The following is a 72089-nucleotide window of genomic DNA, read 5'->3' as shown; positions in this document are numbered from 1 at the left end:
ATATACCCTGATATTAAGTTCTCCCTCAACACCATTTTTTTGTGCTCCACCCAATATAAAATCCATAATGTATTTTCTTGATTCTACATTTTGCCAGTTTTTTACCCCATTCTTTCTGGTCCCCAGAAAATTGTAAAATGGGGGTTCAACTGTAGATTCTGAATAATAGTAGCTGAGATGTCATGAGAAGGGATTTTATTCACATATTACCTGAATCTAACTTTACACTGCATGCCAGGATCTCTTAGCAACTCTGCTTCCAAGGGACTGATTTTCCTCAAAATACTGTAAGATGCACTTGTTTCCTTCAGAAAGAAATACATATTTATCATATTAATTGCAAAATGAACAGCACAGAATATTGTTAACAATCACAGAATACCACCAGGTATTCTGTGATTGTAGATAGTAGGAGTGGGATAATAGTCTCTGGGAAGGGAGTGTGACTCTGGGATAGCAGGTATAGTAGGGAGAGATGGTGTCTATAGTAACAGTGGGATAATAGTCTCTGGGAAGGGACTGTAAGCTGTGGGATAGCGGGTATAGTAGGGAGAGATGGGTGCCCTATAGTAACAGTGGGATAATAGTCTCTGGGAAGGGACTGTAGCTGTGGGATAGCGGGTATAGTAGGGAGAGATGGTGCCTATAGTAACAGTGGGGATAATAGTCTCTGGGAAGGGACTGTAGCTGTGGGATAGTGGGTATAGTAGGGAGAGATGGTGCCTATAGTAACAGTGGGATAATAGTCTCTGGGAAGGGAGTGTGGCTGTGGGATAGCAGGTATAGTAGGGAGAGATGGTGCTTATAGTAACAGTGGGATAATAGTCTCTGGGAAGGGAATGTGGCTGTGGGATAGCAGGTATAGTAGGGAGAAATGGTGCCCAGGCCCGGACAGGCAATCTGTGAGTTCTGGAAAATGCAGAGGGGCTGCTTTAAGGTGCCATAGAAAGATAATATTTAGTGGGCTGGTAGGAGCTGTTTGGGCCTCTGTGTGTGCTGATTGGGCCTCTATGTACATGAAATGCCAGGGCCTATTTTAATTCTCAGTCCAGACCTGATGGTGCCTATAGTAACAGTGGGGATAATAGTCCTATGGGAAGGGACTGTGGTTGTGGGATAGCAGGTATAGTAGGGAGAGATGGTGCCTATAGTAGCAATGGGATAATAGTCTCTAGGAAGGGACTGAGGATAGCAAGTATAGTAGGGAGAGATGGTGCCTATAGTAGCAGTGGGATAATAGTCTCTAGGAGGAGTGGTGACTGCGGGATAGCAGGTATAGTAGGGAGAGATGGTGCCTATAGTAGCAGTGGGGATAATAGTCTCTAGGAAGGATTGACGCTGTGGATAGCAGGTATAGTAGGGAGAGATGGTGCCTATTAGTAGCAGTGGGGATAATAGTCTCTAGGAAGGGATTGACGCTGTGGGATAGCAGGTATATAGAGTAGGTATGATTCAGTCTCCAATTTCTTCGCTTTATTGCTGTAAGATTCAGTAGGTGTCTGTGTTTACACCCCATGTGCATAATTCAAGGAAAAATATTGAATCAATACAGCTCCAGACAGTAATTTTCAACTGCAATGTGTTTTATTCAGCAGTTTAGGCACACTACATGTTCGGGCAGAGCCCTTTATACTTATATATGTTTACACTTGATAAAGGGCTCTGCCCGAAACATGTAGTGTGCCTACACTGCTGATAAAACACATTGCAGTTGAAAATTACTGTCTGGAGCTGTATTGATTCAATATTTTCCTTGAAGGATAGCATGTATAGTAGGCGGAGGATGGTGCCTATAGTAAAAGTGGGATAATAGTCTCTGGGAAGGGACTGTGGGATAGCTGGTATAGTAGTGAGAGATTGTTGCCTATAGTAGCAGTGGATAATAGTCTCTAGGAAGGGATTGAGCCTGTGAGATAGCAGGTATAGTAGGGGAGGATGGTGCCCTATAGTAGCAGTGGGGATAATAGTCTCTAGGAAGGGATTGAGGCTGTGGGATAGCAGGTATAGTAGGGGAGGATGGTGCCAATAGTAGCAGTGGGATAATAGTCTCTGGGAAGGGACTGTGGGATAGCAGGTATAGTAGGGAGAGATGGTGCCTATAGTAGCAGTGGGATAATAGTCTCTGGGAAGGGACTGTGACTGTGGGATAGCAGGTATAGTAGGAGAGATGGTGCCCTATAGTAACAGTGGGATAATAGTCTCTGGAAAGGACTGTGAGATAGCAGGTTATAGTAGGGAGGATAGTGCCTATAGCAGCAGTGGGGATATAGTCTCTAGGAAGGGATTGAGGCTGTAGGATAGCAGGTATAGTAGGGGAGGATGGTGCCTATAGTAACAGTGGGATAATAGTCTCTGGGAAGGGAGTGTGACTGTGGGATAGCAGGTATAGTAGGGGAGGGATGGTGCCTATAGTAACAGTGGGATAATAGTCTCTGGGAAGGGAGTGGTGGCTGTGGGATAGCAAGGTATAGTAGGGGAGGATGGTGCCTATAGTAACAGTAGGGATAATAGTCTCTGGGAAGGGACTGTGGGATAGCAGGTATAGTAGGGAGAGGAATATTAGGTAAGATGTTGGATAATGCTTATTTGCGCTCTTTGTGGTCCATGTTTACAAACCAAACAAATAGCAGTACAAACTTTATGTTTAATGCCCTAAGAATAAATAGATGTATAAATGTGTTTCCAACATCATATTTAATGCTTACCAATAATAGCAATACAAATACATTCTTTATAATGTCCCAAGAGCACAGAATGGTATAAATGCAGTGCCAATTTCACTTTTAGGGCAAATTTAATCAAAATGTGAGTTTAGAGCTTAATAATAAAAAACTCACCCATGTTCTATGTATTCCTATAGGATTTGTAGAATTGTATTGATCAATGGGTGGAAAGTTAGAATTCACCATTTAATAAATATGGTTCTAAAAATCCCATAGGAATAAATAGAACATGGGTGAGGTTTTTATTTATTAAGCTCTAAACTCACAATTAGATAAATATCCAGTAATAAAGCAGTGTGAGGGTAGTGTCAGCTTCATGCTTCATTCCAGCAGAACACTTGTGGCACACCTTTGTGCAATTGTGGAAAAGTAATCCCAAATGGAGATAAAAAACCCAAAATTCACTTGTGTTTCCTGATATTGTTTTACACGGACCTGAGAACACAAAAATGCCAAAAACCACCTGTGGAACCAACTTCCTATAATTATATATGTGGGTTGCACTCTAATATAAATGGCAACATACAAGTATGGGATCAATTTTTTAGAAACCCAATATCCAAAAAGCTCCAAAATATAAGAAAGCCATGTGCATTTTAATTCTTTTTTTTTATTATGATTTCCTTTTTCTCTGTTTATAATTGAATCACCTTGTTTTTGGAAGTAAATCAGCTGCATAAATCCATAATCATTCCCAAAGAATGAGAAAGATCATAGGGCAATTGCATTTCCTTTAATAGTAGGAAATATACTCACTGCAGCACGGACTGTGTGTTTCAGAAGTTTAAAAAGCTTTCTGTTATTGTAGCACCTCCATGCTCGTTGGATACGAATTGCCACAACTCCTTCTCAATCCCACTGAAAAATATGAGAAACACGCAGATTATTTTGAGCCAAACATGGGAGGGCAGTATCCCTGCAGCACAGCACCATCAATATATATTACAATTATACAATAATATAAATATATAGAAATAAATATATTTATAACGGTGGGTTCACCGTTGAGTTAACTTTTAGTATATTATAGAATGGCTAATTCTTAGCAACTTTTCAATTGGGTTATTTTTTTTATAGTTTTCTAATTATTTGCATTTTTCTTTTGACCCATTCCAGCTTTAAAAAGGGAGTCACTGACCCCATATAAATACAAACTTGCTACTTTTTATTACTCAGCTTTCTATTCAGGCCTCTCCTATTCATATTCCAGTCTAAGTGCTCACACTCATAACAACCTATCTACAGATTTTAGTATCACCATAACCTTTGATATTATGCTATGAAATCATCCAAGCCCCTCTTAAAGGCATTAACAGAATCAGCCATCACAACATTAACCGGCAGTGCATTCCACAACCTCACTGTCCTCACTATGAAGACACCACCTACGTTGCTTCAAATGAAAGTTCTATGCTCTAAAGGAGTGGCCACTACAGAAAAAGGGACTCTTTGTATGTGCAATTTTAAATATTATCCTTTTAATAAAGTGGTAATAAAGCAGAACCCCCATTTTACATTTTTCAGGAGACCAAGAAAAATGATTTAAAATCTGGGAAAGTTTAAAATTAGGAAATTGTGTTAAAGTAACTTTTTCTTCAAGTACTGAAAGGATATAAGCACAGGAGTCTGTTTTGTAGATACAAATATTTAACACCGCAGCATTAATGTGTACACTATGGGGGCATGTTGCAAGGCCACTCTGTCAGTCACATACACAACTAAAGCAATAAGTGATTGGTGCAGGACTGTATAAGGCAGACTCATTGGAATTGACCATTTACCAGGCAGAACCATGGGCAAATATACATTCTGCTTAGTATTTTAAAACCGCTTTTCCACAAATAAAAACATTGGACAGAGGTAAAAAAAAAAGCAGTTTTTGGGTACATTGGGACAAAATTTGTATGTTAAATTCGGGAAAACATTACTTAAAATCAGGGAAATGCAGCCATTGAAAATGCATTGTAAATTGGTGTGATCACAAATAAAAAATGTAAAATGCGGGAAAACTTAAAATCAAGGGTTCACTGTATTTCTCGGAGAGTGTGCTTTTTTTGGGGGTTTTACAATCTATAGATCAATTGTTCCCCAAATATGGAAGAATATCAGCACCTAGCCCCTTCCTGCACAAAGATGAATTGATGTTTCTGCGAGATACACTGACGTTTCTCAATGAGCACAAATTATAGTTATGTTTTAATACATATTAAACTCAATGCATATCAAGTTCAAAACCATGAACATTTTATCTATAACAAGACCAAAGTAAACATTTCTATAACTGCCAATAACAGCCTTCAAGCAGCTATGCATGTCCCTTTGTGACATAACATGATGACATCACAATGAGTGTAATATTGTGTATGAAACCTGTTGCAGCCAACTGCTCTTCATTCTTAGACCGACTGAAGGTGAGTACAGACGCTTCACATTTATGCATTTAAATGCGTTATAAAATGGCATTTTTTTCTGTAAACTGTTATAAGTAGCGCAGTCTCTTCAGACCAGTTATCTTGTTATGTGTTCAATTGGTTTAATTCTCTCCGACGTACTTTTACAATTATTTTTACAACAGAAATAATATAGTATTTTAACTTATGGTTTATAGTTTTCACTTTTGATATTTTAACTTATGGATTATATTTTTCGCTTCTTTCCATCTAGTCCTGAGTGATTCAGAGTCTACAGAATTTTTTGATCTATTGACTATTTTGGAAGTTTTATATCAATCTATATAGAAGAAACATGGACTTTATCACTGTTAATAATATTGTTAAATTGTCCAACAACCAACAATCCCCCAAGAGGAAGAGGAAAATCTCATTTGAAAGTGAAATTGCTAACAAAACCCGAAAACTTGTCCCTGATGAAGTGAAGCAAAATACAGAAAGCAGTCGACAAGAAAATAACCCAGGTGCTCCTTTGAAGTCCCATGCAGAGGACAAAAACAAGGAGAAAGAGTTTTGGATCCCTGAAATGGGTCTTTCATTAAGGCAGAGAGAAAAGTTGCTAAACGGAAGAGGGATGGCCAGAGTATTTGTTGATGCTGTACAAAAACTTCTAAAAAAGCAGTTTAATGCTGAAGGCTTGCAGCCCCTACTGAAGAAACCTTTCATTCCTGTGTCTGGACCATCAGTACAATTTCATGTGGATCTAAAGAAAAGTCACTGCTTTCTAACCTGTTACAGAAAAGATCACGTAGAGATTGTAAACAGCTGTTCGGGGATCCCTTCAGAACGAACCCGGAAGGAGATAAGGAGACTCTACAGAAAAGTGGTTCCTGACCCTTTTAAAACAATCAAATTTGCTCATGCCGATAGACAAGTTGCCGGTTCTAAGAGCTGTGTGATATATTCAACTGCAAATGCTTATGAGATACTGAGCAATGGCAATGTCTGCTGTAAATATGATCATGGAAAAATGAGGGAACATCTCTTCAAGTGTTTAGAAAAAGGAGAAATTACAGAGTTCCCCAAAATACTAAAATGAAAGTAAGACAACAGCGGAGGAATGGTACGGCATACACACATGTACAAGCCCTGCATGTTGTGTCAGATTAAAGCACTTAAGGAGAAAATCACTGACAAGCTTTGGAAATCACTGTCCAAATCACTGGACATCACTTTTGGAAATCGCTGTGCAAAGCTTGTGATTGAAATACTGGGAACACAATAAAAAAACCCAGAAAAGACTAGAAAGGAGAAACTTTCCCTTTAACCAGTCTGGCAGCAGCGAGTGAGCTGACAATTCTGTCAATATGACACTTATGAACTGAACTTATGAACTGTGCTGTTGCTTTTTGCTCCTTGCCTGCCTCCGTACCCATCTACATCGAAGAAATGGCGTGACTATTTTCTTACAAGATTTACTCATTGTTTACTGTTTGTTTGTTTTTTTATAAACCATTTATGTAAATAAACAATGTATACCAATAAAAACCAGAGTTTCTTGTGATTATCTACATGTTAGCAATATTATTGTTCTGTGAATTGTGCAAAATGTAGAACATAGGGGGTTCTTTATAAAAGTCAGATTTTTTTTTGGTAGGAGTTTTTGGAGAGAAGACCCTCAAATGTTTGGTGATTTATTAAACCCAGATGCTGCTAAAAGTCAGAATAAAAAAGTACTCCATCTCAAACCTGCCGAGGTCATGTAGAATTCAATGGCAGGTGGCTCATTTACAATTGGAAGATATCAGGATCTGCGCTGGGTTTCGTTCAAAAGTCTGAATAATTTGTGGTTTTTGAGCGGCGTTTACAGGCGTCAAATGTATATTAAAAAAAATTATATCCGAGATTTTTTTCTCGACTTTATTGAGTCTTTGCATGCACCAGATTTTTTGAGTTAACTTATTGATAAATATGATAAAAATGTGGATGGGAGTCTTTGGTCAAAGTTGTTTTAAGAAAATAGTGAGAAATTTTAGTAAATAGCCCCCAAGTGTTGATAAGAATTCTTAAGCTATATCAGATTCAACAGATTTGTTATAGGGACATATAAGGGCTCATTTACAACTACTAATTCAGGAACAAAGTGCAATTCTGAATGCAATCGCCAGATTTCCAGGGCCATTGTGGGCAGGAACAGTTCCTTAGCACAAATGCTCTACGCCTACCATAATTGTGGGTCATAACTCAAAATGTACCCAAAAATACATGTGATCCATCAGAAACTGAATTAAAGTGCTCCAAATATTTTCTGTCAAGTGGATGTCTGATTTATGATATGCCAATGTAAACTTCATGGCAAGAAATTAAATAGCATAAAAATTGTCCAGCTAACAGTTGTTAGCAGAACATCCCTTTTATACTGTTTTGCATGATAAAAAGAAAGATATAACAAATAAAAAAACGAAATAACTTACAATGGATATAGGTTTTAGATAGCCTTTAATATCTCAGTTAATTTAATAACTAAGCAGCTTTAATGCATTAGCATGGTTTTGGCCCTGCTATATAGAGTGAAAGAATAATTATTTGATCAAGTAACCCAGGGATATGGTTCATTAAAAAAAAAATTAAGGAAGGAACCCTGCAGTATGGATTGATGTAACTATGCAGGTATAATAGGGATGTAACCCAATACAGATACAATGGCTCGAAATATGTATGGAGTGAGTGGGTGGCATGTATAATATAAATATATGTATAATATCATTTTTTTTTGGTGTTGTTTGCTGTGATTATTTGCTATAATTAACGCTTGAAGTAGGGTGTCGTGCAATCTATTTATTTTTTAAATACAGTTGTTCAAATTAACGTTCAAAAGAGCAACCAAAGAACATTGCACTGCTTTACAGTAGAATAGTTTCTGACCCTCTGAAAGCCCTCTTATTTCTTGATGCATATAAACAATAGCAACCACTAACATGTTTGGCATACTGAGACATGTCAGCTGTAAAGTATGATAATGGAAAAATATAGGAACACTTGTTTATGGGGGTTATTTATCAAAGTTCGATTTTATCTCAACATTTTCTGCTACAAACTCCAAACAAATGTGCTCGGGTTTTTTTACGCTTATTTATTATTAAACTTTCCCGATAATTTGCTTTGCAGGGAAAATTCTTTCACAATTCTTTCAGATTTTTCACCCGAAAACTCAGATTTCTTATCCTTTGTTGCCCCCGAAAACTCCCACGAAACCCAGCGCACATGAAAAAATCATTGCGACTTTTCCCACTGACTTATGTGCAACCTCGACAAGTCTAAGATGCTGGACTTTCTGATTCAGACTTTTCCATCCTCTGGGTTTAATAAATTCCAAAAAATTGGTGATTTTTTTAAAAGTCTGATTTTATATATAACCTGAGTATTGTAAATAACCCCCTAAGTGTTTAAAAGAAAACAGAATTACAGGGAATTACAGAGATCCCCAAACATAACAAACACAAGACAAGGGATATAGAAAAAGCGTTCCACTGTGCTAAACATGGGAATAAGTGGAAATGCTTGCAAGTCGGGATGTCTTCAGAGATGAGCAAAGAAAATTCATGCAAAATAATGAAAAGCTAATGAATTTCTGAAAAGCCTAAAAAAATCTCTAATTTTCTGTACATTATTAAACTGAAATTACAAAAATCTAGAACACAGCACAAGCCAACGGAGAAGCAACATATTGGGCACTGTGCCTTTATAAAAGGTAAAACTGATTTAAAACTGATTAACAGCAAGCCCCACCTTTTTTTTTTAAAGGGACAGTAAAAAAAATTCTAAACCATTTTTGTAAATCGTTTATATCAGTAACAATACAGAGTAGGTTTTCTTGACATTATTCCCTCAGTCTTACATATATGGGAAGCCTAGAATCTATGTATAAAACATAAAACAGTGTCCATCCCACAATTTAGGGATTTCATTGATGTATTATGGAAGTGGGTAGAACAGAGTTCAAACTGGCAGTAAATTGTTAAACATTGCACTGACTAATGTTCTCTTTGCCAGCCCCTTTATAAAATACCTAGTAAGTTGCAAAACCACGTTTAAACTAAGTGAATGCAGACAAAACATTTATGAACTCTATTTCTATTGATTCCTATAGGATTTTTAGAATTGCATTTATCAATGGGTGAAAGTTAGAACTCACCATTTAATAAATATGGTTCTAAAAATCCCATAGGAATAAATATGGGTGAGTTTTTATTTATTGAGCTCTAAACTCACATTTAGGTAAATCTGCCTCTTAATGTATCCAGTACATAAAGCAGTGTGAGGGTAGTGTCAGCTTCATGCTTCATTCCAGCAGAACACTTGTGGCACACCTTTGTGTAATTGTGGAAAAGTAATCCCAAATGGAGATAAAAAACCCAATAAAACGATTGATTCCAGAAAACTCACTTGTGTTTCCGGATATTGTTGATTCTAGGGAACAGATCAAATTTGATTTGAATTTGAAAAAAATTAGACTATCGAAAATGACCATGTACTTTCTCTTTCAAAATTCGACCAGCCATTCACCATCTAAAACCTGCCGATTCAGTGCCGAATAGTTTTTTCAGCCTATGGGGGGACTCCTAGAACCTATTTGGAGCTAATTGGTGGACTTTGAAGCAGATTTGACTGAATATGATTCATACGATGCGAATTCTAACGAAAACGGACTATTCATCTGAAAAAAAAAACCTTTGATTTTCTTAATAAGTTTTGGTTGGTCTTTTTTTATTTGAATTTCGAAGTATGGGAGTTCAACAAAAACTCCCATTACTTCGAAATTCCACCCTTGATAAATCTACCCCAAATTAAACCCGATGGGATTAAATAAAACCAACATGGCTTTGTGTTGCTTGGTTACCATCAAGTCATTTAGACATGATTAATTGTTTAAGATTCATAATTCCGAGATTTCTAGTTAGTTAATGGGAACTCTCTGGATAAGAAAACTCATATCTATACGATATAAAAAATATAGGCTTCTAAGTGTCTAATAAAATGAAAAAAATCATGTTTCACAAAAAACAATCACATATATCAGAAACATCATTTATTTTATGTACAAGAACACAACCGATTTAGAATGGTCTATGTCTCCTGAACGCGGCAATACCAAATATATATAGTTTTATGGAGATTTCTCACTTGTACAGCTCAAAATCTACAAGAAGTACACTACCAAATTTCCAAAGCACCGCTCCCCAAACGGCATACTTTTGATTTCAAGGCCAAACATTCCGCTAACAGTAGGTTTACCCTAGCAAACTACCCATTATTAGAAAGGAACGGTCCCTTTAATATAGTCTATTAGTAGAAAAACAGAGTGTATATATTGGTTTTCTCTGAGCCATGATTTTGCATTTTTAGACATCAACCTTCCACAGCAAGATCCTCAAACAGGAATCCTTCTTTAGTTTTGACATAATCTTGGGCAGCAAACAGGTATTGAACTCAAGTCTAATCCCAACTGGACTTGGAATAATCTATTTTACCAAAAGCAAACACATGCAAACTGCATTTTAACCTGGCCATCGCATTTACTGCTGTGAGCCCTCTTCACTGGGGGGAGCCCCAGCAGAATATTTAGGGCAGCACTAGCCCATAATCTTACTTTTCTACAGTACAGGTATTGGATCCATTATCCAGAAACCCATTATCCAGAAAGCTCCGAATTACGGAAAGGTTGGCTCTCATAGACTCCATTATAATTAAATAATCCACATTTTTTTAAAAAAATTCCTTTTTCTCTGTAATAATAAAACAGTAGCTTTTACTTACTTGAAATCATAAGGTGTTAATTCTGTTTTTCTCCTCGGAACTTGGGTGTCTTGTGCTTATTGAACAGGGCTTTAGCCAGTATGTCAAAGTAATAAGTATTTCCTAGCCCAAAAAAAAGATGGTTGTAGAAAATGGGCAATGTAGAGATGAGAGACAGCAAGATATGATGTTGATGAAACTCCAAGGAAGACGCAGCATCAGAGAGAGACGAGAGAGACTGTCTTGAGGGCAGTGAGCAAGATGAAGAACAGGACATTACTTTGTGCTTATTTATTAGAGAAAAGCTTAATGAGGTTACACAGTGCAGCCCCACAGAATGGCAAAAGGCTTGCGGTTAGACCCGGGTGCATACTTTATAACGGGAAGTGATCTGTGACTATTTGTAAAGTTAAGCAGGTCACTATCATTGTTGCAGCAATGTAGCAGTGTACAATGCAATTTTCAGGATTGTCTGAATATCATTGCACTCTTCATTGCAACTTAATTTTTCAGTTGCACAATGTATGAAGGAAAACTAAAACCACATCTAAAAGCCAGAATGGGTGGAATTGTATGTGAGTTTGCATGGGGCACCCCGTATCCTTGCTTGCCTTCTGGGTTCTTCTATTGCAAATTACTGAATTTTCCTAACATATGTGCTTGTAATATAGAATTGTATACTTTGTGTGCATTTTGTATATTCTTATGATCTCTTTCTGTTTTTATTGTCCTGGCTATGCGATGGCTTTAGGGGGCTGCTAATGAGGTAAGGAAAGACCTGTGTTGTTATGAAATCTATTGCACACTGTTTTCAGGAAATCCAAGCTGCCCTCGGTAATTAGGCCAATGCCCAACATGGTGTGTCCTGTGCAAGCAGAGACCATGCCAAATCAGGTTGCTTCTGCACATTCCTGCAGTCACCGTGCTCATGTGGAAGATGACAGCCATTAAAGGGAAGGAAACCTAGTCGGCACAAACCCAAATTTTGTCTGCTTATGCATCATGTAGCCATTGCTGCAGGCTTGTGCAGTTAACAAGGCCATTCTGTGTTTGGCTCATCATTTGAGCATGCCCATTAGACCTGTGGGTGATTGTACAGAACTGTGTCTGGTTAGACTGCAGAACTCAGGAGCAGAAACAAACAAGAAATAGTTGGATTCTCCTATGTTGGGGTGGCTTGTAGTTGAGCTTATGATTAACTTGAACCCAGCCATAAAAAGCTGTATAATAAATGTCATTTTCAAAATTAAATCCAAATTCTTTTTTTTAGTTAATGTGTTCATAGCTGTTGTAAACTCATTTAAAAATCTCTGCTCTCAATCAAATATTGCCTGCCCCTCTGATAATGCCGTAGGCATAGAGAGGCGGGCAGACAATTACTTTGATTTTCCATTCAGCACTTTCTAGATGTCTCTGCTTTCCCCACATTCCCCCAGTTCTCATAACCACCGTTTAATTTTGTAGCCAGTGCATTGGACATCAGGTCCCCCATTCTGGTGCACAAACAAGATTCTGAGATGATGCAAGGCTTGTCTTAATAACAGTGTTCACAAAATGGCTCCTGCCTGCTTGTTATAATTATGAATTCCCAGACTGAAGGAAACAAGATTCAAATAATTTATACAGTGTAATTAAAGTTAATTTTGCTTGACTTACATGATAATATGATTTGGAATCATTTTTTTGGGGCGTCTGTTCCCCTTTTAAGTGTTTTTATCAGATTTTTTTACCCTCTGTGACATTATACTGATGCCTAGAAATTTGCAACATAATCTGCTTTTCACAGATGCTCACAAGGGCTTCTGTCAGATCATCAGATCATAGATTGGATGTCCAGATAATTAATTCCATCTGCTGACGCACTTATTTGTGTGGGATTTCAAAGAATATCAGAGCTATGTCCAGAGCCATCATTCCTTAACAGGGAGACCAAAGTAATAGTTTTGTACAATATAACTGCCCACAATTGTTGGTAATGAACCCCGTGTTTGGTCTTTTTGTCTCTGGCTTTAGCCAAATATTTGAGCTTTTCAGGTAAAGGGAAGTGGGTCTGATTGTGAGGTTTGCAAATCTGCAGTTTTTTAATCTGTGTAAATCGGGTGTCCAACCTTTTGGCTTCCCTGGGCCACATTGGAAAAAGAAAAATTGTCTGGGGCCGCACATAAAATACACACTTTTGATTTGTAAAATTAAAGAAAATACACAGAAAAGAACTATAATACCAGTTGGATAACAAGATGGAGCTATACACTGGAATATGGGACACCTGGATATTAAATAGACTTATTATTATGTTATTATTACTAACTGGGCAATGGGCAGAGTCCCCCACCTCCCTACTACATAGGTCAACACATTGTTACAACCTGGCATAGTAAGCCTGTTCCTAACAAGACGACAGACTGAGGTGGTTAATGTGTCTGGACTTAGAGAGCACAAAGTGTTATTTCACTCTCATTTTCTCAGTATTTCCATACATTTATTTCTTCTTTATTTCTTCTCTTTTTTTACCCTTCTCTTCCTTTTCTCTCTCCTTCTACATACAATGTGAAGCAAATGTATGTAATGCATGTTTTTGCAATGCACAAAAAAGGAGTGTTAAGAGCACAAGTCAGACATTGCACAACCAGAGTGCAACAGGAACAAGATGAATTGCCAATGTCGGGTACCAAGTAGTGGCAGGAGGCAGGTCTATTAGGTCTGGGAGGCCATATCCTTTGCTAAATGACCCGACCATTTCATGCTGGGCTGCATTCATATCCATACTGGGCCTCATGCGGCCCTCGGGGCCGCAGGTTGGACACCCCTGGTGTAAATGCAGATCAGAAAGCAAAGTGACAAAACAAAAAGCTAAAAAGATTTCAAACCTGTTGTAATTTGTCTTGTCTTGTTCTATTATAGCCAATCAGATCACATTGTAGTTAGTCACAAAGTTTATAACAGCAAGAAGCAGATTTGTATTTTGAATCTTTTTCCCTACTGCCATTGGACCCATATCTCCAAAAGCATAATGTGCAGCTACGGTAATTATAATGTTTTATGGGCATATGAATGAAGGACATCTCTCCTCAGCCAGCATTTTTATCTCCAACAGTACATTTTAATTACAAACTTTCTTCAAATTACAAAAAGTAGGAACATTTCATATAGTAGCATTACTAAGGAAATAAAAATAAATCTGATCATACAAAAGCAAATTTATTGCTGGTTTGACAATCATAACTCAGCCCCTTTCTTTTAGTGGTTCTAACTTTAGATATTTTGAAAAACCCTGCATTGCACTGATGAGCCCCAATAAGGACGAAACTGGTCTGCATTTAGATATCTGATCAGCATGCTGCCTGGCTGTGCTTTAAAGGGGTTGTTCACCTTTGAGTTAACATTTAGTATGATGTAGAGAGTGATGTTCTGAGACAATTTGCAGTTTGTTTTCATTTTTTATTATTTGTGGTTTTTGAGTTATTTAGCTTTTCATACAGCAGCTCTCCAGTTTACAATTTCAGCAATCCAGTTGCTAGGGTCCAAATCACCCTAGCAACAATGCATTGATTTGAATAAGAGACTGGAAAATAAATAAGCGACAGCCTAAATAGAAAGGTCAGTAATAAAAAGTAGCCATAACAATAAATGTGTAGCCTTACAGGGCATATGTTTTTAGATAGGGTCAGTGACTCACTTTTGAAAGCTGGAATGGGTCAAAACAAATATAATTAAAAAACTACATATATAAAAAAAAAACAATAAAGGCCAATTGAAAAGTTGCTAAGAATTAGACATTCTATAACATACTTAAAGTTAAAACAACGGTGAACCAACCCTTTAACTATAGTCTAACACAAGGAATAAAACACTAAGACACAATAATAATACAGGACTGTTAACTGGAAGTTATATGTACCATGTTCATGTTTTTCTACAGATATATGGAAATCATTGTTGGAATGAATATTGTAAACCCTGAAAAAATTTATTGAAACAGACAAAATCAGACTTTAATAAATAACCCCTATGTTCTGCATTTTGCACAATTCACAGAACGTCGAAATTTAAAAAGTCTAATTTTTACAACTCTGATGAATTGAATCGACCCGAAAACTTGTGATGTGAGGGTTTTTTTTCTCTGAAATAAACGTGAATGTCAGAAAGGCTGCAAACCACTCCAAATGGATCCCTGGACGTCTCCCGTTGATCTAAACAGAACATTGGTGGGTTTTAGGTGCCGAATAATCAAATTTGAGTTTGTAAAGGGCCAGAGTATGATAAATTTTGAAAATCGAATTTGAATTTTTTTTAAAAACTCGAATCAAATTTGAATAACTCCCTAGTCGAACTTGAACAGTTTTGACCATAAAAAAAACTTGAAAATTTGAATATCGAATTCTCAATTTGACCCTTGAAAAATCTGCCCCTAAGATTGCTAAGTTTGTAAGACTACAGGTGAATAATGACAAGAAACCCTGCTTTTTATTAGCATTCATTGTTTATTTAGGTAAATGGTTTACAAAAAACAGTAAATAAGGAATAAATCTTGAAAGAAAATAGTCACGCCATTCCTTCGATGTCGATGGGTACAGAGGCAGTCAATGAGCAAAAAGCTACAGCATAGTTCATAAGTTCAGTTCATAAGTGTCATATTGAGAGAATGTTTCTTGTCTTTTCTGGGGTTTTTGTGTTCCCAGTATTTCCATCACAAGCTTTGCACAGTGATTTCCAAAAGTGATGTCCAGTGATTTGGACAGTGATTTCCAAAGCTTGTCAGTGATTTTCTCCTTAAGTGCTTTAATCTGACACAACATGCAGGGCTTGTACATGTGTGTATGCCGTACCATTCCTCCGCTGTTATCTTACTTTTTTTTTAGTATTTTGGGGAACTCTGTAATTTTTCCTTTTTCTAAACACTTGAAGAGATGTTCCCTCATTTTTCCTTCATCATATTTACAGCAGACATTGCCATTGCTCAGTATCTCATAAGCATTTGCAGTTGAATATATCACACAGTTCTTAGAAGCGGCATCTTGTCTATCGGCATGAGCAAATTTGATTGTTTTAAAAGCGTCAGGAACCACTTTTCTGTAGAGTTTCCTTATCTCATTCCGGGTTTGTTCTGAAGGGATTCCCAGAGAGCTGTCTACAATCTCTACACGACCCTTTCTGTAACAGGATATAAAGCAGTGAGCGTGCTTTAGATCCACATGAAATTGTACTGATGGTCCAGACACAGGAATGAAATGATCCTTCACTACAGACTGCAAGCCTTCAGCATGAAACTGCTTCTTTAGAAGTGTTTGTACAGCATCAACAAATACTCTGGACATCCCTCTTCCGGTTAGCAACCTTTCTCTCTGCCTTAATGAAAGACCCAATTCAGGGATCCAAAACTCTTCATGCACCTTGTTTTTGTCCTCTGCATGGGACTTCAAAGGAGCACCTTGGTTATTCTCTTGTCGACTGCTTTCTGTTTTTTGCTTCACTTCATCATGGACAAGTTTTTCGGGTTTTGTTAGCAATTTCACTTTCAAATGAGATTTTCCTCTTCCTCTTGGGGGATTGTTGGTTGTTGGACAATTTAACAATATTATTAACAGTGATAAAGTTCATGTAATTCTTCTATAGATTGATATAAAACTTCAAAAATAGTCAATAGATCAAAAAATTCTTTAGACTCTGAATCTCGCAGGACTAGAAGGAAAGAAGTGAAAAATATAATCTGTAAGTTAAAATATAAAAAGTGAAAACTATAAACTATAAGTTAAAATAATACATTATTTCTGTTGTAAAAAGAATTGTAAAAGTACATCGGAGAGAATTAAACCAATTGAACACATAACAAGATAACTGGTCTGAAGAGATTGCGCTACTTATAACAGTTTACAGAAAAAAATGCCATTTTATAACACATTTAAATGCATAAATGTGAAGCATGTCTGTACTCACCTTCAGTCGGTCTAAGAATGAAGAGCAGTTGGCTGCAAAAGGTTTCATACACATTACAGTCATTGTGATGTCATCATGTTATGTCACAAAGGGACATGCACAACCGCTTGAAGCCTGTTATTGGCAGTTATAGAAATGTTTACTTTGGTCTTGTTATAGATAAAATGTTCATGGTTTTGAACTTGATGTGTATATATGTTTGATATGTATTAAAGCATAACTATAATTTGTGCACATTGAGAAGTTAAAAATGTCTGTGTATCACGCAGAAGCATTAATTCTTCTTTGTTCACGAAAAGTGCTGCTATTCTTCCAAATTTGTGGGAGCAATTGATCTATAAATTGTAAAACAAAAAAAAAAACCCACTCGATCCGAGAAATATTACCACTTTAATAATGGATATTTAAAATTGCACATACAGAGCATTTGTTTTTAAATGGGGTCAGTGACCCACGTTTGAAAGCTGGAAAGATTCAGAAGAAGACGGCAAATAATTAATAAACTAATAAACTATACATTTTATTGGGTACCTATTTTCTTCGGAGAACCATAAATGACTCTGAAATGAATCCACTGACCCAGATGATTTTAAAGAATCTAAATACCAGACTTTTGTTGTGCTGTAAATCATCATCCAGTGGATTAGACTAAAGGGCAGATTTATTTTGTGTTGTTGAAAAATGGCCGAATAATTCACTTCACATTTCACAAACGGTATAAAAATTGTGTATTTTTTTACGTGCTTTTTCTCAGATCAACTTCCGCTGGAACTTGCTTACAGAGGTCTAAATAACAGTGGCAAATCTGGTGTTCGCATGGCATAAATAAAACACATCTTGTTAAATTCACTGTTTTTGTTACATAGCTTATAACACTGTTTTTTCATTGAATTCCGTTTACACAGCATAATAAATAGGCCCTTAAAGTTATAGAGCACTAGGTTAAAGGTAATATTTTATGACAGCCTCCTACAGTATTATGTAGTTATGTATTTGCCGGTCCTCAACAAAACTTATATAGAGCACAGAGCTGGCAAAAACTGTCTTCATTTTAGTTTTTTGTGTGTCGTAAATTGGGAAAAATGGTTAAATTGCCTGTTATAGGCCCTTATTTTAGAAAGAGGGAATGCATTGGTATCCCTGGCTGATTGTAAGATGTAACCTGAACAAAAGAACTACTCTGTTAAAGGGCCACCGCAATCTCGCGCAAATATGGAAGAGGCGCACTTTCACGCACACAGTTGCAGGTACAGAAAATAATCACTGTCTCTTTCTTTGAAGGCCTGTTCGTGTAATGGTGGCGTCCCGTAACTATGCAGATTTTGCATCAGAAGCGACGTTTGACATTAAGGTAGGAACTGAACTGGTTGATTTGCTTTTTTTGCATATCGTTTACAGAAAAATCATGGACGTTTTTCTCGTAGCAGATAATGGTCTTTAGGGAAACAATTGAGTAACAGAAGGTCACTTGTGATCCCTAGAACTGCAGTACTAAGTGGCCTAGTGCAACTGGTATTACTGAACTTAAAGGACAAGGAAAGCCCAACAAACATGTTGTCTCATAGGAAAAGCCTTAATAAAATAAGTTATGCAGCACTGCTGAATTGCCTAAGATTGCATCCGTTTTCATGTTGCAGAAGCTTGTTTCCAAAATTAGAGCGAACTAGTTGAAGTGGCAATTTCCCATAAAAGCAGTGCTCTGTAGCAAGACCGCGATTCCGTGTATACAACGTTCGCAGCGGATCTGGAGCATGCGCAGAACTCAGCTTTCAAATGTACGCGTCAAACTCCCGAATGCCGCCTTCAAGAGTAATTCAAATCGCATATAGTGTCTGGTGCTATAGCAACGCGAACTGCCTTAATAAGGAAGTATAGAGAATGAGAAAGAAACATGGCCGCTGCAATCACTACTGCAACAAACAACTTTATAAAGTGAAAATCAAGTGAAGGGAGCACAATTTAGACCAAAGAAATTAGTGACTCACTTCATCAAAGGCACCACATGGGTAAATAGTCAAACCAAGACTTGCTTTGTCCTTTAACACCAAAATTTATGTTCATTTAGTGTTTTAAATGAATGATATTATGAGGTTTCGTTGCCCTGCCCTGGTAAACTGGTGTGATTGCTTCAGAAACACAACTGTAGTTTATATAACAGCTGCTCAGTAACCATGGGGGCAGCCATTCAAGCACAGGATACACAGTAGATAACAGATAAGATCTGAAGAATTCCATTGTATACTACAGAGCTTTATCTGTAATCTGCTGGGTATCCTGTGACTTTTCTACCTTTTCCAGCTTCCATGGCTAAACAGCAGCTTGTTTATATAAACCAGGGATCCCAACCTTTTTTTACCTTTTGCCACATTCAAATGTAAAAAATTGCAATAAGCATGTAAAAAGTTCCCAGGGGTGCCGATTTTGAGCTGTGATTGACTATTGCTAGCCCCTATGTGTACTAAACAGCCTGCAGGAGATTCTGTTTAACAGTACACTTGGTTTTTATGCTGGAATTTAAAAATAAGCACCTGCTTTGAGGCCACTGGGAGCAACATCAAGGGGTTGGTGAGAAACGTTGCTCTTACTGAAGCAAACACACCAGTTCTACCAGTGCAGCACAACATATAATACACTACACTACATTTTTCATTGCTTTAAAACACTTTCATTTTTTTTGTGTTGCTGTTCCTTTAAATAAATTAACCAAAACACACATTTCTGGTTTTCTGAATTTTAAATTGCACAAGTATTCACAGCTAGTAATGTAAATCCCATCCATTAACTGACTAAACGTTACCATTGCTTTATTTGCACTACTCCTGCCTGCTTTTCACATGATATTTTACACAGCCCATCGCTCAGCACAACTATCATCAATGGCAGTGCATATCTTTTTAACCATTGTATTTAGAAAACATAATTTAATTACATTTTATGCACTAGGTCCCCTTTAAACTGCTACTAAGTTGCTGTCGGATAATGCCCTTGGCAAGCAGGTAACAAATTTACAGCCTCAAAGCAAACTTGCTAAGATAATTTTACACACAATCCTCTACAAAAGGGAGATTTTGTAAGCCCAGACAAGGTATTGGATAATTACAAAAATGTATTGTATTTTCATCTCTTGATATGTGTGTGTATCAGTCTGTCTGTCTATTTATTAAAGAATACTTTTTGAAACCTGGTTAGAAATGTGACATTCATCGTTTGGAAGAGGAACCTCCCACTCAGGCTGTTCTAACTCGAGAAGAGGGGCTCCAGTATTACAGAACTATGCAGACAATCCGACGCATGGAGCTGAAATCAGATCAACCGTACAAGCAAAAGATCATCAGAGGATTCTGCCACCTCTATGATGGGCAGTAAGATCATGCAGTTACTGTAAATACATTGTGTTAGCAGAGAGCACGTAGTCTGTGCTTTACACTAATGAAACGCAGGTATGGTATCTATAATCTAGAAATGCATTACCAAGAAAGCTATGAAACTATGTGTCATATTTAAAGGAACAAAAACACCAAAGAATTAGTCTAATGAAAAAATCATGTACTGTTGCCCTGCACTGGTACAACTAGTGTGTTTGCTTCAGAAACACTACTATAGTTTATATCAACAAGCTCCTGTGTAGCCATGGGGGCAGCCATTAAAGCTGAAAAAGGAGAAAAGGCACAGGTTACACAGCAGATAACAGGTTCTGAAGAATCCCTACAGAACGTATCTGTTATCTACTGTGTATCCTGTGCTTGAATGGCTGTCCCCATGGCTACATAGCAGCTGTTTATATAAACTGTAGTTGTTTTTCTGAAGTAAATACACCAGTTTTACCAGTGCAGGGCAAAAGTACATTTGATCACTGTTCCATTAAAGTACTTTAAATTTTTTCATGTTACTGTTCCTTTACCAAATACAACTTCTAATTACTTCTAATAATTTTTTTGATATGTTTTTTTCTCTTTTGTAATTATAATTCAGTACCTTGTGCTTGATGTTACAGGGGATTGTCACAACAAAAGGCATAATTAATAGAGATGCACCCTATCCACTATATTGGGATTTGGCCTTACCCTATGTGAAAGATTTGGGTGAATAATGAACCAAACCCTAATTTACATATGCAAATTAGGAATAGGAAGGGTTAAAGAGAAGGGCGCAGTCAGACTTTTTTTTACTTCCTTGTTTGTAGAATGAAATGTCAAATGATTTTCAGGGTTCAGCCAGACCCCTTGGATTTGGTTGAATCCTGAACCCAATCATTGCATTAGTGAATTCCTAATAGTTTATGGATAAACTATAAAGATATGATAATATCTGTGTTTTTAAAGAAAGCCCTTCATTGCAGAAATTTGAATAAATCCTGGATTATATTATCTCTTCTATTGTTAAAATCACAATCAAATGTGCTACGTGGCAATGCCTGACAAAAATAGATTTTTTACTGCAGGTTAACATTTTTTTTTTTTTTAAGGAAGCATGCTGTGTGGGTCTGGAGTCTGGTATCAATCCCACGGATCACTTAATTACTGCCTATAGAGCACATGGCTATACCTACACACGAGGAGTGTCTGTGAAGGAAATTTTAGCTGAGCTGACTGGTATGCTCCAGTTTTGTATTATTATTATTTTTTAGATAATTCTGTTTTCTTAGCAAAATAATAAGGGTTTGGCATCCTCCATAGAGACTTTCACTACAGAAACTCTTTAGGTTTAGCTCTTGTTTGATTAAAGCTGTGACTTTAAAGGAGAACTAAAGCTTAACTAAAGAAGTAGCTAGAAATGTTGTACATTTTGTTTTGGTCTTCTGTACCAACCCAAGACAACCACAGCCCTTTAGCTTTAAAGATCTGTGTCTCTAAAGATGCCCCATTAGCTCCTCATCTTCTTTTCTGCTGATTCACTGCACATGCTCTGTGCTGCTGTCACTTACTGAGCTTAGGGACCCACTCACAATATACAGTACACATAGAATAGAAATGTCACAATATAAGGCTGATTAGTAATTAATACAGATAATTATTACATGGCAACACAGAAACCAGTGCAACTAGCATCAGAATTTAATAATCAGCCCTATAGCATCAGCTTAGATTACAGACCAACCTCATTTTCTGCTGGATAATTTGTGACGAACCCTAAGCTTAGCTTCTCAACAGCTGCTCAGAGCCCACTGAGCATGTGAGTGTCGCAGACACTTTCCAAGATGGTGACCCTCTGTGACGAGTTTGAAGTCCTGGATCATTGCTGCTATTGACAAGCTGAAACTTTAGGCTGGTGCCAATAAATTCAGTATATAAAATATGGCATTTCTAGTCCTATTAATTTTTAAGGGTTTAGTTCTCCTTTAATGTTTGCCGCTAACAATATATTATAAAGTTTATCAAGTTAAGCATCACCTTTTAAGTTTATTTTTTTTCAGCTATATGTAGCCACTTCTTCTGAAGCTAATTTTGGTAGAGCAGATTTTTCTATTATTGGGGAATTCTGGGATAACCCTCTGGTGCACCCTGACATGATTCTGAGCGGGAGAGTTATTTGGTTTCTCATAACATATTGTGCCCGTGATCACGTTTCAGTTCTGTTAAAAACAGATGCTCATGGACATACAATAAAACAAGACTAAGTTCCTAAATAAAATCTTTGTTCTAAGGAATTGTGTAAAAATTAAAAACTGGGTAAATAGATAGGCGGTGCAAAATAAAAAATGTTTCTAATATAGTTAGGCAAAAAATGTAATGTATAAAGGCTGGAGTGACTGGGTGTGTAACATAATAGCCAGAACACTACTTCCTGCTTTTCAACTCTCTTGGTTTCCACTGACTGGTTACCAGGCAGTAACCAATCAGTGACTTGAGGGGGGGGGCACATGGGTCATATCTGTTGCTTTTAAATCTGAGCTGAACTATACGTACATTAAGGTTAGATTTCTAGTGGAGGGTACTCCGGAATAGTTATATCTGAATTGTTTTTAAATAGTGTTGTTTTTATGTTTTCTGTCACATTATAGTACATTTTATCTCTGTTAGTGATGGGTCCTGGATGGTTCAGCCACAATTTACACATTTTGATAATATCACTTAATATGGCCCTACTGTCTAAATGGGTGAATAGTGTGAAGATGGGCTAATTGGTGGTGTATGGGTTTAATGTGGGACTACACTCGCTATGGGGATGTTTGTTTTATATCATCTATTTGATGCTGAGATGTCAATGGTTGAATTTAACTTGGTCCCTTGCTATTGGGCACAAGGAATCAGCAATTTGAATAGATACTAGTTAGTAGGATAATCAATAATGTTATCCTGTTAAATTGATAGAGGGTGCGTGCTACATGGTTTATTGATTGATTTTTTTCTACTGATGATAGATAAGAAATTGGCTGCTTCCTGAGCTAGACGTGGGTCAGACGGGTTTTATAGGTTTAATTGAGGAATTGAATATTAAAGATGTATATCTAACAGTGATATGATTATCTGTATTTCTTAGTATTTCTTAGTATTTCTTTATGTTTAGTATTGATGTATTTTGAGTTATGCTATTGGATGCATTGTGATGATGACAAGGATGACATGTCAGCCAATTAACTTTTCCCGCCATCATGGGTATTTAATGCATTTTTCATTGTCTGTTGTTACTTTGAGAAAGGCCTCAGAGAGGCCGAAACGTTAGTCTTTTGTTAATAAAACATTATTTAATTTTTAAGTCCTGAGAGTGCGGACCTTTTTTACTGAATATATATATATATATATATATATATATATATATATATATATATATATTTATTTATGTATATGAGCAGGAGCTGATGTTACCAGCTGTTTCCATTTTTACAAACCCATACGGGATATTCCGTAAATATTTTTCCATTCTTGATTCTTTTTTTTTTAATCTGTTTGCAGAAGGCATTTCCCTACGATTGTGCCTAATTGCTGCATTTAAATTGCTTTACATGGTTCAGTCACTATTCAGGATAAGGATACCTTGATAGGAAGAAAGGCTTTCCATGGACTCCCATCTGTCATTGTTGTTAAACTCTTTGGATTATGATCGGTGACCATATATAGAATAGCAGTTTATATTATTTCTTTTACCAACTATTTTTTCATATATATTGCTATTCTGTAACTGTAGTAAATTAGTTTGTATATTGCATTTTTTACTGAGATTTTTCCCTATTTCCTTGTATTTCAGGGACAGATATTTGAAACCTACAATATGGCTGCCTTATGGAAGCTGCCCTGTATCTTTATTTGTGAAAATAACAGATACGGCATGGGGACCTCTGTGGAGAGAGCAGCAGCAAGCACAGACTATTACAAACGAGGAGACTACATCCCAGGTCTTCGAGTAAGTACTGATTCTACTTATAATCCCTTTCTTCTTAACTGTAACCCACTGCAAAACTGGGATGCTAGTAGTTATAATACCAGAATCACTCGCTAAACTGATACTAAAGGAAGTGGAGCTGCAGGGGTCTAGTGACTTCTTGTTATGATACTGATCTGATCAGGAGAGCTGTCATGTGGTAAGCTAAGAAACTCAGGCAGCAGCAGCCTACAAGTTACTAGAGACAGCAAAAAGCTGCTTCTGGTAACTTCAAGGGCTGAAATTAAATCAGAATTTCGCCTCTTTTAGTGAAGAAGGCACAACTGAGCAAGTAGGTTGGAATCGGCTGGCCTGTCTCAGGGTGGCACTCTGCAAAGAGTCTTCCCTGGATCTGATGATGCCTGCAAATTGAGTTGGCAGCTTATTGTCCTTGTCCTGTGCTTGGGATCTAAACAACAGTGTCCCTAATACCTGGTTGGTACTTGCTGTCAGACGAGGAATAATTGGGCTGTTCCATGACGGGTGCAGCGTCGAGTCTGCGCCCCTCCCCTTTGACCCAACCGCATACCTCCTAACCCAAGGATAACACACACACCACTGGTTTGGAAAGAGATGGCCGCAGTTGTTTATTAAACAAAGTGATCATAACACTTAACATGTATAACATTTTTTTTTTAAAACTTTTAACAAAAACGTTTGTATAACAAACCTTTACAACCTTCATATTATTATTATCGTCCCCCCCCCCCGGGGAAAAGAGGGTGTAGGGGGAAGAAGAGGAGTGACTGTGCCGCCACAGCCCAGGTGGGTTACTGCTCCATTTTTCCCGGGCCCTAAACCGGTCTGCCTACCTTCCCATGAGGACCCGGGCTACCAGGCTACTTGCTGTGAAATACCCCATTTTCACTTCCCCTGGGGGTCCTTGTGAAGGTACCCTCCGCCAACTGCGACATAAAACACATCTAATGGGGAGGGTGGGCGGGATGCTGCGTCCTGCTGCTTCCTCGACCCGGAACCGAATGGTAAGTAATACGCGTAGCTCTGCCTCTTCTGCGATACCCGGGAACGCTCAGCCAATCACAGCGCACCATCTAACACAGGGGGCGGGGAGTGGCCCTCTCCTATCCCCGTCAAGTCCCTGCTTCCCTAGGCTGGTCATTGGGTCCCATGACGGGTGCAGCGTCGAGTCTGCGCCCCTCCCCTTTGACCCAACCGCATACCTCCTAACCCAAGGATAACACACACACCACTGGTTTGGAAAGAGATGGCCGCAGTTGTTTATTAAACAAAGTGATCATAACACTTAACATGTATAACATTTTTTTTTTAAAACTTTTAACAAAAACGTTTGTATAACAAACCTTTACAACCTTCATATTATTATTATCGTCCCCCCCCCCCCCGGGGAAAAGAGGGTGTAGGGGGAAGAAGAGGAGTGACTGTGCCGCCACAGCCCAGGTGGGTTACTGCTCCATTTTTCCCGGGCCCTAAACCGGTCTGCCTACCTTCCCATGAGGACCCGGGCTACCAGGCTACTTGCTGTGAAATACCCCATTTTCACTTCCCCTGGGGGTCCTTGTGAAGGTACCCTCCGCCACTGGCGTGACCGCTTGAGACCTTAAGCGTGGCACGGCCCTCCACTCAAACGACCTAAGGCACGTTCAATGCCTTCCATAATGGCCAAGGAGAAAAAATCCAAGCCCAAGCCGGACAGATGAACTCCGTCCTTAATGTAGTAATCTGGCCTCTTATCCTCTAGATTTTGATGACGTACTACAATTCCCCCGCACTTTCTGACAAAGGAGGACATTAATTTGTTGACCTTGCCCCTACTTTTTTCCATTTTCTCCCCGTCCCTGGCATACCTCCAAACCAAACGCGGCACCATCTCAGACCAAACCAGTACTAAATCCGGGAACAAACTCCGAATTTTCTCTATGTCCCGTTTCATTTGAAACACCAAATCCCTTTGAGATCGCAACCCCATGTCATTCCCGCCGGCGTGTATAACCAACACATCCGGGCGGCGACCTGACCTGACGTTGTTTAACAAGGTGGCCCATACCCCAGGCCATCTCAAACCTGGAACACCAAACCAATGTATCTTCACTTGGCCTTCCGGAAAGCCCAGCTGCGCACCAGATGACTTAACTGCGGCTCGCCGTCTGGCCCTGTAGATGAAGGAATGACCAAGCAGCCACACTGAAATCGTGCCACCTGTTAAAACAAACCACCATAAGAAGAAATGTAACAATAACCAGCACAATGAAGGACAGAAGCACATTTCGTTAAAATAAACATGGGCATTTACTATTAACTGTGTGACAACATTAGACATACAAACATGAGCATGACGATATGAATGTATAATGTTAGTAGTTTTTTTTTTTTTTTATATGTGCTGTATAACTGAGACATCATGATGGAACTGAGACCAACAACCCTGGCCGTATATATCCCCGAAACCGCTTTGACTCCCATCTCCCGATCTTTTTGACCATGGTGTCACCTAAACCTAACCGTGCCGCTTCGGTCGCTGCCCCAATTCTGAAGGAATGCGTACCAAAATCGGCCGGCTGCAATCCAATTTCTCTTAAACCTTTACGTAACACACTTAAAAATTGAAACCGTGACAGTGGGGACCCATCTTCGTGAATAAGCAAGGAAGTTCCCATTCTAGGCCTCACGTCGAGGTACCTAGTCATGCACCCCACCGGACAAGCCAATCCGCCATCCAGTTTGTACAAGAACACCTCCACTCCTTTACCCCATACGTCAGTCTTGGACTTCCGAAGCCATACCTGGACTGAAGAGTCGGTGACTCTCAGGTCCGTTACACCTAGTCCTCCAGGCACTTTTTGCTGTTGCTCACCAGTTCCCCCACCCGAAAAGCTCCAAAAAATGCCAGGCCGAATGCCGCTTGGAATAGCAACGTTTCAAAAACCGAATCACAGCAACGCGGCATAACTGCCTGGAGGTTAGTTAACAAAGCAAAGGATATTGGCCGCCGAGCATCCCGAGAAACCTTTCCCTTTTTAAGGCCTCGGATAGCCTGCTTGATGAAAAAATCCTTAGTCGAATCCTCTAGCCCCGCTAATTTAAATAGGAATGCCAAAGCTGCCATGCGCTTTCCGATCACTGCGACGGACTTGCCTGTTTCTGCCAGCCAAGCCACGTAACAAACGAGTGCAGCCTTCCTATCCTCTGCGGTGTGAAAGCCGCCTGACCACGCCTCCATCTGATGCCATTCGGCCCATACTTTACTATAGGCTGCCCATGTAGATTTCGCCACCGACTTCTCCACCAACTCCATCAACTGCCGTTCCCGAGCTGCCAAAGATGACATGGGAAAAAGGAACCCTCCTTGTTCGCATCTGGCGCCACCTGCCAAAAACGATCCCACTGAAAGCGAGAAAGCGCGTCGGCAATGACATTCTTCTCCCCTTCCACATGGCGCGCCCTGCATCGAATGTTCAAATTAAGGCAGCGCAAAACAAGAACTCTAAGTAACCGAAGGACCGGTGGGGAGGATGCCGACCAACTATTGATCCCGTGCACCACGCTCATGTTATCTGAAAAGAAAACTATACTCCTGTTACGGAGTTCGGACTCCCAAATAAACAATGCTACCACTATCGGGAACAACTAAAGGAACGCCAAGTTCCGAACTAAAACTGAATCAACCCACTCCGTAGGCCATTTCTGCGCGCACCAACGTCTGGCAAAGTACGCCCCGAAACCAACGCTTCCCGCCGCGTCAGTAAAAAGCTGTAATTCCTGCGCCGTGGTTTCTGGCGCCTGGAATAAAACGGTACCGTTGAAGTCGCTCAAAAAAGTGTCCCACACCTCCAGATCCGCCCGAACCTCTTTGCTGAGACGCACATGGTGGTAAGGTGCGGTAGCACCCGACGTCGCCTGTGCCAACCTTCTACTGAAAACCCTGCCCACTGGTATGACTCGACAGGCAAAATGTAATTTCCCGAGCAAAGACTGGACTTGCCGCAAAGTGGGTTTTTTTATCAGCCGAATGTTACTGACCTCCTCCTTCAAGTTCTGAACCTTGCTTAATGGAAGCCGGCACTGGCCGGCCACGGAATCCACCTCCAAGCCCAAGAACTGCATAGTGGTCGCTGGGCCTTCTGTTTTCTCGGGGGCCAAAGGAACCCCAAAGTGTTCCGCAACCTCTTGTAACGTTGTTAGTATGTGAAAGCAAACATCCGACTTTGCTGGTCCCACACAAAGAAAATCATCAAGATAATGGACCACTGTGTGAAAACCTGCCTGTTTCCGAACTACCCATTCTAAAAACGTACTGAATGCTTCAAAATAGGCACAGGAAATAGAGCACCCCATCGGTAAACACAAGTCTACAAAAAAGGATCCGTCAAACCAGCAACCTAACAAATGGTGGCAGTCAGGGTGTATAGGAAGTAGGCGGAAAGCAGATTCTATGTCGGCCCGGGCCATAAGGGCCCCAGGGCCTGCCCCCCGAACCATTGCCACGGCTTGGTCAAAGGACGTGTACGAAACTGAACATAAATCTCTGTCAATATCATCGTTAACTGACCCTCCTTTGGGGTATGACAAGTGGTGGATAAGGCGAAATTTCCCTGGGTCTTTTTTGGGGACAACACCGAGTGGGGAAACCCTCAAATTAATCAGCGGCGGGCTGGGAAATGGACCCGCCACCCGACCCAACTGGACTTCTCTAAGTAACTTGTTCCGCACTACCTCTGGGAATTCTCGGGCTGACTTTAAATTACGTAGGATCTGCTCTCCCCCTTTGTCCCGGAATGGAATCCTGAACCCATCAGGAAACCCCGTTTCCAACAATGTGGCCTCTTTGCGTTTACCGTAGCGGGCGAGCCATGGCCGCATCGCGTTTAGCCTGACTGGAGTCCTCCCCTTTGGAAGGCTCGCTGACTTTGGTGTTACCCTTTCCTTTCTTGAAGCAACGAATGTATGAGTGTGCCCCCCCGCAGCCTGAACACTCGTGTTTGTATTTGCAGGAGTTTCCAAACTTACAATGGCTGTCGTTAAACAGCCAGCAGTAGCCGGGCTTAATTGGGGCCGAAGAGGCGGTGTGTGCCGCCCCCCGGCCCCCTTCTGAAAGGGGGATGCTTTTTGTGCCATCATGAGCTTGAGCCAGAGTGTAATGTCCATCTGGTCCCACCTCATGGTAGGGTTGGCTGCCAACCGTTGTCGAAACTGCTCATCGTATTTCCACCAGGCAAGGCCGCCGTATACTTTAAATGCTTCCCAAAGCATTCAGGGTGCTTTTCCCCGATAATGCTGGCCAAGATACAAAACGCCCTTAACCAGTTGCCAAAGGTTTTGGGCAGTTTGGAGTACCTTTTCTTTTTTTCTTCCTCCTCTTTTTTGCTATCTTTCTTGTCCTCATCTTTCAATTCTATTGTCTCATCCAAGGGGAGGAGGGAAAACAATTCCACAAACTCACCTTTCCAAATCTTTTCCTTGATTTCCTGTTTCACATGAACACCCAAAGGGCCAGCGAATGCCACATAGGCATTCTGCCTCGCCGTTTCTGTTATACCACTTAAAGCAGTGATCCCCAACCAGTAGCTCGCGAGCAACATGTTGCTCTCCAACCCCTTGGATGTTGCTCCCAGGGGCCTCAAAGCAGGTGCTTATTTTTGAATTCCAGGCTTGGAGGTGAGTTTTATTGCATTAAAACCAGGTGCACTGCCAAACAGAGTCTCAATGTAGGTTGACAATCCACATAGGAGCTACTAAATGGCCAATCACAGCCCTTATTTGGTACTCCAGGAACATTTTTCATGCTAGTGTTGCTCCCCAACTCCTTTTACTTCTGAATGTTGCTCACGGGTTGTAAAGGTTGGGGATCCCTGACTTAAAGCCTCCCTCTCTGTCTCCCTTTTTTCCCCAGCCGTACTATCCACACATACCGCGACCGCAGGACTCGCTATCGCTTCCGACGATGCCGAAGCCGTACCCTTGTCCCCGACCCAAACTTGTGAAGGACCGCTCGCTGCGCTGGGCCTCTTGCCTTCCCAACCTGCCAAGAATTGCTTTAAGCCATGCAAAAGTGTAGTGGTGTCCTCCCCCTGTCCCACCCCTTGTATCAATTCCCTGAGCTCACCTCCTGGTCCCGTGGCAGTAGAAACCTCAGGGACCGTTACCAGACTTGCCAGCCGTGATGAACCTCCGTGAACTGATCCAGGCCGTTGCGAGGCCGCCATTCTGGCCCCCGAATGGGACTCGTTAGGTGACCGGTTACCGGTGGTGTGATTAATCGTATCCGATAGGCGGCTCCTGATGACCCTTCCGGACCTGTTTGGTGAATGGCTCCGTGATATCCCAGTGTCCCTCTGTGGTGAGTGGCTCCTGCTGATCCCTCTGTGTCTGGTGGACGAACGACCCCTGTGGAACCTGGCACTCCTCCCCGGGGAGCTGCTTCTAGGTGCCGTACTGCGACGTGTCATGCTTGCTCTGGGCTGATCCACTTCCGATTCACTTGAACTGTTTCTGGAAGACATGAAAGAACGAGAATGCTCCCTCCTCCCGCTCCTAACACCCTGTGCCCTAGAAGGGGTGGTGGACCTGTGGACTCTATTCCTGTCTACCCTGACCCCATGTTGGGCCGTAGTACTGTCCCTCGATCTCCTTCGGGTGTAAGACCTACTCCTGGACCTGGCTGGGTGCCCCCGGCCGTTCCCAGATCTCCCGCTATTGGATCTGCTGCGCCCGTGACTTGTGTTACCTACCCCTCGAGTGGGATGCCAGGTCAAAGTATCGGCTGAGCCTGAAGTCCCTGGCCCGACATCGTGGGCCGTATCTCTCTGCTGCGTTTCCCGTCCACCGACAGTGGACGTCCTAACGGTCACTGATTCCCCCCTGGACTGGTCCTGGGCATCCGTTTGGGATTCCCGTACTGATGCTCTTTTTCCCCGGCCAGTACCAAGATGGGCTTTCCTATGTCGTCCTTTACTGATATCACTATGCATGCCCACTCTGCCTGTGCTGTGCCTGGGGGAAGTGGCGGGTGTCGTCGACCCCCTGCCCCGCCGGGGGCTGGTGCCCCTGTGGGGGCGATGGCACTCACTGTCCCCCGATGAATGTGACCCAGAGGAAGGGGATGGTCGTGTGACCCTTCTGGACCCCTGTGACCTGTTGCTCCTGTGCCCTCTCCTGGACCTGTCAGACTGAGGTGAACTGGGCCCGTGGCTGTCGTTCCTTGTTGTGGTGGCGCGTGAGCCAGGGAAAGGGGACGGACTTGTGGTTCCCCTGCCCCGTGTGTCGATGCCCCTGGGACTCCTAACGGCGTGTGACCGGGGTGATGGGGATCGATGTGTGACTTCCCTACCATGTGTGCTGATGCTCCTAGGCCTCCTGGAAGCCGTGGACCCATGGGGAGGGGACGGGCTTATTTCACCCCCACCCCGTGTGCTGCTGCTCATGGGCCTCCTGGTGGTATGGGAGCCAAGGGAGGAGACGGTATTGCTGCCCCTTTACCCCGTGGTTTTGCGGGCCTACGTGTTCCCGTGGTGCTGGACCTGGGGGGAGGGGCCGGGCCTGTGGGTCCCCTACCCCGTGTTACTTTGGGCGTGACCGAGGTCCTGGTCCGCTCCTGGGACCGGGCGGCCCCAGGAGAATGGGGCTCATTACTTTCTCCCCTTTCCGTGGCAGTATGGCCTAAGGGAGGAGCCCGTGCTCCGCTGGTACTGGGCCCCTCTCCCGACCCGTCTCCCTTAAGTGTGGCGGGCCCGGCATCTGAACCGGCGGCTGTGGAAGGGCCAGGGGAGGGGCGGGATCCGATTGCCCCCCACCCGGCCGTGTGGTGCTGCTCCTGTGTCCCTCTACATCAGCAGAGCCCCCTGGGGTACCTGACCTACCATGAGGTACTTGCCTGCCTTGATGTGGCCGCTCCTCTTCTTCCTCCACGATCGACTGGCGTCTCCGACCTCTGCCGACTGGACCCGACACGGTGCGTCTCTCCTGCGTCTGCTCCCTGCGGCGTCCGCCTCCGGCTGAAGATCCTTGCGGCGAACCTGGGCTGAGTCGTTGCGGTGGACGGGTCCTCCTCGTTGGTCGTCTCGCCGTCGTCTGGTCCTCGACGCCGTGGAGAAGATCCTGGAGCTGCTCCTGGAGCCACGAGGATCCGCGTTGTCTCGCCGCCTCTCTGAACTCCTTCACCACGAGGTCCAAGGACGGCTCCATGCTGCGTCCTGCTGCTTCCTCGACCCGGAACCGAATGGTAAGTAATACGCGTAGCTCTGCCTCTTCTGCGATACCCGGGAACGCTCAGCCAATCACAGCGCACCATCTAACACAGGGGGCGGGGAGTGGCCCTCTCCTATCCCCGTCAAGTCCCTGCTTCCCTAGGCTGGTCATTGGGTCCCAGTCTAAACACCACTGCCACTTGATTGGATCAGCCTGATTTATCCTACCAGATTAGTGTTCATAGTTTACTTAGGGCTGTTCATTCATCCACCGGCAGTGTAGTAAATACACTTGAGCCATTTAGGGTCTGGCCACCCGTGCAGATTCGGGGAGATTAGTCGCCAGGCGACAAATCTCCTCTTCTTCTCTGCGACTAATCTCCCTGATCTGCCTTCCGCCGACTAAAATGGAAATCACCTAGGAGCAGGCACTCTGAGCGCTTCGTTTTCCGAAGTTGCCCGAAGTTTCCTCGTGAGGCAATTATGGGCGACTTCGGAAAACAAAGCGATTCGAGTGCCTGCCCCCAGGTGATTTTCATTTTAGCCGGCGGAAGGCAGATCAGGGAGATTAGTCATCGCGAAGAAGAGGAGACTTGTCGCCTGGCGACTAATCTCTCTAAATCTGCCTGTGTGGCCAGACCCTTAAAGGGTGGTATACCCCATGTTTAACATGAATTCAGAGAGTAGTGTTTGTTCTGAACATTTTTTCCTATTGTTTTATTCATAAAAAAATTTTTTGTGATTTCTTGAGCAGAGAAGTAGGGAAATTGAAGCTGCTCCAATTCAGGCCTGTAAAGTGAGCAGTTACAAACATTTAAAGCACCTAGAATCAGAAAAGCATATTGTCAATGGCAAGAAGAGCTGAGCTCCAATTCCCCAGTAGCTAGTGATCCACATTTTATTCTGGGCTACAAAGCGTATCAATAACTAATTCTCTTCATAGGTTGATGGTATGGATGTTCTGTGTGTTCGAGAAGCCACTAAGTTTGCAGCTGATCACTGCAGATCTGGAAAGGTGAGAGATTATATCCTGGAATATTTTAACCCAGACCTTCTCTTTTTTCTGTGTAGTGGTGTTTGAAACCTAATACTTTATTTTTCAGGGTCCAATTTTAATGGAGCTTCAGACTTACCGTTATCATGGACACAGCATGAGCGATCCTGGTGTAAGGTAAGAAAAATATTATTGTAGCATCTTGAGAATGTCTAGTTTCCCTCGAGTTGTTAATGGAATTTTTCAGTCCGAGAGCATTGAGGCTAATGTAATAGTGAAAATCGGCACCAGCTAAAACACTGTTCCCATAGCAAGGGAAGTATGGATGCTGGAATTAACATTTCAAGGCAGAGAAAAAACTAGCCCATCTGTTCTGCCCCTTTAAAACTTATGTTTTGGGTTTTTTCATTTGTATTTTGGGTAAAGTAATGTAAGTAAAAACACTGTGACATTTCTGTTCTTTTAGTCCTAATGCAATCTCTCTAATCTATTTTCCTTTATCATTTTCTCTTCCTAATTCCAGTTATCGTACCAGAGAAGAAATTCAGGAAGTAAGAAGTAAAAGTGATCCGATCACCCTTCTCAAGGACAGAATGTTAAACAACAACCTGTCTAATGTGGAGGAATTAAAGGTACTCCTTAATTGCTCTGTGTGATTGCTTCAGTCCCTTTTGAATACAGGCATGGTAACTATTATTTGTCATATAATAAACTTCACAAATGCTACAATACTCGGTACTCCATAATAAAGAGGTTGTTCACCTTTAAATTACGTTTTATTTAGATGTACAAAGTGATATTCTTAGATAATATACAATTAGTTTTTATTTTTTTTAGCATGTGGTTTTTGAGTTATTTAGCTTTTTATTCAGCAGCTCTCCCGTTTGTAGTTTCCAGAATCTGGTTGTTAGGGTCCAAATTACCCTAGCAACCGTGCATTGATTGGAATAGGAGACTGGAATATGAATAGGCTACTTTGTAGCCTTCGAGACCATTTGTTTTTAGATAAGGTCAGCTTTCAGTTAGAAAGAAATCTGGAAACAGTAAGACGAAGAAGGCAAATAATTTAACCCTTTGCCTGCCAAGCACGTACACCGTACGTTCTGGCAGGCAAGGGCTTTAACTGCCAAGCACGTACATTGTACGTTCTTGCAGTTTAACATGCTGTACTCTGCATCAGCGGCTTTAGCTGCCTCTGCAGAGGTTTAGCAGCATTGACAGCCCCCTGGGCAACAAGGCTGGGGGGCTGTCATGTCGGTCCTGCGACAGGATTGTCGCAGGGCCGACCTAAAAGAGGCAGACACAGCAAATCGCGTGTCTGCCTTGCTGCACTGCTTCCTCCTGCTTACCTCGTGTTCCAGCGACGCCCACACACTTCCTGCTTGCTGTGAATCTGCAGACAGCTTCTCTCTCTTCTCCGGCTCTCAGATCAGCCAAAAACGGTAAGTGCCCTTTATTTTACACACTTACATACACCTACCTACATTATACACACATACACACATGTTTTAGTGTAAAAACAAACAAAAAAAAACGTTTTTTTTTTAAATTTTCATTTTACACTTATATGCACTTATATGCATTTATATACACTTATATGGACTTATATACACACTTATACACACTTATACACTGTCACACAATTCTTGGAAGTGTACACACATGTATACACGTTTTATTTTTTTTACTTTTTCATTTCACCAATTTGTGTTTTTTTACCCCTAAAAACTGTTTATTTCAGCAGCGTGACTATTGGATAATCGATTTTGGCCACTAATTACGCTGTTGGTGCAGTTATTTTGTTATTTCATTGATTTGCACAATTTTTGTGGTTTTATTGCAATTTTATCCCTGCATTATTGTTCCTTATGTATCTTTAGTATAGTTTTGCTGTTTGGTGCTTTGGTATATTATTTTACTTAGATTGATCCGTCAGAATATATGCTTTCCAAAAATATATGGTTTTCTGGGGTCTTTTTACAGTTTGGGGGTCTTACGGCACATAACGCACAGTTGGGGTTCTCTTTTCAGCAGCTTAGTTGGCCAGCGTGAAAATTCATATGCACATTTTTCATTTGGGGTCGTACACACCATATACTTTGGTAAATCTATGCATATTGGGCATCAAACTATTCAGTAGACCTCTGATGTCCAAATTTGGGGTGATTTTTCTTTGTACGTAAAACATTGTGTGCGATAAATCTGGCAAACTGCAACATTTTTAGGCGATTTTCAGAAATGTAAAAATCTCTATGTTTAGAAAAGTTTTGCAGTTTGGTACTGTAGAAAGACGTCTTTATCTTGGTTGTTTTCGTCAGAATGTGTACTTTCCAAAAACATATGGTTTTGGGGGGTCTTTGCTGTTAGGAGGGTCTTGAGGCACATAATATGAAGTCAAGGGTCTATGTTTACAGAAGGCGAATCGGCAGTAGAGAAACTCATATTCACTATTTACATTTGGGGTCCGCACATGCCAGCTGCCTTGGGATATCAATGCATATTGGGCATAAAACTGTTCAGTAGACCTTGGCATCAGTATTTATGGTGTTTTACAATTGTATGTAAGAAGTTGGGTGAGATAAATGCGGCCAATTGCAATATTTTAGGCGATTTTCAGAAATGTAAAAAACCGTTGCTTTTATTGCCAAATTTAGGAAAGGCTTGCGACTTGGTACTTTGGAGTACAAAGACATCCATACCCAATTTAGATTCGTGGGAATGTGTACTTTCCGAAAATATATGGATTCTGGGGTGAACCTACTTTTTTCTACTTTTGACCCACCCAAAACAATATAAATGTGTTGATTTTGCTGTACCTGAAATGACAGACCATATGGGGGTCTTCCTTTTGGGGCCCCTGTATGCCACGTGCTTGGTACACCTATACATATTGGGCATCAAACTGTTCAGAGGACCCTAGGCTTTCATATTTGGGGTGATTTCTCTTGATACCTAAAAGTATGTGGGTAATATGATGCTGCAGGGTAGAAATTTTCAGGTGATTTTTGGAAATGTCATCAAAATCACCAAATTTAGGAATGGTTTGCGGCTTGGTACTTTGTAGTACAAAGACATGCATACACAATTTAGATTCGTGGGAATGTGTACTTTCCGAAAATATATGGTTTTCTGGGGCGAACTTATTGTTTTTACTTTTACCCCACCCTAAAACGATGCAAATGTGTTGATTTTGCAGTATCTGGAATTACAGAACTGATAGCTCAAATGAGGTGTCTACATTTTAGGGCCCCTATATGCCACGTGCTTGGGTACACCTATTCATATTGGGCATCAAACTGTTCAGTGGACCCCAGGCTTTCATATTTGGGGTGTTTTACATTGATACCTAATGATGTGTGGGAGATATGATGCTGTAGATTGGAAGCTTTGAGGTCATTTTTCAAAAAATTCACCAATTTCTATAAAACATTATAACTTTAGGAAACAATTGCAACTTGGTAGTTTAGAGTACAACGATATGTTTACCCATTTTTGATTCACCAGAATCTGTTTCTTTCTAATAATGGGTAGTTTTCTAGGGTAAACCTACTTTTAGTGGAATGTTTGGCCTTGAAATCAGAAGTATGTCGTTATGTGGAGAGGTGCTTTGGAAATTTGGTAGTGTACTGCTTGTAGATTTTGATCTATACAAGTGAGAAATCTCCATAAAACTATATATATTTTGTATTGCCGTGTTCAGGAGACATAGACCTTTCCAAATCAGCTGTGTTCTCATACATAAAGTAAATAATGTTTCTGATATATGTGATTGTTCTTTGTGAAACATGATTTTTTTCATTTTATTGGACACTTAGAAGCCTATATTTTTTTACAGAAGTAGAATTACACCAAAATTCTTGCATATTTTGAAAGTTCAGGTTGTCCTGAAAAAAACGATATATTGTTTTCCTGGGTAAACTAAAAGACCGCCCCAGGAAAGGCCCTTAAAGTGAAAGAGTGCAAAATATCTAAAAACTGCTTGGCAGTAGATGTCGCATCTAGGACAAAATGGCTGGCAGGAAATGGGTTAAAAAGTGGAAAAATGAAGAAATAGCCATTCTGTAACATACTAAAAGTTAACTGAAAGGTGAACCACCTTTTTAATGCTTATTTTATTTTTCAAAGTTGAAAATTGCAATATGACGTTATTTCTTGCATTAAATGGGCGCAAGTAGCTCCTGTAAGGGAAGGGAAGAAATTGGGGAGGTGGAATGGGCAGCCCTGAATTGACAGTTGGGTAAAGAAGTTGTTATTTACAGGGCTCACATGAACCTCACAAACCAAAGGAAGTGCATCAGGCAGATGGTCAACCACATATGCATTAAGTGTGGCAATTTTATGGGTATAATTCCTTTAAGTGCCTAGCCATTCTAAATTTCTTTTCTTGCTTGTGTTCTATAAACGCGCCAATGTGGCATGTGCTCGCCATTCCTTTAAAGGGCTGGTTCACCTTTAAGGTAACACTTCGTATGTTATAGAATCGGTAATTCTAAACAACTTTTCAACTGGGTATGATTTTTTCTTTTATATAGTTTTGAATTATTTGCCGCTTTCTTATTTTTCTCCTGCTCCAAATGGGGTGTCCCTGACGCCCATCAGAAAAACAAATGCTCTGTAATGCTACACATTTACTGTTATTGCCATATCTACAGAAATAAGACAAATCAACTGGACTTGCTGTGTTTTTCCTGAAGACGTTTCACCAGTCACCCAACTGGCTTTCTCAATTCAGAATAATTTGTACATAGGATCTTGCTTCGCTATATATCCTCTGGAATGTTGCTCCAATCAGCATAATCTGTTTATCATTATCCACAGTGATGTCTATTGTCTGCCACATATAATGCTGTTTCGGCACCTCTCCCTGGAAGGTTTAATAACACATCAAAGCTCCGATTTTGCTAATACAATCAACACCTAATTAATGACATCATTGTGGATTATGATAAACAGATTATGCTAAAGAGAAAAGCAGGGCCGACCGGCACTCAACGGATCCACAGGACCTGGTCATGCAGCTCCCTGAAGATGGGGCTCTGAGGCTGGTGCACCCGGACCACTTTCATTACTCGGTGAGTCATTTGCAATTCATTCTGGAGCACCTTGTCCTTTCCTAACTATCAAACAACTGATTGGAGCAACATTCCAGAGGATATATAGAGAAGCAAGATCCTATCTACAAGTTATTCTGAATTGAGAAAGCCAGTTGGGTGACTGGTGAAACGTCTTCAGGAAAAAAAAACACAGCAAGTCCAGTTGATTTGACTTATTTCTATAGATATACCATGACCTGGTTGAATGAGAACTTTCACAAACATACTGTTATTGCTATTCAGGATTCATATTACAGTTTCTTTTTCAAATTAGTGCATGGTTGTTAGGATCATTTGGACCCTAGCAACCAGATTGCTGAAATTGCTGCTAAATAAATAGCTAAATAAATTAAAAACCACAAATTAAAAAAAACAATTGCAAATTGCCTTTAAATTGCCTTGGTGCATTACAACTGTACTGTACTAGGCACAGTGATTCAGACATTTAATACATTTACTTTGATACAATTCAAGGCAGCATCAAGAATAATCTAGGTCCTATTGGCAAATCACTTTATAGAGTGCATTTTGTGCTGATTCCTATAAGAATGGAATATATTAATAATAACTACAATAAACAAGTAATAACCTGTATATCTCTCTCTCTCTCTCTCTCTCTCTCTCTCTCTCTCTTCCTATTTTCTAGGAAATTGATGTGGAAGTACGGAAAGAGATTGAAGAAGCTGCTCAGTTTGCTACCACCGACCCTGAACCTCCACTAGAAGAAATTGCCAATCACATTTATCGCAATGATCCCACGTTTGATGTCAGAGGAGCAAATCTCTGGATCAAATACAAATCCGCCAGCTAAATCTCTTCAGTCCTCCTCTGGTCAATGTTACCTGTTACTTTAAGGGCATTTTAATGGGTGCTGGGTTATGTTTGCTCCTCACTGCTGGGTTGAAGACGCACTGCAATTCTTAATGTCCCACCAGTAACATCATCCACTTTAGACTTTGTTTTAATACATAAGGACTTGGCATGTGTTTGGATAAGAAGAAAATGCCTTAATGTTTTCAGACCGAAAGCAGATCTGCATCCATTTTAGTTCAGTGTAATCATTAGAGAGAACTCGTGCTTCAGGAGACCCCCTTTTCTTCCATGGTTTTCCCTCTGATTCTGGCTGGGCAAAGTTCTCTTATAATGTAAGTTAGAAGCTCCGCCTTCTTCAGATGAAATGTTATATATTTATAGGATCCTGAACTTAAAGTCTTGCCATTTATACATGTGCTGAAACATTTATTATTCCGTTTCATTAAAACTGGCCTCAACACAATGATTGCTTTGTATTTTTCTTAGCTCCTAATAAACGTCATCAGCAATACTTTAAGCTCCGTCTCTGATCTAACAAGTACTTGCGCCCAGGGAAAGCAGAGTTCTGTTCAGTATGATGGCTTGAAGATCTGGAACATGGAGCAAAGCACTGGAAGTGAAGGCAAGCCTTGTCCTTGATTCCTCCCATAGATCAGGCCGTAATCACAGGGCCCTGTTGTGGCCCTATAGCAATTTGTACAGAGCGTAATATCAATTACAACTTTTATTTGCACTTTGCTCAGTTTTGCTCGTAGTATCATTTCCTTCTTCTTAGTACAGGTACGGGATCTGTTATTTGGAAGCCAGTTATCCAGAAAGTTCCAAATTACTGAAAGGTTGTCCCCCATAGACTCCATTATAATAAATTAATCCAAATTTTTAAAAATGATTTCCCTTTTCTCTGTAATAATAAAACAGTAGCTTGTACTTGATCCAAACTAAGATATAATTAATCCTTATTGGAGGCCAAAACCAGCCTAATGGTTTTGTTTAATGTTTACATGATTTTCCAGTAGATTTAAAGGGATACTGTCATGGGAAAAAAAAAACATTTTTCAAAATGAATCAGTTAATAGTGCTACTCCAGCAGAAATCTGCACTGAAATTCATTTCTCAAAAGAGCAAACAGATTTTTTTATATTCAATTTTGAAATTTATTGACATTGTCAATTTCCCAGCTGCCCCAAGTAATGTGACTTGTGCTCTGATAAACTTCAATCACTCTTTACTGCTTGCTGTTCTGCAAGTTGGAGTGATATCAACCACCACCCTTTTTCCCCCCCAGCAGCAAAACAAAAGAACAATGGGAAGGTAACCAGATATCAGCTCCCTAACACAAGATAACAGCTGCCTGGTAGATCTAAGAACAACACTCAATAGTAAAATTCCATGTCTCACTGAGATACATTCAGTTACATTAAGAAGGAAAAACAACAGCCTGCCAGAAAAGAATTTCTCTCCTAAAGTGCAGGCACAAGTCACATGACCAGGGGCAGCTGGGAAATTGACAAAATGTCTAGCCCCATGTCAGATTTCAAAATTGAATATAAAAAAAATCTGTTTGCTCTTTTGAGAAATGGATTTCAGTGCAGAATTCTGCTGGAGTAGCACTATTAACTGATTCATTTTTAAAAAAACATGTTTTCCGATGACAGGATCCCTTTAAGGTATGAAGATCCAAATTACGGAAAACCGAAAATCATATCATACTTACCGAGATTTTAATTTCCTGGACTGGAACATGGCAGTGGGCACACAAAGGGTTAATCCCTCCTGCTGTGAGAAAGGCACAGGAAGTGACGAATAAAAGGACTTCCCCCAGCTCTGGCGCCCATTCTTTCTGACTGATTACAATACCCCTGGGAGGGAAGCCCCTGCCCACTGCCATGTTCCAGTCCAGGAAATGAAAATCTCGGTAAGTATGATATGATTTTCAGTTTTCCTGTTCCTTTCACATGGCAGTGGGCACACAAAGGGACTTAACAAGCTAAGCATTTAGGGAGGGACAAAACAAACATAGACCAAGTACTGCAATTATACATTTATTCAGCAGTAGCCGCCTCCAAAATTGAATGCCCAAAACAGGCTAGATCCTTAGAATATGTATTAAATTTGTAATGTTTGGAAAAAGTGCAAAAAGATGACCAAGTGGCCGCTCTGCAGATTTCTTCTGCCGATACCTGGGCTCTGGTCAGGAAGCTGCCATCCCTCTGATGGAGTGTGCTTTAGGTGCTGGTTCAGGTGCTGACTGTAATGAATATGCTGTTACGATGCACTGCTTCAACCATCTTGCAATCGTGCTTTTAGCAGCTCTGTTTCCTGAATTATTACTTCCAATGGTCACCAAAAGGTAATCTGTTTTTCTGAAAGTTGCCACTTTCTTAAGGTAAATCCGTAAGCATCTGACTACATCCAAGTAGTGAAGCTTTTCTTCTTGTTGATTTTGTGGTTCCGGATAGAATGCAGGTAAGATCAGTTCCTGTTGCTGATGAAATCTAGATGGTACTTTGGGTATGAATCTATCTTCCGTTCTGAGTACCACCTTGTCTGGAAAGCAGGATAGCTTAGACGGTTTAATTGATAATGCCTGCAATTCTCCTACCCTTCTGGCAGATATGATGGCTAACAAGAATACTGTTTTGAGGCACAGATTTTTTAAAGATGCTTCCTCTAATGGTTCAAAAGGGTGTTCCATTAACGCTTTTAAGACCAACGATAGGTCCCAAGGTGGAACTTCTGATCTGATGATAGGGCAAAGTTTTTTCAATCCCTGAAAAAATCTTTTCAATAGGATACCTGAAGCCCAGTGAAAGTCAGTGTGTGCTGAAATCGCCGTCACCTGTCCTTTAAGCGTAGAAATACTTAAATTGCGTTCTATGCCTGCTTGTAGAAATTCTATGATGGTGACTTCAGATATTCTGAGAGGGTCATGACCTCTTGCTTTGCACCAATCAATAAAGACCTCCCAAGTTCTGGCGTACTTTGTGTGTCGATTTTTTCTTTGAAGCTAATATGGTAGATACTGTGGAGTCTGATAATCCCAACCGATTAAGCTTTAGCCTTTCAGTTTCCAGGCTGCTAAGGCCCAACGGCCTGGGTTCAGATGTAACACCATTCCCTGGTGGAGAATAGTTGGAACTATTGGAAGGTGGAATGGCTCTTCCTGTTTGAGCTCCATCAGTGTCGGAAACCAAGCTCTTCTGGGCCACCAAGGTGTCACAATGACCACATTTGCCTTGTCTGTCCTGATTTTCTTGAGGACTTTCGGAATCATAGCTAGAGGTGGAAAGATGTAAGCCATTCGAAATTTCCATGGGAAGGAAAAGGCATCCCAAAATTTCGTTTGACTGTTCTTTCCCCAAGAACAAAATGTCGCGATCTTCTTGTTCTGAGATGTTTCCATCAGGTCTATGGAGAAGGGACCCCACTTGTTGTTGATCAGATTGAACATTTCTTGACTGAGTTCCCATTCTCCCACTGTCGGGAATTTCCTGCTGAGCTGATCTGCTAGGCAGTTCTGGACTCCCGGTATGTAACAGGCCGACAGACCTATTAGGTTCTCTTCCGCCCACGAAAAAATAGCTATGGTCGTGGTCAATAAGGTTTTTGATTTGGTGCCCCCTTGCTTGTTTATGTAATTGACCACGTTAAGATTGACTTTATCTGGACTTCTTTTCCTCTGACTATTTCGTGGAATCTTATCAGGCTTAGTAGGACTGCTTTCAATTCTCTCCAGTTGGAGCTCTTTCTGCTGTCTTCCTTGGACCAAATTCCTTGGAACGTTTGTCTCCTGCAATGTGCTCCCCAGCCTTGCACTGGCAGCAGGAATGCATCCTTGTTTACTCAGATTATGCATTACTTTACCCGTGACTTCATCTACCATAGTAGCCATGGATTGCTTGAAGGTGGATTGCATCCAGTCCATCATGTTATTCAGTTGTTCCATAGGAGGATTGCTAGCCTCCATTAGGCATTTTTTGCACAGCCTTTTATCCAGCATGGCTGGTTCACCACATGCTATACACTCCCGTCTGGAACTTTTACATCTTTCTGGCTGATTTTCCTGTTTTGGGCTCCTATAAATAAAAAGGAGTAAAGTTACTTACTTCTTGAAAAGTCTGTCCCAAAAGCTCCTTAGATAATGCTTACCCCCTTGAGCCTGAGTGTGAACGCCTGTGACTCATTACAGACAGCCTGCAAGAGATATGTACACCACAGGTTAATCATTTTACCAAACCTGAGCTCCCAGCGTGATTTAATCCATATCCACAGGTAACTACTTACACCTGGGACCAGCAATGCACTACTTCAAGCACTCTGCTTCTTTTTAACAGCAGTAAGACGCCAGACAAAAAACAGCATAAAATGGTTGAAATGTTTGTCTATACCACGCCTCCCGTCCCTTTAAATCTTACCAGGAAGTGCGCACATGCGCAGTAGTGCTTCCGGGTTAGGTGTGACGTCATAGGGCGCATCAGCGTCTTATTGCACATGCGCCGTCTGAAGATCGGCATTGCGACTTACAGCGCTGCAGGCAACGGATGGCCATAAGCCCGCCGGCTTCTCCTGCGGCTCACATGAGAACCTGTATCTCGGCCAGAGGAGCTTCAAACAGAGGAGAGCGGCTCTGCTGGTACATTGTGGGGGTATTGCATGACAGGAAGAAAAAGAATGGGCGCCAGAGCTGGGGGAAGTCCTTTTATTCATCACTTCCTGTGCCTTTCTCACGGCAGGAGGGATTAACCCTTTGTGTGCCCACTGCCATGTGAAAGGAACAGGAAAATCCCTTATCTGGAAAGCCCCAGGTCCCAAGCATTCTGAATAAGAAATTCCCTACCTGTAGTAGAAAGTACACACACAAGGCACAGAATAGATAATCAATGAAATATGATTTATTTTAACTTCTTTATTCCAGATGTACTCTTCTCTCCACCAACAACATACCTAACATAATAGCCAGAACACTACTTCCTGCTTTTCAGCTCTTTCGGTTTCTACTGCTTTACCAGGCAGTAACCAATCAATGACTTGAGGGAGGGGCACATTACATAAAACTTACAGTATAGGGTCGAATCGCACATTTGAATTCAGATTTTTTTTTTTTTTTTTTTTGGTGTCAAAATTCACACGTTCGAATTTTAATACTCTTATTCAACTGTAAATTAGAATGTGAGATTTATAACACCTCGGCCATGGAAATAGTCCTAATCCAAATAGTCGCCACCTAAAACCTGCCGAGTTCATTTACGGAGAAAAACTTGATTCGTACGAGTCGAATACCATTCAAATTTTTGATTCGGAACTATTCGATCGAATATTGGACATTCCAATTTTTTCTGAAATAACCTCCCAGTCGAATTGTGAGTATATTCGAGGTAAAAGAAAAGTTTACATGAATTCGAAATTCGACTTTTGATAAATGGTCCTCTCCTCCCAGATCCCTACAGGAAAGAGTCAGTGGTGGCAAAAACTCTCTAAAATATCATTTGTCTCATGGTCTGGTTTTTCATGTGACTCTAGCACTTAAACTGGGACATGCCAATCACTGTATCTTCCGTGTAGAAGTGATGCTACAGGGATTGTGGCCCCTGATCTAAGGCATTCCAATAGATTCAAATACGATTAAAATTAGGGATGCACCGAATCCAGGATTCAGTTCGGGATTCAGCCAGGATTTGGCCTTTTTCAGCAGGATTCAGATTCGACCGGATCCTTCTGCCTGGCAAAACTGAATCCTAATTTGCATATGCAAATTAGGGCTGGGGAGGGAAATTGCATATGCAAATTAGGATTCAGTTCGGTATTCGCCCGAATCTTTCGCAAAGGGTTTCGGCCGAATCCAAAATAGTGGATTTGGTGCATCCCTAATTAAAATACTAAATTGCAAGATAAAACAATAAAAGGCAGATCAAAAATACATGCACTGAACATACACCTACCCTTCCCCACAATGGAGCAGACAGGGGAGCTTTTGGTTTTGCTGCAGAAGAAGACCTGATGCTGCCTCCCAACACTGAATACCTAGAGCTTGAAGCCTGTGACCATATTTATTGCCTCTGGGCTGCAAAGTGAGATCTTTCTCTTTAGTTTTGGCCTCTAAAACTGGCTACTAGTTATTAGAAGCTTTGTACCCTGTTTTTCTGTACCAGGATTCAATACAAGAGTCTGTGGTTAGATTGTAAATGGACTTCACACAGAGCTGTGGCACTTGGTGTCTGCCGGCAGTTACTCACCCAATGTGACAGTTATTCACTCCTATAGTTCCATGCCAAAACCCTCTGTGTGTCTGCACTCAGGCCCATACAGCACCTGTTTCTCAGCCGGATTTTATACACAGACCAAGAAACACATCTGCCACTTCTTGAATTAGAACATAAATGTCCACAGGACTCAAACCCAGAAGTGCAGTCACTTCATTTGTGCGGCTTGTGAGTCCCAAACCCTTGCGGTCTGGGTCCAGTAAGTGCCGCTCTTTGAGAGATGGTGACTGTTTTAGTGAGGCAGATATCACCACCTGTATACGGCCAGTGAAACTCCTGCAAGCCAATCCCATTATTCCTTGTGACAGGCAGGGCTGTTCTAGAGAAATGGCCAGATTTCCATCCGCAGGAAATAGTACAGGAGCACATGAATGGCCACTCAAGCAGCATCTCACCAGAGTGTGATAATGATAAAGACTTCTCACGGTATATTTGTAAAGACTGCATAGGCACAGCCCCTGAACATTTCCTGGCTTGCTGGGTGCTTTATCTTGACTGAGAATTACAGTTCCTGGAGGGCCACCAGTTCCCCATCACTGTATTAGACAGTCCCAATATGGTTATAAATTAACTGCATGAAGTAATATGGGTGCACAAAGATGGCCGCTGAGCCAGCCGTCTGCAGCATCAGATGAACTCCAGATTTATCTGCCGGAACCTCTGCACATATCGCTGTGGAACAGTATCTGATGAAAATCATTTATTATGGAGAGTTTTAAGACTTTTCTTGCCCCTCCTGGTAGCTTGTTATAAGGGGGTAGTTTTGTCACAGCAGGACACTAAAAGATGCTCATGTAGTTCATTTATTACCATGACCTTGTTATTATGAAATGTTATGTTGCCCACCAGCTGCTGAACCCCCAGTTGAGCTCCCAGAACCCCCAAGTTAATTTCCCAGAACCCCCAGTTGAGCAAACAGAACCCCAGTTCAACACAAACAAGAACCGCAGCATTATGGGTTGCAAGTAACTAATTTATACTGTTTTCTTTGCATTCAGCTCCAGAACCCCAAGTTGAGCTCCCAGAACCCCCAGTTTAGCTCCTAGAACCCCCTTCCAGCTCCCAAAACCTCCACCAGTCCAGCTCCCAGATCCCCCAGTTCAGCTCCCAGAACCCCCATCCAGCTCCCAGAACCCTCATTCAGCTCCCAGAACCTGCAGTTTAGCTCCAAGAACCCCCCCGTTCAGCTCCCAGAACCTCCAGTTCAGCCCCCAGAACCCCCAGTTCAGCTCCTGGAACCCCCAGTTTAGCTCCCAGAACCCCCAAGTTCAGCTCCCAGAACCCCCAAGTTCAGCTCCCAGAACCTCCAGTTCAAAGCCTTTAGATAAACACAAAAAGAGCCACAGCATTATGGGTTGCAAGTAACTAATTTATACTGTATTCTTTGCAGTAACAACATATTTATTTTATAGACCGTGGAATTGTAAATAAGCGTTCGTATATGAAATATGAATTATTGTGGAACAGAATATCAGGACTTTGCTCACAGCTGTGCAATACATTCAGGAAAAGAAAACTTTGGCAAAGAGAACTTTCAAATCATCTATACACATAAAGACTTCCACAGAAAAGAGATTCTATACAGGATATACATAAGTTAAATAATTTTAAAGTTGGAATGTTTCTTTCGCCGGAAACCTTTCACAGTTGCGGTGCGTGAAATGCGTTGTTTCGTTAATTGTCGACGCCAGCTGGATTGTTATCTTTCCTGTATTTAGTTACAGCTTTCCAGATCCGACAGAGATCTCCTCCCCTGAAGTGCGGAGAACAGAATGGAAGGGGTTAAGAAACGCATCACACAAGGGGGTGTTGTCATTTTTTTTTTTGCTATAGTATCAAACAGAATATAAAATTGTCTAATAAATATTATTACAGTGCACATCTGTTTATTGGTTTGGGAGGGTTTTGGAAGGACATGGAGCACATTACATTCAATTTCTTCACTTATTTCATTCTATGCTCAAGGTCTATTGTTTTTTTCCCCGACTTTACTGGGCACAGACTAGTGATGTGCCGGCCGGGCCAATAGCTGCAGGAACCGCGGGTCCGGGAGTTCGGGCCGACCCCACACTTTTAGCGAATGGCAGGGAGGGCGGGTGCAAGTTGAGCTCTTCTCCTGCCACGTTGCACGGCTTTCGACTTCCAGGTTCTTCTTTTAAAGATGCACTCGCCTGCTCATCCCGCCCCTTTTGTGATGTCATCGGCGGGGCAGGTCGGGCGCGGGTCTATAAAAGGAACCCGGAAGTCGCACGCTGGTGGGCGCAGGCAGATGTCAGGCGGGGGAAAAACCCGACCCACACAGTAGTAGCGCAGACACCCTACAAAAGATGCACCTAAATATTATTGGTGACAGTAAAGATACAGATATAGGATCAGTTATCCAGTAAGCTCCGAATTCCGGGAAAGCCATCTCCCATAGACTCCATTTTAATCAAATACAGTAGAACCCCCATTTTACGTTTTTCAGGGGACCAGACAAAAATGGTGTTAAATTCAGGAAAATGTAAAATCAGGGAAATGTGTTACAGTGGTGTGAAAAACTATTTGCCCCCTTCCTGATTTCTTTGTCACACTTAAATGTTTCTGCCTCATCAAAAACCGTTAACTATTAGTCAAAGATAACATAATTGAAAACAAAATGCAGTTTTTAAATGAAGGTTTACGTTATTAAGGGAGAAAAAAAACTCCAAATCTACATGGGCCTGTGTGAAAAAGTGATTGCCCCCCTTGTTAAAAATAACTTAACTGTGGTTTATCACACCTGAGTTAAATTTCAAAGGTTATAAAGCCATTTCTAAAGCTTTGGGACTCCAGCGAACCACAGTGAGAGCCATTATCCACAAATGGCAAAAACATGGAACAGTGGTGAACCTTCCCAGGAGTGGCCGGCCGACCAAAATTACCCCAAGAGCGCAGAGACAACTCATCCGAGAGGCCACAAAAGACCCCAGGACAACATCTAAAGAACTGCAGGCCTCACTTGCCTCAATTAAGGTCAGTGTTCACAACTCCACCATAAGAAAGAGACTGGGCAAAAACGGCCTGCATGGCAGATTTTCAAGGCGCAAACCACTTTTAAGCAAAAAGAACATTAAGGCTCGTCTCAATTTTGCTAAAAAACTTCTCAATGATTGCCAAGACTTATGGGAAAATACCTTGTGGACCGACGAGACAAAAGTTGAACTTTTTGGAAGGTGCGCGTCCCGTTACATCTGGCGTAAAAGTAACACAGCATTTCAGAAAAAGAACATCATACCAACAGTAAAATATGGTGGTGGTAGTGTGATGGTCTGGGGTTGTTTTGCTGCTTCAGGACCTGGAAGACTTGCTGTGATAGATGGAACCATGAATTCTACTGTCTACCAAAAAATCCTGAAGGAGAATGTCCGGCCATCTGTTCGTCATCTAATACTTTTAGGATTGTGGATGTTGGTATTTGTCACCACAATGTCCTTGCAAAACAAAACACAAATTTGCAGAATGCCGATATACAGTAGGACGATATACTGTAAAAGGACTACTGCAGGAAGTAGAACACTTAAACCCCAGTCACTGGGTAATCAACATAATTCATACTTGTGAATCCCAAACAGTGCACAGGAAGGCAGTAAAGCTTTAATTAACAGTTCAGTGTGAAAATAAAAACTGGATAAATAAAAAATGTTGCCAATACAGTAGGAATATTGGCAGGATAAGCAGAGAAAAATGCTGCATGGCTTAATAGAATAAAAGAGATGACAGAGCAGGAAGTGTTTTATCTTTCATGTCCTATGGTTTTTGTTCCAGGTTTTGTTCCAGTTCCTATAAGTCTTATTTTTAACTGTTAATATTAGAAGAGAGTAAAGATCAGCTCCAAACAGTCCTTCTACAACTGATTCTACAGTCTATGTACAATGTCCCAATGTTTATTTGCTTAATCTCTCTAAATATTTGCAGCTTTCCCTGTATTTAAATCCTGTGCAAGAAGCCAAATATGTTGAAGACAAACAGACACAGATAGAAGAGGGAGTTTTGTGGCTCAGACAGGCTGTAGCGCCATATAGAAGCTGGTGGCAGGTAATGTCGTACACACTGGGTGCTACACCATAATTGGACTTATTGATGAACTGAACCTTACAATTTGCAGCTTCTACTTTTCTAACCAATAGAACTTTTCTGTGTAACCTCCATGTCCTTTAATAATTGGACTTTTGATCACTGTCATTTACTGGACCTTATACAGTAATTTGCGTGTCAGTGTTCATTTCAGATCAATTCCATTATTCAAGTGCTAACATACACAATTTGCCTGGGTCATTCAATTCTCTGCAGGTGGTAAGTATATGTGTATATATATATATATATATATATATATATATATATATATAGATATAGATATATATATATATATAGATATAGATATATATAGATATAGATATATATATATATATATATATATATATAGATATATATAGATATATATATATATAGATATATATAGATATATATATATACAGAGTTCAAGAGGACCCGCACACCTTGGTTAGTGAACCAAAAATTTCTTTTGCGGGTCCTCTTGAACTTTACATACGTCTGATTCAGTGTGTGTGTGTGTGTGTGTGTGTGTATGTGTCTATATATATATCCGGGCGCGTCCGGGGTGAACTCTTTTTCCTGCTCTCCCTGCAGACTTCCGGCTTCCTTTTTTATAGCCTCACGCCCTATGGTTGACCACTACTACCCAAAACTTCTTTAATGCTCCTAATGCCACAGATCTACAAGGGCTGTATATTGATTGTGTGAAATCACATGCATGGGCACTAGCAAAGCTGCCAGCCTAAACCTGGTGAGTTTACTGAATTAGATGGTAATGCTATTAATAATGCCTCACACTGGAAACGGTGCAGTTCCCACTACTATACTGCAAATCGCATGTGATAATACAAAAACTGTCCATATTAGCCACATACAGCAGAGCTACTAAGTGGGCACCTGTAATGACTTTTGGGAAAACTCCCTTAAGTCATAAATAAACCTTATATTTGGTACAAGTATAGGATCCGTTATCCGGAAACCAGTTATGCAGAAAGTTCAGAATTACGGAAAGGCATAGACTCCATTATAATCAAACAATCCATATTTAAAAAAATGATTTCCTTTTTCTCTGTAATAATAAAACAGTACCTTGTACTGGATCCCAACTAAGATATAATTAATCCTTATTGGAAGCAAAACCAGCCTATTGGGTTTATTTAATGTTTACATGATTTTATAGTAGTCGCAAGGTATGAGGATTCAAATTATTATCCCGAGCTTTCTGGATAATAGGTCCCATACCTGTACTCTGCTCCCTGGATTTATTTTTAATTTAGAAAGGTATTTCTTATTGATCCCCTAGTTTGCATTTAGCACCATTTTTGTGGGTGCACTTATACTTTGGGATTGGCTGTTTTCAGAAAATACATGTTGTTAATTAACAAAAAACAAATTTCAGGTTTGCTCAGAAACATTGTACACTTGTAGCTGGGACACTAAATCCATCCATTTATTTACTGACTTTGCAACCAAATAGTGGCCTTGTCAGGAAACAGTTTATAGACCACAGGTATGGCAACCAATGGCTCCTAGAATTGTATATTACAGTTCCCAGGAGCTTATATGCACATATGGATGAAATGAGGTCATGCTTTCACATCGATAAAATCCCATGATTCAGTGAGTTTGTGATTTTCTTTCACATTGGAGTTCGATTAGGTTTTTTTTTCACTTTGGCCATTTGATTTGATATTAGTTGATGTATAGTCACCTAAACTGAATATTTGTAATGTTTAATGAGTAACAGTATTATCTGGGGAAAACAAGTCTATGTAAACATAATGAACAATCTGCAATAGTGAATGTGCCAAACTGAGATCCTATTAACTTACATTAGTAGCATAAGCTTGTCTGTACTGACAGGGCCAGTTTTAAGTTAGGGTAAAAAAAAAAGACATTTTCTGTGGATCCCCATTATCCTAGAGCTCCTTTGTTGAGAAAACATAGCAAAAACTGCAGAAAATAAGTCTTAATAATCAGTATTTTCATGATGATTGCCTAGATGCTGTCCTCATCAGATGGGCTTGTAACAATCTCGTTATCAGGAACCTTGTTCAGCGATAGTACCTTAGTACGTAAGCGAGGTACCAGCAGGGAACTAGAGAAGATGTAGTCAGAGTCAGGCGAAGGATTCAAGGCAGGTGGCAGAAATCGTAGTTAAGGGTCGGGCAGAAGTCAAAACCAGGAATTCAACTGGAACCAGCTTGGGCAATTTCCAGAATGGACACTGGCCTTTTAAAAGAGATTTGGCACCAATTTTCAAATTCGGCCCCTCTTCGTGACGTCATGAGGCCGGCGTCACAGAGGCGTGGAACCCGGAAGTGCACGCCTGCGCACCAATCTCCGAGAGATGCGCCGGGAGGTAAGAGAAGCCGGCTATCTCCCGGCGCATCTTACAGGGCTACTGCAAGCCCCAGTGTATGATCGTCCAAATGTGGCCCATAGGTGACCAAAACAAACCCAGATCGACTCATATGGCAATTTGGCAGTACAGTATATGGCCAGCTTTCATCATTTCATTTTGTGAGGTTTAGATGGCCTTTACTTTATATTTCTTTATAATTTGTAACTGTGCAAATTACTTTTTATATTTCATTATTTCCCTTATTTGAAAACTTATTAGAAAACCCTCATATTAAAGGCCACTCCCAGAGCATATGGGAAAAAGCATAAATGAAAGACATTTGAGGCACAATCAACTTCCCAAATTTCATCATTTAGCTCCAGGGTATCTCCACACCATTTCTGGTTGACTATAGTCAGCAAATTAGAATTGACATAAGTATAGTAATATAAATGTAAGTTAAACTGACACAATCTGCACAGGAACATTAGTAGTTCATTTAATTAGCCTGTGGGGAAATTGGGACTGGACAATCATTTTTAAAAGTGCCTGCCTTTCTCCATCTTGTTCTGTCCCTTCTTTACCTCAGAACTGTGAAATCTACAACATATGATGAATTGTGAATTGCTGAACCGCTGTATTGCACTGTTTGTAGGGACATATGAATTTCTGAAGGTTGTTCCTCCAGGTTTCAACCCAAGGCTGGGCTTGATTGGATTTGCTGGAATTGTTGGTCTGTTCCTTGCTAGAGGTTGGTATGGCACAAAGTCTCTGGTGTTTTACAATTTGATTTTATGTGTAAACTAAACTCACAATATGCAGAATTGACACTATTTGTATAAACTTTTGTGATGTTAAATATCAGTATACTGAAATATGTCCTGGCAATAATCAATGAGATCATGCCAAATAATGGGTAAAAATAACTGCATACAAATTTGTAGTTTGAACTTTGCTATAGCAGTTAGTTGTCGGCACAAGGTACAGGTATTGGACCTGTTATCAGAATGCTGGGGACCTGGGGCTTTCTGGATAACAGATCTTTCCTCAATTTGGATCTTCATACCCTAAGGGGCACATTTACTAATGGTCAAATATCGAGGGTTAATTAACCCTCGATATTCGACCGTCGAAGTAAAATCCTTTGACTTCAAATATCGAAGTCGAAGGATTTACCGCATTTCCTATGATTGAACGATCGAAGGAAAAATCGATCGAACGATTAAATCCTTCGAATCGAACGTTTCGAAAGATTTTAATCCATCGATCAAACGATTTTCCTTCGATCAGAAATTTGTTAGAAAGCCTATGGGACCTTTCACCTAGCCTAACATTGATGTTCGGCAGGTTTTAGGTGGCGAAGTAGTTGGTCGAAGTTTTTTTTAAAGAGACCGTACTTCGACTATCGAATGGTCGAATAGTCAAACGATTTTTAGTTCGAATCGAAGTCGTGGTCGAAGTAGCCAAAAAAAACATTCGAAATTATGAGTATTTTTTCTTCTATTCCTTCACTCGAGCTAAGTAAATGTGCCCCTTAGTCTACTAGAAAATCATGTAAACATTAAATAAACCCAATAGGCTGGTTTTGTTTCCAATAGTATGTCACAAGAAGTGTTTGTAGCAGCCAAGGGGAATTGCTGCAGACATTTAGGGGCACATTTACTAAGGGTTCGAATTTGAAGTTAAAAAACTTTGAAATTCGACCATCGAATTTGGTACTTCAATAGTCAAAGTATTTTTTCGATCGAAAACGGGCGTTTTCGATCGAAGTAAAAATCATTTGATCGATTAAATTGTTCGAATCGAACGATTTTACAAAAAAATACTTTTAACTTAGCCAAACACTCAGAAAGGTTATAGGAGGTCCCCCCATAGGCTAAACAGCAATGTATCAGGATTAAGGTGGAAAAGTGTCGAATTCGAAGTTTTTTAAAGACAGTAATTCGATTTTCGAATGGTTGAATTAGTGAAGTATTTTCCATTCGAATTTTGGCCTATTCGAAAATTCACTTCGATCCTTAGTAAATGGGCCCCTTACAGTTATTGGTCCCTGGATGATAACCAGACATATTTTGATTGCAAGGCAGTTTATGTACGTCTCTCAGTAGAAAGCATGTCATATACAGACACTGTTGTGCAAGAATGCCTTTAAGGGTGTTTTGGATTCACAATCTCTTTTTTTTTATTACATACCTTTAGTTTGTTATAGAATGGCTAATTCTAAGCAACTTTTCGTTTGGTATTCATGTTTTCTTTTTTTATAGTTTTGGAATGATTTGCCTACTTCTTTTGACTTTTTCCAGCTTGGGGGTCGCTGATCCTATGTCAAAAACAAATGTATTGTTATTGCTACTTTTTACTACAAATCTTTCTGTTCTGGCCCTGCTGTCCTATTCATATTCCAGTTTCTTATTCAAATCTGGTTGCTGGGGTAATTTGGACCCTAGCAACCAGATGGCTGAAATTGCAAAATGGAGAACTGCTGAACAAAAAGCTAAATAACAAAAAATACTGCAATTGCAATTTATCTCCGAATACCACTTAAAGTTGAATTTAAAGGTGAACTGCCCATTTATAAGCAATGAAAAACAGCAGCACTCCTGTAACTTGTAAATCTTCACTCAAGTGACAAAGGAAAATAACATTCCTTCCAGGAGCGTCACTAGAGGGGGCGGCGGGCCCTGGTGCGTGACGAGCAGCCGGGCCCCGCCCCCCTCCGTACGGGCGCATTTGGCCGGCTTTGTCAGTGGCGCGTGAGCTGCCGGGGGGCCCCGAGGGGGTGCGGGCCCTGGCCCGCTCGCACCCCCTGCTCCCCCGGTATTTCCGCCACTGATTCCTTCTCTTTCACAAGATACCAGAATGCTGCTGTTTTCCATTGTTCAGAAGTCAGTGTGCACCCTGAGGCTGCAAATAACCTACTTTCCACTGTGTAACACACTATTTTGTTTGTCTCTTGGTTTTTTGTTTTTTTTAAGCTCTCAGACCAGTCACTACCTCAGAAACACAACAGGCTTTTAGAAGTGGAAAAAAACAGCAAAGAAAAAGCCTCTCCCCACATTCCTTTATTGAGGGAGGTGCATTTTTTCCAGTCTAAGTTGGATACAAACAGGGGGCTATTTAATAAACTCCGAATGGAAAAATAATGAAAAATTCGTGATTTTTCTTTTTTTATAAAACCAGACTTTTAAAAAAAAAATCACGAATTTTTCAGAATTTATTAAACCCCGAGGATGGAAAAGTCCAAATCTGAAAATTCGGCATCTAAAGCTGGCCATAGATGTAAAGATTTTTAAAAGATCCAATCGTTATCGTGAGACCACGATTATCTCGAAATGATTGTTTAAATGAACGATGTGTCCATCAAGTAAAAAGACCAGTTCAGGCGATATTGCCAGCAAAACTGAAGAGTAGCTGCCTACTTGGCCCTGCAAACATAGATAGATTGTACTGGGACGATAAAGATTTTTTATACCTGGCCGATCAATTTTCTGACAGATGTTGGACGAAAAATCGTAAGATGTACGATCGTTCAAATCCCACTAACCGCACAATGATTTAGAAGGATTGGTCGGACTTCTCTAAAATCGGTCGTTCGGCAAGAAAAATCTTTGCGTCTATGGGGACCATTAGACCTATCGAGGTTGCATATAAGTCAAAGGGAGAAGTCCCAATGATTTTTTGATGTGTGCTGGTTTTTTGGTAATACCCTGAAGTTTTCGAGCAAATTTCTGAGTTTTCGGGTGAAAAATATAAAAAAAACCATGAAATTCGGATGAAAAATCACCCTCAGTGGCCAGGAGGGATCCGTGAGAGACAGAAGAAGGTGGCAATGTGGCTCTCCTTCCATCTTAGAACCGCGGCCCGGTGCAGTATTCATTGAAAAGGAGCACCAGCCCAGGTTATCAGGTAAATAATTATAATTACTAAATTGGTAAGACCCCCCCCATGATGATATTCTTTTGCTTTTCATTTAGTAGTTTGTGTGTTGCCATATTCTATTCTGGAACATCAGGATGTTGTAATTCTCTGGAAACTGATACAAACATAGTTTCATGCAATAAGTCTGATGTAGAAATGTCAGTAAATCAAAATAGTAAAGGAAGGAGAACTCCAGCAGACTCTCTGCAAAACTTTTATTCCAAGTATTCCACAAACAGAAATAAAAGTTTTGCTGAGAGTCTGCTGGAGTTCTCCTTCCTTTACTATTTTGATTTACTGATACAGTGGAGTTGTTGGCACAGAGCAACTTAATTGGAAGCAGAACATTCAATTCCTCATCAGCTGTACAGATCACCATCAACCCTTTAGGGCAGGACTACATGCGCGATTCCGCTGCGATCCGACGTACTGTGCAAAATCGCAGGCGTCGCGGGGGATGCGATGGAAATAAGGTAAGTAATTCAATTGTCGCATCGTGTCGCAGCATTGATGCGACACGACTGTCGGATGCAGACGATGCACGCTGCATCTGCATCAGACAGTCGTGTCGCATCAACAATGCAACACTATCCAACACTGCCATTACTTACCTTGTTTCCGTCGCCTGTGATTTTGCGCAGCACGGCGGATCGCGGTGAAATCGGCCGTGTAGTCCTGCCCTTACTGATGTAGAAATGTCTTGCTATTATGTGACTGATAATAACTTCAGATTTTTAGTATATTAATACATGCCCAGGCAGTTTACCCAGTTTGGACCATTCTGTTCAATAATCTGGCCTTGTCCAACACAGTACGGGTTCATTTTAGAGATTATCCACTGACTCCTCAATTTGCACCTAGTCACTCCAAGATTAATATTTTGTCTGCTAGTATCGCATCTTATGAATGTGAAGTGAAATGAGCAATGTCTCTTTCTCAGTTTTTCCAGATCCACATGACCGGCTCTTTTATTTGTATAAACTGAATAATAAGTTTTGTAACTGTAGGAAGTCAGCCAAAGTAACCAGCACGTGGCGCTGTTGCAAAATTGTCTTGGAGAAAAAATATAATGGAAAATTGCAAAAGTACTTAGTAGAGAGCTCACTAAAGGTAATGTCCACTCAAAAAAAACAACTTTTTTTTTTGCCTAATAAAAGCAAGACATAATTCTGAGCTAATTTGCAATATTCATTCATTACAAATTTTCTCTAGTTATTTGTATATGTATTGCTATTGAAGCAGTGTTGTTCCTTTCTGTTCTCTGGTGGCTCAGACTGTTAAAACAATATAAGACAAGGTAGCTGATTAACAGACCTGTCTTTGCTGGGGGACCAAGACTTTTGCAACATTGTTTAAAAAATAACAAACATGAGTTAAACAGAGGCTGCTGTCAATAGCAATTGTTTTTACAAATAACCTCAAAAGCACTGACCATTATTAATGTAGTTTGGAAAGTTGCTTAGAATTATGTTTTCTTTTATTAGGGAAATTTTTATTTTGGGTTGACTTGCCGTTTACATTTTTCTCCAGCGTTTACATACCCTTTAATCGTGGCTATATCTGACTCGTTGGATCTGTTAGATATGCATGCTGTTACATTGCTGCTGGTTGTTTGCAGATGGGAGGAGATTATCATATATCTTGAGTTAGGGGCTGAATTAAGAATACTTGAGCTTTCAGGTTCCTTAACTCTTGTGTGTTTTCTTCATTAAAAAAAAAACAAAAAAACACCAGATTTACAGGAAGCTGAGGTATTCGGATGAAGAAACCATGTAAGGTTTTATCACCCCAAGGCTCGTGTATTTAATACTTAAGGAATTCTCAAGAAGTTGGTTACATTGAGCTGTAATATTTTTCTAGATCATCATTCTGACACCTCATGCTCCCTATTCTAATAATGAAATGTGAAAAAGCCGTTAGCAGGTGGATAAATGAAAGGAGAGCAGAAATGTAGACTGCAAATATTGTGCCTGTCAGAATAATTTGTCTTGATTCTTATGTTTCAAAAGGAGTTGCTTTGAAGGTTGTGTCACTGCATCAGTATAAGAAATGATTGTTTGTTTTCCACACTTTGCATTTATCAAAGTTCTTTAACTTTAAATAAATAAATAAATAAATAAAGGAATTATGATTTTTGCATTCAATTTGTGTTTTCATTATTCCATCAGCCATATCATGATTTCCTGGGTGGTTTCAGTAAGTGATCTCACTCAATCTTTAAAGAACTAGTAAGACCAAAATTGAATTTTACATTTGATCTGTCATACTATTTACGTTTAAATGTATCATGTATTTCTTAGAAATTCTACGTTTATGTGAACATCCCTGGTCTTGCTAGTTCTTTACATTACAATCTGTTTATTAACACTTTCAAATAGAATAGAAGTTTTCTTTTTTTTTTTTCCTTTGCTTTTACCAAGAGGGAGCCCATATAAAGGGCAATGTCTTCCCATTTTTAGCAGATTGTATAGATGGGTGATTAGCTTGTGGGTCATTAGTCCTGCCGCTACTATCCTGCTTATTGTATGTTTGTTATTATTTTTGTTCTAATCCCTACATTTTTGTTGTGTTGCCAACATATGATCCACCCGTTGTAATAACGTGAATTTCTAACCCTATTCCACAGGGCCACAATACACTGAACACCTGTATTACATACAAATATATTGACCAATACAAGAAATGGAGAGCCTTTCCCAGTAGTGCTTTCAGTTAAATTTTGATATTTCTTTGGGCTTTAGGCGCCACCTTTTTGTATTTTGACGTAGGACTGCCACATTCTAATTTAAGTTTAATTAGTTATACTCCCTTCCATAGAAACTGAATTTTTTTTTTAAAGGTGAATTTTTTTATTGGTTTTAACAACACAAACAAACAATTACAATACATTATCTGGTAGAATGACAGAATGACATTGGATTGGTGTTGGGTCAATGGTAACCTTATACAGACAGGAGAATACAGTCACTTATAGATGCAAAGGTTGGTATAGTGATGTACGAGGCTGGTGGTGTAAGTCAGGTATATATACTTAAATAATTCTCCAAAGGCATGCTTATAAGTAAAACATATAGTTTATTACATCAAAGTATTAAACATTAGAAAAACCCTAACGCGTTTCATGCTTACCTAGCACTTAGTCATAGGCAAAATGCTAGGTAAGCATGAAACGCGTTAGGTGCTCTAAGGGGTTTTTCTAATGTTTTTTAATACTTAGATGTAATAAACTATATGTTTTACTCATAAGCATGCCTTAGGAGAATTAAGTATATATGGTTGTACCTCTGTTTGGTCACTAGAGGGCTCCGGCATGCTAAAGATTGATGTTTATTGACCTCTACTTCTAGGTTGATTAATATAGTGTAAGTCAGGTAGCCTCATATTTAGAAGGATAGTTTAGGTATCCAGGGGGTCCAGTTCCCCCAAATCTTGCCAAATTTATCTCATAGGTTAATTTTATTACAGGAAGGACATTGTCTATAAACCTTTTCCAGAAGGCTAGGGTGGGGGTGGGGGGTTCTCCTCATCCAGTGCATAACCAATGTTTTCTTAGCATAAAACATGAGCGTACATAACCAGATCCTGGCTGTTTAATTGGGCAATACCTCATCTATCACCCCTAACATGCAGACTGTTGGGTCCACTATCTATGGCATGCCCAATTCGTTTGCTAAGGTCTCCATTACTTTAAACCAGAAATCTAGAATGGGGGGGACATATGGAGAAAGTTGGCCCCAGGAGAATTGCACCATGGGCAGAGATCATCTGGTCTCCTTCCAAATGTCTTCAGTTTGAAAGGAGTTATGTATGTTTAGCGGAGGAATTTATACTGTATGAGTCTATCTTTTATTGAGATTAGACTGGTGTAGGCATTGTCTGTGGCTTCCTCCCATTGTTCGTGATCAAGTCCCAGGAACTGAATTATTTAAAATCCAGTTATGCATATTGTGAATAAATATGAAGCTACAAAATCATTTGAAGGGCATGTTGATGTTCTACAGTATATGGTATACCTATAGGCACACAACAGCCCACTACATAAAAAGTTTTCATTTTTTTCCCCTCCTGTACCCTTAATACTTTACTTTTGATATCATTTTAATGGGTGGCACAGCCAAATACCTGCTCTTGTTTTCATTTGATGGATGGAATGACGGTTAAGGCAAATCTGTCCACCCCCCTCCAACATCAATTGTTTAGAAGTAGACTGTGGGGTCTTTTTGTTTTATTAGTCCAAACTGGTGGTCGTAGGCTTGAAAATCTAGGCCTTTTGTGAATCCGCTATTTATAATAGAGTTTGATCCCATTATTGAAAGAAGGAATGTACAATTCTTGCTTGTGCTGCATCTTAGGCAGTGGCGTAGTATATTAAGTGAGCTCTATCACTGATATGGCAGTTATGCGTTGCGTGGTTCATTGCATTATGTTGCAGAGCAAATCTGTTCTAATACCGGCTGCGTGATTACAATGATTCAAGATGTGCCTAATTATGTGTTCATGGTTTGAGGAAATGCTGTAATTTATTTATTTTAAGATTAGCAGCACTACAGAGGTTTATATGCAAGTTAGCTTGGCAGTGCTATTGCACACATCTGTATCCTGCTGGACAAAATTCTAAGCACATTTGAAGGCATTTCCCATTGAGTGTAGCTAGCACAACACCTATCCACCTAATGGTCATGTAGCATAAAACTTCAGTTTCGCTTTAAATCCCCACTGGACTTGCATTCCCTGTGCAACCCTCCAGCCCTCAGCTTATTGCCATGTCTCTAGGCAAGCAGGACCCCTTTCTAGAAGGAGGGCTGTACCATTAGTAGGTAAGTGGAGGGGTTGCAAAGGGAGCTATAAATTCTGTTGCTGGGATTGGCACAGCTGCGTTATGTCAATATAGTTTTGTGTTACTCTGGAAGTTGCTTTATTAGCAAGCAAATAATAAGACACAATCACTTTCTTGTCCCTTAAAGGGGTGAGGATTTTCCTGCAGCATTTAAACAAAAGATGAAATTCGCCCATCTAATCCTAGACTAGTACAATATTTATATAATGTTCTGTTCTTTGTATTTTTGTCTTCATGCTTGTTAGGGATGCACCGAATCCTGGTTCGGGATTTGGCCGTTTTCAGCAGGATTCGGATTCAACCAAATCCTTCTGCCTGTCTGAACTGAATCCAAATCCTAATTTGCATATGCAAATTAGGGGCAGGGAGGGTAATCGTGTGACTTTTTGTCACAAAACAAGGAATAAACATTTTTTCCCCTTCCCACCCCTAATTTGCAAATGCAAATTAGGATTCAGGTTGGGTATTCGTCCGAATCTTTCGTGAACCATTCGGGGGTTAGGCCGAATCCAAAATAGTGGATTCGTGCATCCCTAATGCGTGTCCCAGATGCCCAATAAATGCATTTCTTCTATTAAATTGGTTGTTCACCTTTGAGTTAACTTCTAGTATGATGTAGAGAGTGATATTCTGAGACAATTTGCAATTAGTTTTCATTTTTTATCATTTGTGGTTTTTGAGTTATTTAGCTTTTTATTCAGCAGCTCTCCAGTTTGCAGTTTGCAGTTTCAGTTGTCTGGTTGCCAGGTTCAAATTATCCTAGCAATGATGCACTGATTTGAATAAGAGACTAGAATATGAATAGGAGAGTAATAAAAAGTAGCAATAACAATACATTTGTAGCCTTACAGAGCATTTGTTTTTGGATGGGGTCAATAACCCCCATCTGAAATCTGGAAAGCAGAAGAAGGCAAATAAATAAAAAAAAACTATAGAAAATAAATAATGAAGACCAATTGAAAAGTCACTTAGAATTGGCCATTCTATAACATATAAAATGTTATCTTAATGGTGAACCACCCATTTAAAGAAGTTGGACAGGGTTATGTAGTCAATTGAATAATGTTTATTTTCAAGCTTTCCCGTCTAATCACCAAATTCATGTTATGAACCTTGCTTTTGTCTGTATCTCTCCAGGTGAAAACATCAGAATTCTATCGGCAGCTGAGGCATGAGGTGGAGCTATCTCTAAACTACTTCCATAACGTCAGCGAGCAGCCTCTGATGGAAATGAAATCAAACCTTATCCGTTCAGCAAAACCCCAGACTGCAGTATTCCGGGGAATGATTGGGCACAGCAAGGTTAATAGCAAGATCCTTCTTCTTCATAAGCCTCGTGTGTGGTGGGAGCTGGAAGGTCCCCTGGTTCCTCTCCGTCCCGATTGCCTTGCCATCGTTAACAATTTTGTCTTCTTGTTGGGGGGAGAGGAACTTGGGCCTGACGGTGAATTTCATGCATCTTCTAAAGTATTCCGATATGATCCACGTCAAAACAGCTGGCTGCAAATGGCAGACATGTCTGTGCCACGGTCAGAATTTTCTGTCGGAGTCATTGGTAGATATGTTTATGCTGTGGCTGGAAGGACGCGGGATGAAACCTTTTACTCCACAGAGCGATATGATATGATAGAAAATAAATGGGAGTTTGTCGACCCTGTCAACAAATACGGCCATGAAGGGACTGTTCTTAATAATAAATTGTTCATCACAGGGGGCATTACCTCCTCTTCAACTTCCAAACAGGTGTGTGTGTTTGACCCAAGCAAAGAGGGGACTGTGGAACAAAGAACCAGAAGAACACAGGTTCTAACAAACTGCTGGGAAAATAAGTGCAAAATGAATTACGGTAGATGTTTCCGCAAGATGATTTCTTACAATGGAAAACTCTATGTCTTTGGTGGCGTCTGCGTTATTTTAAGGGCTTCGTTTGAATCGCAGGGCTGCCCCTCTACAGAAGTTTATGATCCTGATATGGATCAGTGGACTATTTTGGCGTCCATGCCAATAGGTAGGAGTGGTCATGGAGTAGCCGTGCTAGACAATCAAATCATAGTGCTCGGTGGCCTGTGTTACAATGGCCATTATAGTGATTCCATCTTAACCTTTGATCCAGAGGAGAATAAATGGAAAGAGGATGAGTATCCCAGAATGCCTTGCAAGCTGGATGGTTTACAAGTATGCAGCCTGCGTTTTCCAGAATACGTTTTAGAGCATGTGAAACGTTGCACATAAAAATAATCAACTCTTGTTTTTAGCAATTTTGTCTTGAGCTACTCGGATCTTGTTCTAGTCCCATAGCTAAAGGCAGGTTCTCATGGCAGTGACCAGTTGGGTTTCTTTGTTATCTGACAGCATTATATAAATCGGGAGACCCATTGTGAACTTGGCAGACTTGGGGTTTCCGTGCCAGGTCTGACTAAGCTTTGACTAAGCTTTGTTTTTATTTAAATACATTCTGTCCATTTTACATTTCTCGTCTTTAATTCCTCTGCAGCTGAATCCTCTGTCTCTGTTCTCGTATACAGATTACTCATAAGGCATCAAAAAAACATAGAGAAAATAATTGGGTATGCGGTTAGATTAGGGTTTTTTTTTCATTGTGAAAAGATGGGAAGACAATATGTAATTTCCCATAAATCCTGATTCTTTCACATGCATGCCCACATTAAAATGACAGAATAGTTGCCGGATCCCACATAATGTAATTCCTACTAATCCCTTCCATCCCATATCTGAGAAAGTATCTAATGCTGCATAACTCTTCTGTTATCTTGTTTTATAAATGTGTTGTATCCATTATTTATTACTAATGGTGCTAGTCCTCTGCAAATCTGCCTGTTTTTTCTTTTAACTTGATACCCTTTAAATTATTATATATTTTATTTTACATGGGCAGTGTTTGTAGTTGCAATATGGCAATGATTCTTGTGTGTCATTTGGGTATTTTTTTTAACTTAAAGGGCTGGTTCACCGTTAAAGGAATTATTCAGTGGAAAAATGAAAACTGGGTAAATCAGCTGTGCAAAAAAATGTTTCTAATATAGTTAGTTAGCCAAAAATGTATTCTATAAAGGCTGGAGTGAGTGAATGTCTAATATAACAGAACACTACTTCCTGCTTTTCAGCTCTCTAACTCTGAGTTAGTCAGTGACTTGAAAGGGGCCCAGATGGGACATAATTGTTCAGTGAGTTTGCAGTTGATCCTGCGCATTCAGCTCAGATTCAAAAGCAACAGTTATGACCCACGTGCCCCCCCCCTCAAATCACTGATTGGTTACTGCCTGGTAACCAATCAGTGGAAAAGCAGGAAGTAGTAGTAGGCTATTATGTTAGACATCCAGTCACTCCGGCCTTTACACATTACATTTTTGCCTAACTAACTATATTAGAAACATTTTTTATTTTGCACAGCCTATCTATTTACCCAGTTTTTATTTTTACATTGAACTGTTCCTTTAAGTGAACCTTTAGTTTGTTATATGGCTAATTCTAAGCAACTTTTCAATTGGTTTTCACTATTTATTATTATTATCTATTTTTTATAGTATTTTTTTTAATTTTTTGCTGTCTTCTTTCTCTTTCCATATTTCAAATGGGGATCGCTGACCCCATCTAAAAACAAATGCTCTGCAAGGCTACAGATTTATTGTTATTGCAACTTTTTATTAATCACATTGCAATTCAGACCTTCTCCAACTTATATTCCAGTCTCCTATTTGAATCCGCACACGGTTGCTAGATTAATGTGAACCCAGGCAACCAGTAGCAAACTGGCTATTAGAGTCCAATTTACCATATCAACCAGGCAGTCTTTTGAATGAGAGACTGAAATAAGAAAAAAAAATTATTTCACTCAAAACTAATAGTAATCAAAGTGTAGTCAATCGTTTTTTGGCTGACCCATATTTGAAAACAGAAAAGCAAATAATCTAAAACTATATTTAAAAATAAAAGGAAAGTTGCAAAAATATGACTTCCTATAACATATTAAACGTTAAGATAAACTCCCCCTGTAACTGCAGCAGATTGTATGGAGCAGACAGGAGGAATGATGGGAGAATCACATGTGACTATTGGTTTCTTGCGTAAATCCATCTGTCTTGGGATACAATTAGTTGTGATGTCCCTCTTGCTGTATTTGTGAGGTCACATCATACTTGTTTTGTTTACTTTGCACCACAGGGTTACTGGTCATATCAGAAGACACTTCCCTACCTCTCTTCTTTTTCATTTTATATAAAGGTCTGCAAATTTTCCTAAAGGACAGTGACCTATGTAGGTGCATAAACATTATTTGATCTGCTTTATATATAGATATATTTATATAATAATTTATTTCTGCACAGACATGCATGGTTCTTCAGAAAGAAATAAAACCATCATAGTCTGCCTTTATTTATAGAACCAACTTGCCAACCCTCAGGCACACGTGTTATTCAATCCCTGTATCACCATGTATGTTCTATTGTACATTGATAGGTTGCAGAACTAGAAGTCCCTCTGCTTTCCAAATAAGCCTTTAAAGGTAAAATACAGCATATACATGATTGTTCATTACAATAATTGGGCATATGTTATTCGGAATAGGGAGGCTTATTTGCATATTTGTATATATTGGGATTTGGGAGCTACCATGCAACATGCTGCACGAAAAACAAATGAAATAGCATCCATAGACTTATATAATGTTTGTTAGCTCAACAATCAATACATATTGAACAAAGCGTGTCTGGGACACAGGCTTGCACTTATATTAAGGTATGCCTATCACTTATCAGTATCAAATCATAATCACCGCCTACATTTTCTATAAACCCATGTCAATGTAGTTCCTGCTGTTTTCATGGCCACCGAGATATCTCATTGGTAGAGGCAAGTTATTGTGTGTAGGCTGCTTTGTCTACTGTACATGTGTCTTTTGATGAATTTAATGTTAAACCTCTTTATCCACTTTTACATTATTTACCTTCATGTCTTTTCCTCCAAGGCTGAGGTATTTACCCCACGACAATTCAGTGTATCCAATGACAGTATTCCAATTTCCTTTAATCCCTCTGTTATGTCCCATCTATAAAAAATGCCTTATCTCCATGATTCTATAGAAGAAATCTTAAAGTGTAACCTTGTGTTTGTTGTACCTTGTAGACCTCTGTGGCACTCTGAATCTATACTTCCTGGATTCTGACAAATGCCATCTCCAGCACATAGGAGTCTGCCAAATACTGAACCAAACTCAAGCATTATTGAAAAAAATATGAAAAAAAATTGAATAAGTCGAGTGAATTGTCCAAAGCTTTACAGTCACATTGGCTATGGATTTGGTCACACTTATAGGCAGAGCTATTGTTTTTTGTGGGAATGCCTTTTTTTCTAAAATAATTGTGACTAAACATGAGTGATTTCTTTGTGCTGTAAACATGGCAATGTCAAAACCTTGAATATTGATAAATCTGCCCCTTAAGATGTGGACACGTGCTCTAAAGGGCTCCGATGCTCTCAGCCTGCATATTTACCTGAATGTTGACGTTGTGTTAAAGAGATACTGTCATGGGGAAAAAAATTCAAAACACATCAGTTAATAGTGCTGCTCCAGCAGAATTCTGCACTGAAATCCATTTCTCAAAAGAGCAAACAGATTTATTTATATTTAATTTTGACAAGAGGCTAGACATATTGTCAGTTTCCCAATTGCCCCAGTTATGTGACTTGTGCTCTGATAAACTTCAGTCACTCTTTACTCCTGTATTGCAAGTCGGAGTGATATGACCCCCCTCCCTTTCCCGCCCAGCAGCCTAACAACAAAACAATGGGAAGGTAACCAGATAGCAATTGAGAAACAACAGCCTGCCAAAAAGCAGTTCCATCCTAAAGTGCTGGATCTTTCTGAAAGCACATGACCAGGCAAAATGACCTGAGATGGCGCCTACACACCAATATTACAACTAAAAAAATACACTTGTTGCTTCAGGAATGAAATTTTATATTGTAGAGTGAATTATTTGCAGTGTAAACAGAGTAATTTATAAATGAAAACGACATCATAAAAATCGTGACAGAATCCCTTTAAATAGTTTTTATCTCAGGGAAGCACCATCTATCCCCTTTTCAAGGTGAACTAAATGATTAACATACACTGATACACATTTGTGATGCGTACTATTTAATGGAATTGGCTATTTTACAGCAATTCTATAGGAATAATGTACCCCCACTGTAAAATGATATGGATATCAGAAGTTACTGAAGAATTCCAGTACCAAATAAAGGCTTTCGTATGGGTCATGGAACTCCAAAGTGACTTTTAATATTTCCTTATTGTACAACAGTGGATGCATTATTAAAATACATATGTTTCTGTGAATCATGTGACACTAGTGACGTCACAAAGCACTGATTATAACTGATGACATCACTAAGCACTGATTTCTAAGAATATATCTGAAAGGTTATTAATTGCTCTTGTTTGTGACTTCTATACAACTTGTACAATAAGGCATCCAATAATGAAAGCCCCATGGAGCCTCTTTTGCAAAGAAAACCTCACCATAAAAATCTTCAGTTTCTAATAAAATGAATTCAGATTTGTAATCCTTCTACTCTAATTTATTTCAGTGTTCTTTATCTGAATATATTTTTATTACTTTTTGTAAATACCGTTATAAATAAAGAGCCCAGAATAAGCAGAGATACGGTAGCATGCCGCCATCTTTATTAAAAATGTTACTTAATAGACCGTCTGTTTATCTCAAATTGGTTGGAAATCAAATATAGGATTGGAAATCAAATGATCCTATAATAATCTGCATGCTGTATTAAGTAAAAGTGTATGCCTGGAATCCATTTAATCCCATAATGTGCCGTATAACTTAGATACATATATAAAGGTTGCACATTTTACACAATTATAAGTATATGATATTAAAAGTGCAAACATGGAACAAATGCTTTCTTTTAAAGTGATATATCCTATTATATAAAAGAGGCTGTTTTGTTGCTGCCTCCAATTGTGCTCCATCCGGCCCTTTAAATCTTCTACCTAAAGGTAGACTTACACTGGATGTTATTAGCCCAATTGCTTTATACCAGCCTTATGCCCTACTGGGACCTCCCTGTGCTCATGGGCATCCGCAGGCCACAGACAGACTCGGATTATTTGGGGCAAATGCACAAATGTCGGTAAGTTCACAGTCGTTAAACAAGTGTCAGTCCCAAATGTGCTGTAAATAAGATACATTCACAGAAGGAATCTTAAAGTTTTGTAGATTTGTTGTAATGCTGACAAATTTTGTCAAAAGTGTTAACCGTGCAAACGGTGAAAAATGTCTTTGTAGCAAAAAAAAAAATCTCTATGACAATTTGGCAGAAAAATGTCATAAATTCTATACCTTTAATAGACCGGTGAGCTGCACCACAGAACAGGGAGGAGTTCTGCACCAAGAGAGGCGGAGTTTAAGCTTGTGTGAAAATTGGGGCATTAATCTGATGGCTGTCGGCTGTGAGAAGCAACTGCCAGATGGGATACTTTAAATTACCACTATTTAGTGGGCTGTTGATTAGCAGTTTTGGCCTCTGTGTATTTAAAATGCCAGGGCCTGTTATTTATTTGTTGTTATTGTTATTATCAATACAATATTTTTGGTGCAAGTATAAGGGACTAACCCTTTATATACTATTGGGACCAGTTTCTCTTTACAATTCATTTTCCACATCCAGTTGAATTTACCTTGGTTTATTATCCCATTGCCTGCAAGGAGAGGTCGCATGGTGGCAAATCCTGCTCATGAGAGACACCTTTCCCCTAATACCATCTATCTGTTCTACCTCTACAGAATGCATCCATGTTATTTCAGCCTTATTGTATCATCTGCATACCACTCACCCTGGCCTTGCCTGTTGCTCAGCACTCTCTCCTGGCAGCTCTACTGCTACTTACATGCCACATATTTTCCCACTCTTTTACTGTTTATGCACTGACAGCAGCTTTTCCTATACTTAAGGGCATGGCCAGAAGTGGCGTTTTTACGCTGCACATTTAAAGAAGCTCCGGCAGGTGTGAATACGCATGAACTGCACTACCACTGAAACTAATGGAAAACGCACTATGACAATTCATACAGGGCACTTGCAAGCCGAAATCCGCCACAGGACGCCAGTATTGGCATTTTTCAGCAGCCAAAACGTCAAGAAACTACCAAATCAATAGACTCTATGGGATCTGTACGTTTGAAACCACACTTTGCGTAAATACACAGCGTATTTTAAATATGGTGTCCAAATTCTCAATGAGAACAATGAGAAGTGCATGTTGGGAAAAGAAACCTACATGCTGGAAAAAGCGCATGTTGATGGTCGCATGATGTTTCAGTGGCGTATTTACGCCCAGCGTTTCTTTTTTTAAAACGCAATGTAAAAACGAATCTCTCCTGGCAGCTCTACTGCTCCTTACATGCCACATATTTTCCCGATCTTTTACCGCTTATGCACTGACAGCAGCTTTTCCTATACTTATGGGTAGATTTATTTAAATGTGAGATTAACGCTCACCACAGAAAAATTCTCTCTCTCTCTCTCTCTCTCTCTATATTCATTCCTTTAGGGTTTTTAGAAGTGTATTAATCTGCAGGAAGAAAATATTTGTTAAATACAATTCTAAAGATCTCATAGGAATGAATAGAAAGTTGGGGCGAGCTCTAATCTTACATTTTGATAAACCTGCCCCCTAGTGTCTCATGTGAAGTCATTTTCTGTCTCCTAAAAGCCCTGCCAGTGGCCAAGATAATAAGCTAATGGGTTGGACAGTTTAAGACCACACAATATATTCAGCACTAATGTAATAATGCTTTAAATCATTCTACACTGTGAGCTGAAGTTCTTATTGTAGTATTGTAAGGAGAAGTGATTTTCCATTTTTACTCTGAATTAGATTGTATAACTATAAGTGACTTCAGTTACTATATATAAATATATATATATATTAGCTGCTGGGCCTGATCATGATCCAGTTTAGCTCCCAGAGCTTCCCACAAACCAAAATGAAGTCCATATTCTGGTTTAGTCTTCCACGTTCCTATATTGGTGCATGCAGCGTGGCACGGGCGACTCTATCGCAGGAGCTTTGATTTATCAGACTGCACTGGCCCATTTCTATGTGGCATCTGAGCGGCTGATCCAAGCAGCGTATGTTGTGAATTTGTGTACTTATCCAAAATGTGTGTGTGTGTGGCCAGCTTTACAAATGTAAATAGATATAGAGTAATACTTCCAGAAATTTCGGCACAGGCTACCACAGGTATGGGATCCTTTATCCAGAAACCCGTTATCCAGAAAGCTCCGAATTACGGGAAAGGCTCCCATAGACTCCATTTTATCCAAATTTTAAAGGGGACATTTTACATAATGCTCATCTTTAGTTATGTTATTGTTCCTTTCTTACAATATGGAGTGATGTAGAAAAAAAACAGTTTTTAAAGCATTTTACCTTGTAAAAATGCCATTATATCAGAGCTGTACAGAGATGTTTACTCGTCTGCGTCTATGCTGAAATGAGGAGTGGGCGTGTCTCTTCTTTCTCCCACAGGAAATTGTTATCACACTGACTGACAGGCTGAACACACACACACAGCAGGGAAAGCCCCTCCCAGGTTCCTGCCCGTGTCTCTCACCAGCCTGCAAACATGCTGATTCTCCCTGTAGCTAACCTTATACTGATCCTGCACAGTGTTATTTATGTTTAAAAAATTTTAAAAAACGCTTTGATTTATTTTCATGTGCTGTACATGTGGGAGGACGGTAGCTGATTGTGTAGGTGGCGATTGGGGGAGGTGAATGGGGAAGGCATCAGAGCGGTGAACGAGTTAGGTGGACGGGGAAGGCAGCAGGAATGTAATCGGGGGAAGGCAAAAGCAATAGTGTAGGAAAGTAATGTGGGGAAGTGAATGGGGAAAGCAGCGAGGAGATAATGGAAAAAAGAAGGGGGAGGGCAGCGGGGAGCTGAACAGGGAAGCAGCAGCGCGGCAGTGGAGACAGCAGGAAAGCGATCAGATTAGATGAGCAAGGAACACAGCAGGGAGAGGCAGAGAGCAGGCAATCGAGAAGGCAGCAGAAATGCCATTGGGGAGGCGATCAGGGAAGAGAGTGTGGGAAACGGTCTTCAGTGGGGAGGTGAATACAGAAGGCAGCAGGGAAGAGATTACAGAAAGCAGTCAGGAGAAGAACGTTGCCGATGAACAGGGGAGGCAAGCGTGTAGGCGATTAGGACACGTGATGACGAGGCAGTCAGGGCAGGACTAAGAGGGACTGACGTAAGCAAAAAAGTACCTCCCACATCTGCCCGCCCAGTCCTGCCTAAGTGGATATGTTGTTGCTTCTGCCTTTGGAATGGCCGTCGGCCGCTGAGAGATATGGAGAGGAGCCTTGGACCGGAAGTATGTGAAAGGGGTGGGCTGAGTGCTGTTTTTTGAATTTTTGATATAAATTTGACCTGAAATGTGCAAAAATAAAAATGTATTCTACTATTTCATGTTCATTAGCATATTTTAGTGCACTCTGAAATTTTATGGTATATGTCCCCTTTAAAGAGTGATTTCCTTTTTCTCTGTAACAATAAAACAGTACCTTGTACTTGATCCCAGCTAAGATATAATTAATCCTTATTGGAGGCAAAACCAGCCTATTGGGTTTATATAGGGGCAGATTTACTAAGGGTCGAAGTGAATTTTCGAAGTTAAAAACTTCGAATTTCAAACTATTTTTTGGGTACTGTGACCATCGAATAGGCCTAAATTCGACTTTGATTCGAAGTGAAAATACTTTGACTATTCGAACATTCGATAATCGAAGTACTGTCTTTTTTAAAAACTTTGACTTCGACACTTCGCCACCTTAAACCTGCCGAATTGCTATGTTAGCCTATGGGGACCTCCTAGAACATATAGCCAACATTTGGCTAAGTTTTTAGAAGTCGAAGTGAAATCGTTTGATTTGAAGTACTATGTTAAAAATACTTCGACTTCGAATGTCGAAGTAACCTATTTCGAAGTTTTTGCACTTCGAAATTCTACCCTTGATAAATCTGCCCCATGTTAAGATTCAAGATACAAATTATGGAAAGATCCATTATCCGGAAAACCCCATGTCCCTAGCATTCTGGATAATAGGTTGCATAACTGTATTAGTATTAGCATTAGCTACCGAGATTTGCTGTAACGTTTGAACATTCAAATACAAATTTCTTAAATTTGTAAGATGTTAAAGGAGCAATTTTTCTTAACATGGTCTTAGAATGGAGCTGTTTACATCATATGCAAAGTTAATTTTATTTTCTGTAGGGAAGCACTGAATCCAGGATCTGATTTCAGAATCTTTAAATTTTATGCAGGATTAAGGTTCCTCC

The 72089-nt window shown here is 40.2% G+C and overlaps 2 protein-coding genes and 1 pseudogene across 2 annotated transcripts; 2 read left to right on the top strand and 1 right to left on the bottom strand.

Moving 5' to 3' along the window:
* LOC121400746 overlaps window positions 1-4517 on the bottom strand; it is a 16667-nt pseudogene extending 12150 nt beyond the window's left edge.
* Window positions 4518-17969: 13452 nt separating this feature from the next.
* On the top strand, window positions 17970-39727 carry LOC121400745 (pyruvate dehydrogenase E1 component subunit alpha, mitochondrial-like). Its single transcript, XM_041584704.1, has 9 exons — window positions 17970-17977; window positions 18125-18194; window positions 20033-20205; window positions 21308-21435; window positions 23973-24184; window positions 33308-33379; window positions 33468-33535; window positions 33882-33990; window positions 39098-39727. Exons 1-9 carry the CDS (start codon window positions 17970-17972, stop codon window positions 39260-39262), a joined length of 1005 nt encoding a protein of 334 aa, XP_041440638.1. The 3' UTR covers window positions 39263-39727.
* Window positions 39728-61835: 22108 nt separating this feature from the next.
* LOC121400455 (kelch-like protein 15) lies at window positions 61836-62929 on the top strand. The gene has a single exon (XM_041583591.1). The coding sequence runs from the start codon at window positions 61922-61924 to the stop codon at window positions 62927-62929; it is 1008 nt and encodes a 335-aa protein (XP_041439525.1). The 5' UTR covers window positions 61836-61921.
* The last annotated feature ends 9160 nt before the right edge of the window (window positions 62930-72089 follow it).

This window comes from Xenopus laevis, chromosome 2S (assembly GCF_017654675.1).
Source record: "Xenopus laevis strain J_2021 chromosome 2S, Xenopus_laevis_v10.1, whole genome shotgun sequence".
Classification (NCBI taxonomy): domain Eukaryota; kingdom Metazoa; phylum Chordata; class Amphibia; order Anura; family Pipidae; genus Xenopus; species Xenopus laevis.
Note: the sequence above shows the minus strand (reverse complement) of the source record. Positions and strands in the feature narration are given on the sequence as shown.

Bases quoted from the DNA above. Each gene is read 5' to 3' on its own strand.
- LOC121400745 (XM_041584704.1), top strand. The intron at 20,206-21,307 runs GTAAGATCATGC...TTTTTTTTTTAA, and splicing joins TGCCACCTCTATGATGGGCA to GGAAGCATGCTGTGTGGGTC. The intron at 33,536-33,881 runs GTAAGAAAAATA...TCCTAATTCCAG, and splicing joins ATGAGCGATCCTGGTGTAAG to TTATCGTACCAGAGAAGAAA.
- LOC121400455 (XM_041583591.1), top strand. From the start codon at position 61,922: ATGGAAATGAAATCAAACCTTATCCGTTCAGCAAAACCCCAGACTGCA.